The 70,895-nt window shown below is 45.4% G+C and overlaps 2 protein-coding genes and 1 long non-coding RNA gene across 6 annotated transcripts; 2 read left to right on the forward strand and 1 right to left on the reverse strand.

Annotated features, from left to right (window-relative positions):
• Nucleotides 1–9,089: 9,089 nt before the first annotated feature.
• SKIC8 (SKI8 subunit of superkiller complex) lies at nt 9,090–26,693 on the forward strand. Of its 2 annotated transcripts, none has more exons than XM_020883871.2 (11): nt 9,090–9,186; nt 11,968–12,018; nt 12,715–12,742; nt 14,486–14,591; nt 14,965–15,137; nt 19,397–19,545; nt 19,763–19,856; nt 20,943–21,036; nt 23,845–23,937; nt 24,674–24,752; nt 26,488–26,693. In XM_020883871.2, the coding sequence occupies exons 2-11, from the start codon at nt 12,007–12,009 to the stop codon at nt 26,575–26,577; spliced, it is 918 nt and encodes a 305-aa protein (XP_020739530.2). In that variant the 5' UTR covers nt 9,090–9,186; nt 11,968–12,006; the 3' UTR covers nt 26,578–26,693. The 2 variants fall into 2 exon arrangements, with proteins under 2 accessions (XP_020739530.2, XP_020739531.2); XM_020883872.2 differs by lacking the exon at nt 9,090–9,186 and adding an exon at nt 9,223–9,256.
• Nucleotides 26,694–28,413: 1,720 nt separating this feature from the next.
• On the reverse strand, nt 28,414–45,612 carry DNAJA4 (DnaJ heat shock protein family (Hsp40) member A4). Of its 3 annotated transcripts, none has more exons than XM_020883864.2 (8): nt 45,402–45,612; nt 44,897–45,035; nt 39,011–39,191; nt 36,951–37,055; nt 35,836–36,063; nt 34,662–34,892; nt 31,041–31,141; nt 28,414–30,403 (listed from the first exon to the last, which is right to left on the reverse strand). In XM_020883864.2, exons 1-8 carry the CDS (start codon nt 45,479–45,481, stop codon nt 30,188–30,190), a joined length of 1,281 nt encoding a protein of 426 aa, XP_020739523.2. In that variant the 5' UTR covers nt 45,482–45,612; the 3' UTR covers nt 28,414–30,187. The 3 variants fall into 3 exon arrangements, with proteins under 3 accessions (XP_020739523.2, XP_020739525.1, XP_070333751.1); XM_020883866.2 differs by lacking the exon at nt 45,402–45,612 and adding an exon at nt 45,184–45,266; XM_070477650.1 differs by lacking the exons at nt 44,897–45,035; nt 45,402–45,612 and adding an exon at nt 44,009–44,165.
• Nucleotides 45,521–56,428, forward strand: LOC139038656 (uncharacterized). Its single transcript, XR_011491680.1, has 2 exons — nt 45,521–46,039; nt 56,243–56,428. It is a non-coding gene; the product is annotated as an uncharacterized lncRNA (long non-coding RNA).
• Nucleotides 56,429–70,895: the final 14,467 nt, after the last annotated feature.

The raw sequence follows: 70,895 nt of genomic DNA on the forward strand, positions 1-70,895 counted from the left end.
CTCTGGGTAAAATAGCATTAATCCCAATGCAGCATGATCACAAGTATTCTGTGCAGTTGTGTTTCAGCGCATGGCTCCAGTCATACGTTCAGCATTGCATCTCTCCAAATGTTTAAAACCAAAACTAAAATTTGGAGATGTTAGGATCTGGGATTTGTGTATACCAGAAAGTGAGCAAGACCATCCATCGGGATATGGAAAGAAAATATTAGACTTCCTGATTATATTTATTTTTATTTCATTTTTAAAAAAAAATTCATTCACATATTTATTTGTGGCTGTGCTGAGTCTTCATTGATGTGTGGACTTTCTCTAGCTGCGGTAAGCAAAGGCTATTCTCTAGTTGTGATGCATGGGCTTCTCACTGAGGTGGCTTCTTTTGTTGCAGAGCCTGGGCTCCAGGGCACACAGGCTTCAGGAGTTGTGGCACACAGGCTTTGTTGCTCCATGGCATATGGGATCTTCCCGGACCAGGGATCAAACCGGTGTCCCCTGGATTGCAAGGCAGATTCTTAACTGCTGGACCACCAGGCTGGGTCATATTTCATCTTTTTAAAATTCTATTTCTGTATTTGTTCTATAAGATACACACATGTATTAGCAGAGTAGTATGTACACATCATTTATAAATAATAGTCACATTATGGAGTTGCTCAGAGGAACTGCCAGGGTCCTCTGTCCATGGGATTCTCCAGGGAAGAATACTGGAGTGGGTTGCCGTTTCCTTCTCCATATGGGGGTGCGTGACAAACATTTTTAAATGATGGGTATGTGAGATCACTGCTTTAGAAGAGGAAGGGTCCTCATAACTTTCTAGAAGTTTCCTTGTGAGGAAATGCACAGAGTAGATCATTTCTGGGTGATGTCTTAGGGTTCCCCTCTCTATTAGCTTCTGACATGCAAATATGTTTAGGTGTCCAGGGAGACAGTGAGGGAAGGAGACCTTGAGACTTTTGAGACCTTCCTAAAGGTGAGCTGTATGTTTACAACTTCCCAGAAAATAATTGTAAGAGTAATAATAGTGAATGTTTATTATTTACTATGTGAGAGGCACTGTCCTAAGCACATTGTATGTATTAACTCTTTTAATCCTCATATCAACCTAAAAGGAAGGTACCAAGATTATCCCCAATTTAAAGATAAGGGAATTATCTTATTTACCCAGAGAGGTTATTTACCATAACCTCTTATGTATGTTATTTACCATACATAATTTACCCAGAGTTGCAGAGTGGAGCAGCCAAGATTGAACGCAGGCATTCTGGCCCTAGAGCCCGAGCTGTTTAACCCCTACATACCAACCTGAAAACAAGAGGAGCCTGTGGGCCTGTCAGTGGGGGCAAGGAGGACAGAAGGAAGGCAAGTTGATCCGAGAGTGGGAGAGTCTTTGGGGGTGGAGTGAGGGGTCTGGCCGTGAGGGAAAGGCACCATGCGACCAGCCTGCAGGCGGGGCAGGAGGAGGCAGGACAGCGAGGAGGAGAGTGAGGGGTCAGCTGTGGGGGCCAGTGGGGGGAGACTAGGATGAACCCCACACAGCCTGACGTGGGGTTCCTGACCTCAGGCTTTGCCAGATGGGGTTCAGGGAAGGGCCACAGGAAGCCTGCTTGGAGCTCCTTGAGAGCCCTCACAGGACAGGCGCAGCCCATAGATGCCCCCCTCCCTCTATCTGTGCTGAGCAGCAAGCAAGACTTACGCCTGCACCCTACTCCACACCCACCGACTCAGGAGTTTCCTAGGAAGTTGACAAAGTCTTCCTGAAACTGGAGCAGAGGCAGCCCTTCCTCTCAAGGAAGTGGTGAGGTCCCTGTTTTTGGAGGTGTGCAACCAGAGGCCTCATGATTCCATGATGGGGTTGTGTAGAGAGAGATAGGTGTGGGTTAGACCTGCAAAGTTCCTTCCCCTTTTAAAATGCTCAGATCTGTGACTCTGAGTGAAGGAAGAGGAGAGGAGTTGAGTGGGAAATCACAGTGGGAACTGTAACCTTGTATCACTTTACTTAACTCGGCCTCTGGCTGGGTCTGGGGCTGGCTGGAAAGGCAGCAAGCCACTCTCTGGAAACAGCTCTTTCTCTGCAGGGTTGCTGCCTTTCAGGGCGGCCCCATTATGCCCTGCAGAGCTTTTCAGGGCAGGCTGTACACCCGAGTTATTTCACAGTTAGCTTGGATTTTCACTTGATTTTTTTTTTTCTAAAATCCTTTCCATCCCTCCTGATCCACAACATAACAATTTATAGATATTTAAATGGCAGGCAATCATATTATCATTTCTCTCCCGATTTGCTCTGCTACTGGACTTTGAAGGATCTCTGATTTTTGGTAGAAAATAATTATATATTTTCTTTAACCTCTAACTAGAACTTAGAATTTCCATTCATTATAAATGTAGGCAATAAGTGCCAGAAGTATTAGGAGTACCTGTGGCTTTGTTACCAATGCAAATCATGATATTCTCCTATCACATCACAGCTGTTGCAGATCATTTGGAATATTGTTTATATGTATTGTCACTTTGAAATTATAGAAGTTATTAGACCTGCTGCATTCATAAAGAAACACATATACGACTATTTCACAAATATTTTGATAATTATTTTGACATAATTGGTTTCCTCTGTAATCTGTGTTTTGTTTTGATGCATTTAAAAACATCATGCTAAGACTTCATGAGATGCCAAAGATGTTTATGACACAGTAAAGGCCAGTTAACCTATATGCAGGGCAGGAATAGAGAAACAGACATAGAGTACAGACTTGTGGACCCAGTAGGGGAAGGAGAGGGTGGAATAAATTGGAAGAGCAGTGTTGAAACATACACATTACCATATGTAAAATAGATAGCTAGTGGGAAGTTGCCATAAAACAGGGAGCTCAACCCAGTGCTCTGTGACCTAGAGGGGTGGGGTGAGGGGGATGGGAGGAAGGTTCAAGAGGAATGGGTATATGTATACTTATGGCATCACTGACTCAATGGACCTGAGTTTGAGTAAACTCTGGGAGTTGGTGATGGACAGGGAGGCCTGGCATGCTGCAGTCCATGGGGTCGCAAAGGGTCAGACACAACTGAGCGACTGAACTGAACTGATGGCTGGTTCACTGTACAGAGTTTCTCCACCTTTGGCTGCAAAGAAAATAATCAATCTGATTTCAGTATTGACCATCTGGTGATGTCCATGTATAGAGTTGTCTCTTGGGTTGTTGGAAAAAGGGTTTTGCTATGACCAGCATGTTCTCTTGACAGAACTCTGTTAGCCTTTGCCCTGCTTCATTTTGTACTCCAAGGCCAAACTTGCCTGCTTTTCAGGGTATCTCTTGATTTCCTACTTTTGCGCTCTAATCCCCTTTGATGAAAAGGACATATTTTTCTTTTCTTATTTATTTATTTATTTGGACATCTTTTTCTGATGTCAGTTCTAGAAGGTGTTGTAGGTCTTCACAGAACTGGTCAACTTCAGCTTCTTTGGCTTCAGTGGTTGGGCATAGACATGGATTACTGTGATATTGAATGGTCTGCCTTGGAAATGCACCAAGATCATTCTGTCATTTTGGGGACCACACCCAAGCATTGCAGTTTTGACTCTTTTGTTAACTATGAAGATTACTCCATTTTTCCTAAGGGATTCTTGTCCACAGTAGTAGGTCTAATGGTCATCTGAATTAAATTCCCCTGTTCCTGTCCATTTTAATTAACTGATTGCCAAGATGTGGATGTTCACTCTTGCCATCTCCTGCGTGACAACATCCAATTTACCTAGATTCATGAACCCAACATTCCAGGTTCTATGCAACATTGTTCTTTACAGCATCAGACTTTACTTTCACCACTAGAAACATCCACAACTGAGCATTTTTTCTGCTTTGGCCCAGCCACTTCATTCCTTCTGGAGCTATTTGTAATTGTCCTCTGCTCTTTCCCAGTAGCATATAGGGCACCTTCCAACCAGGGATGGGGGTGGGGCGTGCATATCTTTTTGGCTTTTCATACTGTTCATGGGGTTCTTCACGAAAGAATATTGGAGTGGATTGCCATTCCTTCTCCAGTGGACCATATTTTGTCAGAACTCTTCACTATGACCCATCCTTCTTGGGTGGCCCTACATGGCATGGTTCATAGCTTCATTGAGTTACACAAGGCCCTTTGCCACAGTAGAAACTGAAGAGATTAAGAAGAGCTGGGAAGTATACACAGAATAACTACACAAGAAAGGTCGTAATAACCTAAATAACCATGATGGTGTGGGCACTCACCTAGAGCCAGACATCCTGGAATGTGAAGTTAGGCAGGCCTTAGGAAGCATCACTACAAACAAAGCTAGTGGAGGTGATGAAATTCCAGCTGAACTATTTAAAATCCTAAAATATTATACTGTTCAAGTGCTGCATTCATTATGTCAGCAAAATTGGAAAACTCAGCAGTGGCCACAGGACTGGAAAATGTCAGTTTTCATTCCAATGTCAAAGAGCAATGCCAAAGAATGTTCAAACTACTGTACAATTGTGTTCATGTCACATGCTAGCAAGGTTATCCTCAAAATCTCTAAGTTTTAGCAACCAAGAACTTCCGGATGTACAAGCTGGGTTTAGAAAGGGTAGAGGAACCAGAGATCAAATTACCAACATTTGTTGGATCATAGAGAAAACAAGAGAATTCCAGAAAGACATCTGCTTCATTGACTACACTAAAGCCTTTGACTGTGTGGATCACAGCAAACTGTGGAAAATTCTTAAAGAGATGGGAGTAACAGACCACCTTACCTGTCTCCTGAGAAACCTGTATGGGAGTCAAGAAGCAATAGAACCAGAGATGGAACACCTGATTGGTTCCAAATTGGGAAAGGAGTATAATAAGGCTGTATATTGTCACTCTGCTTATTTAACTTATATGCAGAGTCAGTCAGTTCATTCACTCAGTCGTGTCTGACTCGTTGAGACCCCATGGACTGCAGCACACCAGGCTTCCCTGGTGAAGTGCCGGGCTGAGTGAATCACAAGCTGGAATCAAGATTGCTGGGAGAAATATCGACTGCTTATGATATGCAGATGATATGCAACAGATATGCAGATGATACCACTCTAATGGTAGAAATTGAAAAGTAACTAAAGAACCTCTTGATGAGGGTGAAAGAAGACAGTGAAAAAGCTGGCTTGAAACTCAACATTCAAAAAACTAAGATCATGGCATCTGCTCTCGTCACTTCATGGCAAATAGAAGGGGAAAAAGTGGAAGCAGTGACAGATTTTCTTGGGCTTCAAAATTAACATGGATGGTGACTGCAGCCACGAAATTAAAAGATGCTTGCTCCTTGGAAGGAGAGCTGTGACAAACTTAGACACAGTATTAAAAAGCAAAGATATCACTTTGCCACAAAGGTCCGTATAATCCAAGCTATGGTTTTTCAAGTAGTCATGTATGGATGTGAGAGTTGGACCATAAACAAAGCTGAGTACCAAAGAACTGATGCTTTCAAATTGTGCTGGAGAAGACTTTTGAGAGTTTCTTAGACTGCAAAGAGATCAAACAAGTTGACCCTGAATATTTACTAGAAGGTCTGATGCTGAAGCTGAAGCTTGAATACTTTGGCCACCTGATGTGAGGAACTGACTCATTGGAAAAGATCCTGATGCTGGGAAAGATTGAAAGTAAAAGGAGAGGGGGCAGCAGAAGATGAGATGGTTAGATAGCATCACTGACTCAATGGACATGAATTTGAGCAAATGCTGGAGATGGTGGAGAACAGAAGAGCCTGGCATGACAGTCCATGGAGTCGTAAAGAGTCAGGCACGACTTAGTAACTGAACAACAACAAATGGCTGACTCATGTTGTTGTATGGCAGAAACCAGCACAACATCATAAAACAATCATCATCCAATTAAAAATAAGTTTTTTAAAAAGGCCAGCTATCCTTGCTTCACAGTCCGGATGTTTTTGTTGTTGTTGTTGTTTAGTCACTAAGTCGTGTCCGACTTTCTTTGCAACCCAGTGAACTGTAGCCCGCCAAGCTCCTCTCTCCATGAGATTTCCCAGGCAAGAATACTGGAGTGGGTTGCCCTTTCCTTCTCCAGGGCATCTTCCCAACCCAGGGATTGAACCCTCATCTCCTGCCTTGCAGGCAGATTCTTAACTGCTGAGCCACCCAGGAAGCCCTACTGTCCTGATACTAAGGCCAACAACGTCATATGCCTCGGGCTCTAGCAGTGTTCTGCAGGTAAAAGGAGGTGCACAATACATCCTTTTTGAAAGAATGATAAGAGTTCCTATCACAACTATAGAATTATAGAGTTGGAAAATCTTTAGAGAACAATGAATTTCAAACTTCATGGTCATAGCTCACAGCAGGAAAGACATTTTCCTTTGTGATCCATTACCTGTCTGTGTGAAACAAGTTTTTTATAAAGTATGACATATCTTCAAATGCATGATACACTCTTATATCTCCTATTTTTCTTAATCTATTGTATTTCTTTTTGAGAGATGGTAATTAAATTTTTATTCAGAACAACTATAATGGCTGACAAAAATTAAATTAATCCCCAAACTATTTGCTTCAATTGGAAATTAATAGTAGTAGATTTGGAAGTAGGCACAAAAAGGTGAAAGCCTTAGCATTCTGACAACAGATAAAAGGCATAAAAGTGATCAGTGTACTCTCAGAATAATCTAGAGTGGAATATTTACAGTTAATGCACAGAAGAAGAAAAAAACACATAAGCCCAAATCACACAAATTAAAATTCACTTAATTACATAGTTGTAAGCACTTTTCTAGACAAAATTTCACCATTCTTAAAGTAGGAGTGTTCAAAAATATTTCTTTATATAAGCTAAAAGGAAGTTAAAGATGACCCAACTGCCCTGGTTAAGAAATCATATAATAATCAGTCTATTTTCAAAACCCAGAGAAACCCAGAAACTCTGCCAATAAAATTAAAGGGACAAAAACCAAGATTGGCCAAAGCTGGCAACCAGTTGTACAGGAAGACAGATCACTCCTCGTTTCACCGTTAAAAGCCATTGCATTGGGGATTGATACTAGGTCCTTTCCACACTCTATTAGCCTGGATCCTGGCCTTTGCAGTGTCAATTTCTGTTTGTTGGGTTCTGTGGAATTTCCCTGAATGCTGTGGTCCAGTCAGCACTTACGTCAATATGATGGGAATTGCCTCCAGTTTGAAGACACGCTTCCTGGCCTGAGGGTATAATTTGTACACTCTTCTTTAGCTTCAGGGACAAATGCACTCTGGTCAAGTATATCCAGAACGGTTACAGGGATAATGTGACTTTTAACAGAGGCCATGTAAGAGTTTTGACAATTCAAGGTTAACAACTGAAGCCTGCTCATTTTGACCCAAATTTTCTAACTCTGTGACATGTAGGGGATCCACTGGGGCTGAATGAAGTTTCCATTGACAGAGTTGTCACTGAAGGAATTACTGAGGAACAGAGAACAGGCACTGGGAAACTTGTGAGTGTATTTAGCAAACTTCTGGGCCATAAAATCTCCTCATAAGGCCCTCAAAGATTTTATCCAGTTGTATGGACAAGAGCTGTATGGTCTAACAGTTTTCTTAAATCTTCATAGAACTCAAGATGTTTTAATAAACTAGATCCTGAGAAATTAACTTTCGGGGGTAGGCGGGGTAGGGTAAGGGTACATGGATATTTCAAGGGTTTGCATTCACTATGACCATACTTAACCATCATCCCCTTTTTCTAGACTCTTTTTGGACTTCTAAATCAGTTTTAATCAGGAGAGACCGTGATCTCTGTCTCATGATAAGCTGAAAGAAAGCTTAACCCTTCAGAGTGTCCGCCCCCGCCACCCAGAACTTCCACTCCCTACTGCCCAGAGAGATTGGGACAGTGACCAGCAGCCAGGAGGGGCCGGGCAGCTTTTCAAGAATGGGGTGCAGTGATTTCACCCTTCCATCTCCTTTTAAAATGCTGGTCATTAGCTTCTAAACTGATATGCATCACAGTAACCTAACCGGCTGTGTCCAAAATCATCACGTGCACTGACTGCAGCCATGAAATTAAAAGATCCTTGCTCCTTGGAAGAAAAGCTGTGATAAACTTAGACAGCCTATTAGAAAGCAAAGACATTACTTTGCTGACAAAGGTCTGTCTAGTCAAGTGATGTGAAAGTGAAAGTCGCTCAGTCCTGTCCGACTCTTTGCAACCCAATGCTTTATACAGTCCATGGAATTCTCCAGGCCAGAATACTGGAGTGGGTAGCCTTTCCCTTCTCCAGGGGATCTTCCCAACCCAGGGATCAGGTCTCCCGCATTGCAGGCAGATTCTTTACCAGCTGAGCCACAAGGGAAGCCCATCTAGTCAAAGCTATGGTTTTTCCAGTAGTCATGTATGGATGTGAGAGTTGGAACATAAAGAAGGTTGAGCACTGAAGAACTGGTACTTTTGAACTGTGGTGTTCACAGTTGACAGTTGATTCTTGAGAGTCCCTTGGACAGCAAGGAGATTAAACCAGTCCATCCTAAAGGAAATCAACCCTGAATATTCATTGGAAGGACTGATGCTGAAGCTGAAGCTCCAATACTTTGGCCACCTGATGGGAAGAGCTGATTCATTGGAAAAGACCCTGATGCTGGGAAAGATTGAAGGCATGAGAAGGGGACGACAGGATGAGATGACTGGATGGCATCACCAACTCAATGGACATGAGTCTGAGCAAACTCTGGGAGATAGTGGGAGGACAGGGAAACCTGGCGTGCTGCAGTCCATGGGGTCGCAAAGAATCAGACACGACTGAGCGATTGAGCAACAATCGGTTGTGACCTTACAATAGAAATATAAAGCTCTATTTCACTGAAAAAAATTTGAAGCAATAGAACTCTTGCAGTCATCAGGTGTAGTCTATCTCAAAGTACAAATAAAGAAATTAGAACCCAACAATTGTTGAAACCTAAACTTCCGCAAGCCGGCTCTCAGTGGCCCCGCCCCGGGGGAAACCAAGGTGACCGGGGCGTGGCCTCTTCCCCTTGTCCTCGCCCATCCTCCTCCAGGTCCGCCCTGCGTGCCTTGTAGCGACGGCAGAGGGCGCTGCGGCGTGCGCCTGCGCCTTGGGGACCGGCGAGATGCCCCGCCTCTTCGTGAGCTCATCACCCCGCGTCGCGGTCGCGTGGAACCTGGCGTCAGCGGAGCCGCGGGGCAGTGCAGCCGGACAGTGAGGCGGTGAGTTGGTTCGCAAAGCTGTTGAGGATGGCACTGATCGGTGCCGATAACGGTCCAGGCTGGAGGGCGGGTGAGCGAGAGTGGCCCAAGGCTTCCTCTAGGAGGGTTTGCTCAGGAATGCCCCACGCCGCAGGGCCTGAGGCTGGTGGCTTCCGTGACTCCGTTTACTCTGGCTGCCTCTCGGTGTGTGGGGCCTGAGGGGAGAGGGTAGGTGGCCTCATCTTGCATCCTGAGGATGTTCTGTTCAGCCTTGAGGTTAGGGCTGGTCTCAGTGTCGATAGACAGAACTGTCTTAACCGAAGTTTTCCAGTGGTAGGCCACGCTGTCTTTTTCGGTAGCGAGCTGGACAGGTAGAGGCACAGGCTGAGTTATCTTTACTTCAAGTACCACGTAGTATTGCGGGTTACTGACCTCCCTGAGTACTTTAATAGGGGCATGTGTAGTGTTCTTTGGAAACATTGAGGAAGCAATGAATTCTGCCTGGGAGATGAGAGAAGAGTTCTCTAAAGAAGGAAGGTGAGAAAAGAGGATTTTGGGGTCCTCTTAACGCTGAAGTTATTGTAGGATAAGAAATTGATGTAAAAGATAGTGTAACCTATATTATAGCTTGTATCCACCTTCTCCTGTCAGACTAACCTTGGGGGAGGTTCGTTAACTTCTCTTGAAGTCTCACTTTCCTTATGAGGAACGTAGAGATTATAATAAGAATATCTATTAAATGAGATGAGAGGGTTCAGTGAGCTAACCTACATGTAATACGTAAAACAGGGTACATCATGGTACCCTGACTCATGGTACATCATCAAACATACATTCGTTGATAGAAGCACACTTCTATCTTGAGGAGCCTGGCTTCTTGGAAGTTGACTTCTTGCAAACCTTCCTACTGTTGTTTCTCCTTGTTGCGGGGAATTGTTTCTGTTGCAGGGATGTGAGGCAGGATTTGGAAGTGCAGATGGTTGGTGCCCAAGAGAGTGTGAATACTGTTTACTCCAGCGAAACTGGCATGACCTCCTGCCTGTCTTTGCTACCCTTGCCAAGACACTGTTCTTGGGTCACAAATGAATTAAGCAGTACCACCTTGACTGAGATCTTCACAGGCAAAGGTTATTTAGAAATTGTTTTTTCTGTTATCCTTGGAAAACCTTCACAGTAGTCTTTTTGAGTTTGCAAATTTAAAGCAAATAACCTGAACATGGATGCCTTAGATGTATGGTCTCCTCTGTCCATGGATAGAATTGAGGGGGCCATGAACTTGGATGAGAAGAAAAATTGCATCCTTATGTTCTCAAACTTCTAACTGAAATTTAGCATTTCCTTCAATTATAAATATAGTCAGCAAACCAAGTATTAACAGGGTGACTTTGTCACCAATAGAAGTCACACGTATTTTCGTATCTTAGGATATTGTATAAGTTCATCATAACTTTGAAATTATGGTAGTTGTTAGATTTGCTGCTGAATCTTGTTATATAATGTGTAAATAAAGAACCACATATGCTATCACAAAATCTAATTTTTGTATTTGGTAAAATATTATTTCTGTATACAGTTGATCCTTACTATTCTCAGGCTCTGTATTTCCAAATTCATCTACATTCTAAAATTTATTTGTAGCCCCAAAATCGTTTGCAGCGCTTTGTGATCTTGGACATGTGTGAGGTGGTGAAAATTTTGAGTGAACTGACACACATTCTTAGCTACAGTTGAACAAGGAAGCACTCTGCTTTCTTGTTTCAGTTATCATGCTGTAAACAGGTGTCTTTTTTTCAATGTTAGTGTTATGATTTTTGTATTTTTGTGGTTTTATTGGTGACATCACTGTTTAAAATAGCCCTCCAAGCACAGTAGTAAAGCTTTCTTAGTGTTCCTAAGTCCAGGAAGACTGTGATGTGTCTTACAGAGAAAACACATCTGTAGATAAACATCATATAGGCGTGAATTATGTTGCTGTTAGCAGTGAGTTCAATATTAATAAATCGCCAATGTAAAATAAGGTGTCTTTAAACAGAAACACGCATAAAATAAAGTTACTTATTCATCAGTTGGCCCAAATTTACCAGAGTCTTGCAGGAACCTAATATAGTGTCTCCCCCAGAAGTAGTGGATCAGTGTTCACTAACTCGGTGTTCAGTGACTTTATGGAACTTAACTGCCTGGAATAATGAGAATGGACTATACTTGGTTTCCTTTCTAATCCTATGTATTTTATGTATTTAAAAACATCCTGAAAAGGGGTTTATAGGCTTTACAAAGCTACCTGGGGCGGCGGGGGTCAGGGATGGGCACGGAGGATTCTATAGCACACACACAAAAGTTAAGAAGCCTTATTATAGCTTTTGGGAGACATGTAGTCTCCCTCTGGCTCACACCCTCATTTATGCTCCTGCTGGCTCTTATATGCATTTTTGGCTGAGATCCCTGCATGGACTGTAAGAACTTTGCTCCCCCATATTTGCTTGTTGAGTTTTTAATAAAATAATATTTTAAATTAAAAGATCCTGTGGTTTTATCTCTTGGAAAAGCAGCAAGGAGGGAGACGGGATCCTCTCTGTAGTCAGCTTAAGGAGAAGAAAATATGAGAGGTGGTAGGTATTAGTTGAGAAGGAAGACCATGCCACCTGGTAGGGCTTGTGAACGGGGCCTCTGGGACTGATCTATAGAAAAGTGTCAGGTCAACCCTGGCCAAGAGTTGCCTTACAGTCTTGATCCAGGGGAACCTTCTATAGCCCTCTGTCCTGATGGCCTCCTCTTACTGAAGCCCTCCTGTTGTTTCCACAGAGCTGTCTGGCCTTTAGCCCTTCATCCTTGGTTAAGGAGATGACCAACCAGGTAAGGCCTATGGAAAGGAAGAGTGCCAGTTGGTCTCTTTGGGGGTTCGAGCCCAATACATTGTCTGGGTTTGTATTCAGAAAACTAGCATCTGATTCCTGCTCTGCTTGTGAAGAGGAGGGTATCCTGGGCACCTAGTCCCCAGAGGGTTAGGTGGCACCAGTAAAAGGCACAACACTGAGAGGAGGAGGATTTTATCTCAGTCTGTACCTCAGTTTACAAAGGGATGGAGGAAGCTTAAAAGAATTTGTACACAAAAACGAGAAAGAAAAATTAGAAAGGGAGGAACACGTCTTTGTGATAAAATTAGGGACAGACTTAACAAGTTATTATGCAGGCTGTGTGGTTTTATACAACTACAAAAATTAAGCTGCAAACTGGACTCTGAGCTTCCTGGTGCTCAGAGCAGGAAAAAGCACATAATTTATTATTCTTTTTGGGTGGGTGGAAGTAGAAGAGACTCTAGCTTCTTTAAGAACTGATTGTTTTCTTTAAGAGACTATAGTTTCTTTAAGAACTAACACTACAGACCTTGCATGAGCTCACAGGCAGTCAGGCCACAGCAAGGGCGGTACCTAACACTGGTGATTATATCTGCTGGGGCACATGGTGGTGAGTTGGGGGCTGTTTTAGGGAAAGGATGGGACACATCTGAAATCTGATCGTTGGTTTAATGTGTCTTCTGTTCTTTTTTAGTACAGTATTCTCTTCAAACAAGAGCAAGGTAAGCAGCTTGCCAGTTCAAGCAAATTCACCTGTGAAAAGCTGTTGTCCCTGGTTTAAGGTTTTTGTCATGCTGACCAAACATGCAGTTCCCAACCATACTCACTTTACATAAGAATTGGCAGGGGCAGCTGAAAACAAATACACTTCAGAACAAACAACCACCAACAAAAAAACCAACCACTAACTTAAGGAGCAGGAGTCAAATGATAGACTGGAGAGCTCTGGGCTGAGGAAAATTTTTCCCACTTGAGGAAAGTGTGACTGAGCTTCCCGGCTATCAGAGTGAAAGAAGGAAACTCTTTGAGTCTCAGGACTCTGTTAATACCAGCTCACCTGGGGAGGAACGCCTGGCCATGAACGCAGAAGTTCTCTTGGGAGCCTTTATTTAGGCTCCTCCACTTAAAACAAGTGTAGCAATTCTCACAGAGGGCCTTTGACCCTCAATAAAAGAGGAGGATAAAATAAGTGAATTTCTGTCAAGTCCACTGAGTATATGAGTGGCCGTGGTAGTGGTGGGGATGGGAGAAGGAGGGAAATCAGTCTGTCTGGAAAGGTAACTGGCCAGTGATAGTGGACTTCATACCTGGAAAGGAGGGTGTGCATGGACTATTCACATGTATCTCATTTCTTCACCACAGCCTAGATAAGTTACGTAAAACCTGGAGAAATTTGTGGAATGCCTAGTAAAGCTCTTCCACTTTAAGTAGTGACATTTAGGTAGTCTGAAGTTTAAACCCAAAGCATTCTTTCAAGTTAGCGAGCATAGGTAACTAGTCAGCTTGTCAGTCAGCTACCTTGTATGCACCTAATGCATCTGGTGGCAAGCTGGCAGACTTGGGTCAGGTGGGGATTGTAATGGAAGCCCAGATGCTATATGTAACTCGCAGCTGTTTTAGTTGAATGTCCTTGTATTCATGTCTTGAAAAGGTGTCCCTGAAGAACTGCTGCCAGGTGTGAAGAAAACCTTCTTGTGCATTTGTTACATTTATATTCCTATCCCAGGTCTGCAGACCCGTCTGTGTGGCCCACCAGAGATACAGCTTACAGACTTAGAATTTAAAGTGGACTTTAGTTAATAGGGAGGTTAGGTTTTTAGGTTTGCATACCAGCTCTGCCTCTTCATAGCTTTTGACTTTGGGTGAGCTACTAGGCTTCTCTAAGCCTCTGATTTTTATCTGTAGCATGAAGATGCTATTCATAGGGATGTTGTGGTTAATTGAAGTAATCCCTACAAAAGGATTAAGGTATTAACTGGCCCATTAAGCATAATAGACTTGTGGCAAAAGGCAAATCATGTGGCACCTATTTTATTTATTTATTTTTGGACCTGTATTTATTTACAGTTGACCTGCCTACTGGTTTCCAAAGATCTCTAAGAAATAACTCTTAACAGGTTTGATCTCTTTTGGGGGGCGGGTTTCGCTTTAGCCAAGTGAGAGCTATTCCAAACTAATGCGTGTCAGACAGCATACTAAAGTAGAAAGGACACTGGACTATTCCAGTACTGCCCCCCCACCTGGTAAACCTGTGTTTGGGGCAAGTGACTTCTTCAGAACCTCTGGTTTTCTTATCTGCCTCCACTGTTCTAATAAAAGCTGTGTAGGAAAGCCATCTGCAAAACAGTAAGGCAGATACAGGTGGATATTACCTCAGAATTGGTGTAACAGTGTTTCTGCTTTATCTTAGCACATTCAGTTTAGACTTTGCATGAAGACTTTATATGAATGACTTTCTGTTCCAGCCCATGATGATGCCATCTGGTCAGTTGCTTGGGGGTCAAACAAGAAAGAAAACTCTGAGACAGTGGTCACGGGATCCCTGGATGACTTGGTGAAGGTCTGGAAATGGTGAGCGCTCTTTCCTCTACAGTACAGCCTTGGAAATTGGGGTTTTTCTTCTGAGCTCCCAAGTTGCAATCAGAGAGGTACTGACTAATTATCTAAGCAAGAAAGCAGTGGCGATATGGTGGTATAAAAAGGCAGACTCTTTTTTTTCTCACTTGTTTTCCTGTTATTCACTGTTAACGCCTTATAGTTGAAAGAAAAAAAATGCTATGGTTAAAAGTTGGCTGTATTTGGTGTTCTGTGGCTCTTCATTTTCGCTGTTGAGTCTGCATTTCACAGACCTCTGGTAATGCATAGTTACAGGAGCCCCAAATTTCAGATGCCAGGTACCATGTGTTGTGTGTGAAGAAATCCATTTCTCTGTCCCCCATTGAAGGCGTGATGAGAAGCTGGACCTACAGTGGAGTCTGGAGGGCCATCAGCTGGGTGTGGTGTCTGTGGACATCAGCCACACCCTGCCCATTGCTGCATCCAGTTCTCTTGATGCTCATATTCGTCTCTGGGACTTGGAAAACGGCAAACAGATAAAGTCTATAGATGCAGGACCTGGTAAGAGTTTTACTCTTAGAGAAGATACTAGAGGTTTACGATCCCTTTCTGATACCTTTAGGGAGAGATGTATTTTAGTGTTTAGAAGCTTTTGGATTTGAGATTGGTAATATGGGTGTATGAACTGCATGTCATGTAATACCTTCAGTGGGACTGGGATAGCACTCTAATCAAATACTAGTATCTCAGCAACTAAACATGAGTATTTACATTAGGAGATAAAGATAAGCTATAAATAGCCTTATATCAGTTCCAGTTTTATTGCCAAGTGAATTTGGGTACTAAAATTATTTCTAAAAACTCATAGTTTTCATCGCCTTTGGGTTTCAAATTGCTGACTCGGGATTGTGGACCTGTGTTTGAATGGTCCTCAGGTTCTCTGTTTGCCACATTCTGAGTTGATCCACTCGCTGCCTTATAGAGGTCTAGAATGTAAAGCACTGTGTCCTCCTAGATCTGTGTCATGGTAATCGCAACTAATTATGATTAAAGTGCCAATTTCTAGTATATGATTGATACATGAAACATCTAAAGAAACAGATTGATTTTTTTAAAGTTCTGTAGGACAGCATAGTCTTGTCCATTAGCTTTGATAAACATCTGAAATAATGGGAACTAATAATTTCATTGGGACAAACAACGTGGCATTTCGGATTCCTTATGACCCTGTATTTACTTGTATATGACCATGTAGCTTTCATGAGCAGAGCCTGTCCTGCCAGAATGGGTGATGACTGGAAGAGAGTACAGAGAGCCTGGTGCCTCCCTGGCACAGCCCTCCATGGAGTGATTACAGAACTGCTCATGGCTTTTCTTAACATAATTCCCTGGATTAGAGCCCCAGTAGATTTGCTTCCCACCAGTTATGTTCAGGAGCATCCTATAGGTTGTACTTATTTTGGAAAGAATGATGGTCCCAGGGTTTTAAGGACTCTGTGTTGTCTGAAAACTGAGTTCATTTCCCCTCAGTGCCAGTATTCAATATCTCTGAGTCTTAACTGTTGGAGCTTTTTAAGGAATACATATGTTGTTGTTGTTCAGTTGCTCAGTCGTGTCTGACTCTTTGTGACCTCATGGACAAGCATGCCAGGCTTCCGTGTCCTTCACTATCTCCCGGAGTTTGCTCAGACTCATGTCCATTGAATACATATGTCCAGTTCCTATTTTGGATCCACTGAATCAGTTTTGGGGTGTGTGGGCCAGGATATGTATTTGAAAAAAGTCACCCAAACATTCTGACTCCCCAGATAATTGTTTTTGCATGTGTCCTTGCCATATTGTTATCTCTTACGGAGAACCTGGGTCCCCAAACTAGTGCACAAAGTCTGTGAAGCTGAGAAGAGGAGGAAGAGGTGGATCTGTTGCTGCCTCTTCATCTTGGGCACTTAAACCCTCCCATGACGCTAAGGTCACTGTGTGGCTTTGTAGCCCCAGGCACACCACAGTTGAAGAAATGAGTGCTGGATTGGTTCTAAGGAAAAGGATGAAATTTGTATCCAGCTTGCCTTTCCTGACAAATAGTATCTTAAACTACATATTGGTTCCAGTTGTGGCAAGTGATCATTGAAAGATTACTGTTAGGAAAGAAAAAAGATACTGAGATGAATATAAGGTTGGATTTATTTTCTTTTTTGAATAGGAATCTTCATAAAACTATACCAGACTGTTAAACAACAGTTATTTGAGTAAATAATAAAATCAAACATTGCTATTGACAACTAAGGAGCAGCTCAGTTGAATTCACCTAAAGGTAAAACTAGTAAATCTAGGTCAAATGAGTTTAGGCAAATGGACATTTACATTATACCAGTCTTGAAAATATGCCTGGAGAATGTGAAAGGAGGAACAGAAGGAGGAGGAAAGAGAAAGATCTCAGATCCTGAAGAAGAAAGTGAAGAAGTAGAAGGAAGGGAAGATGACGGAGAAGGTCCTTCATTTGATACCTCACCCAGTCTGTGGCTACAGCAACCTGATGTCAAAGATGTCGAAGAAGAAAGTGGAAGCATAAGGGCATCTCAACACCAGATGGTTCAGGATGTCCCAGTGTAAAGAAGAGTTACTCTTTTCACTGATGAAGTGGAACTTAGTGATGAAAATAAATATTATGCAAATGTTAAAGTATTAGAGTGCAAGGTTAAATTGAGGAATAAAAGTTCCTTCAATTTCTAGGAAAAGGACATTCATCACTATAAGTTTTATATTATTAAACAGCTAATAAAGGAAATGTAAAAGTAATTCCAAAGTGATTTTATTAAACTTCAAGGAATCATAATCAGATTTTCTAATAACCATTAGTCCTGTAAACAACTAATTATAATAGGAATAAGAGAACATAATCCTGCTATAATAAATGGCATAGTCATTAGATAGACACTAAAAAGCAGTCTTGTGAGAGATTGATTATAATAAAAGCTTTTTTAGATCTTCTTGGTTGATTGAGCACTTTTGAAGTTAATTTCCTGTTTGAAACAAGGATTTCTTAACTGATAGAGGTAAATTAATTACTACTTTGAGTATGTGTGTTCAGATTTGCAAGAGATTTTTACTTTAAAACTCACTCTGGTATATGGTACTGACTCATCTGTGGTGGGAGCCCCTATCTGCCATGAGTCAAGTTCAGGGAGACCTCTCTCCTGTGGGCTGAGAAGGGCTTGACCTCTTTGAGCCCTGCCCTCGGAGTAAGGAGAGTGACTTGGGAAGGAGCCTGTCTTCTCCCTTTCATCTGACAAGCACTGTTTCTGGGCAGGTACAGGAAGGGCAGGACTTAGGAAATGTTCCCATGCAAGACTGGGCATGGGCACAGGGACCTTGACCAGCACTGGACAACTGGACTATTCCTTGATCTCTAGGCTCTGACCCCAAGGCTCCTAAAGCTCTTTGAGATTGCCTGTGAAGAGTTTCCCACATAACTGAGAAAAGAAATGCTGAAATATCATCAGTGGTCCAGATGGAAGTATAAAGCACATGAGCTTACCCAGGCTGCCCATGAGTCTGGAGGCCTTTACACAGAAGCACTGTAATAAAGAAATAGCGTCTGAATAGAACCTTTGAAATCAGATTGTGTGATATAACTTAAAAACTAGTTGATTAAACAAAAAAAGCCTCTTTCCAGTCCTTATTCTCTTGCTAGTTTGTGATAAATACTTTGTCATATTATAGTTTTATATAAAAGTCTTTTTGGTACCTCTTCATTTATTTGCAGCTTATTGAGGTAGACTTTCACCTCTATAATTACACTCTGAAATTAACCCATTATACAGTTTAACAAGTTTTAGTAAATTTCCACAGTTGTGTAGCCATCACTCCAATTCAGTTTTAGAACACTTCCATGTCCCCCAGATGTTCCCTCACGCCCATTTAGAGTTAACCTCTGCTCCCACCCTCAGCCTCAGACAACCACTGATGCGCTTTCTGTCTCTATAGTTTTGCCGTTTTGAAAGATTTCACATAAGTGAAATTGTATTGTCTTACATATCTTTCTTTAGCATAATGTTTTTGAGGTTTATCCGTGTTGTAATATGTATCAGCAGTCTGTTCTTTTTTATTGCTTAGTAGTAAGTATTCCGTTATAGGGATATTCCACATTTTGTTCACTCATTCATCAATTGATGGATATTTGGATTCTCTCCAGTTTTTGAGTATATTTAATAATGCTGCTGTGAGCATCCAGGTTCAGTTCTGTTCATGAAGATGTGTTTCCATTTCTCTAGAAGTGGAATTGCTAGGTATTATGGTGTGTGTTTTCACTTACGCTGTCAAAACTGTTTTTCAAAGTAGCTATACCGTTTTATATTCCCTCCAGTGTATGAGGATTTTGGTTTCACTACACCCTTGCTAACACTTGGTATTGTCCTGTCTGTCTACATTTTTAGTGAAAAGTTGAGAAACCCTTAAATTAAATTGGCATAGAATTAATATCTTTATAGCATATTAATGTTGGGCGTATTAATGTTGGGCTTCTGACTGAAGCACCTGAACAGTGCAGCTCAGTGACTTAACAGCCATTAAAGATGACATAGTTCATGGAAACCTGTATGAGGAGATAGGAGACAGTGATTCTCCAGCTTAACAAGAGTCTTTGTGAATTTCAGGTCATGCTATGCCCATATTAATACAATTAATATCTTTACAGTGTCCTATTCTGAATCAGGACACTATTCCTCCAATTTTAAAACATGTATCTTTTGGTAAAGCTTGAAAATTTTTAAAATTAAGGTCAGATCTTTTCTCACTATAGTTTTTCCTTTTTTTCTGTTCAGTGGATGCCTGGACTTTGGCCTTTTCTCCTGATTCTCAGTATCTGGCCACAGGAACTCACGTGGGAAAAGTGAACATTTTTGGTGTGGAAAGTGGGAAAAAGGAGTATTCTTTGGACACAAGAGGAAAATTCATTCTTAGTATTGCATATGTAAGGAAATATTGTTTTGTTTCTGTCTGATTCTTTGAGTTTACTCTTCTAGCCTGTTGTATTCCTTGATAAACATTCTGCATTGGTCTCACTAGGAAGCTGCTGGCTGGATTTGCCCACCAGCCAGTTAGACCTGGAACCAGCAGATTACTTGTGTTTGAGGGGAGATGGCTTAACAACATGGGCGTTTCAAATGATTTTCGTATGTTCTCTACAGAGTCCTGATGGGAAATACCTGGCCAGTGGAGCCATAGATGGAATCATCAATATTTTTGATATTGCAACTGGAAAACTTCTGCATACGCTGGAAGGTGTGGTTCATCGTTTTGTGCAAACTGGGGTTATCAGATCACACAGGAAGACTTACTCTTTCATTAAAATGCTACTAAATGGCAAATGAGCCTTAGATTTGCAAAATACCACTCTCAGTTGGAAGTCCGAAATGCCTCTAAAGTTCACTTTTGTCCCTGTGCTACTGCTAAGTCGCTTCAGTCGTGTCCGACTCTGTGCGACCCCATGGACAGCAGCCCACCAGGCTCCCCCATCCCTGGGGTTCTCCAGGCAAGAACACTGGAGTGGGTTGCCATTTCCTCCTCCAATGCATGAAAGTGAAAAGTGAAAGTGAAGTTGCTCAGTCATGTCCAACTCCTAGCGACCCCATGGACTGCAGCCTACCAGGCTCCTCCGTCCATGGGATTTTCCAGGCAAGAGTACTGGAGTGGGGTGCCATTGCCTTCTCCATTTGTCACTGTAGTTGTAACCTAGACATATTAGTTTTTGTACCAGTGTTTTAAATGCTTATTTTGGTGAACAGGCTTACTTTTTATTTATGTGTTAATATATCCTAGCTACATGAGTATCTTATTTCTGTCGTGTTTGGCTCTAAAGAACTTTGTGATTGGAAAACAGCCCCTTTTTGTCAATAGTTTGAAGGTAAATGAAAGTTCTGTGCCCACTCTGCACTGGTGACCTCTGGACAGGAGGATGGGGTACTAGGACAGGGAAAGTGTTGGAGGGAGACCTCTTCAGTGCATCCTTTACCCTACAACAAAGGATTTGGTAGGGAACTGGCATCCTATTTGTTCAACATACAATCAGAAACAATACATATTTCCATGTTTGACCATATCTTTAGGGGCAGAGGAGTTTTGTGTAAGCAATGTATCCTGAGGTCCAGTTGATCAGGGAAGGGATCTGAGGAGAAATGGGTCCTGCGTTTTGTGCATGTTTCTAGAGCAATTTAGAAGGGTCCAGTCTGTAGCTCGCCTCTGACTGAAGCACCTGAGCAGTGCAACTCAGTGACTTAACAGCCATTAAAGATGACATAGTTCGTGGAAACCTGTATGAAGAGATAGACAATGATTCTCCAGCTTAACAAGGGTCTTTGTGAATTTCAGGCCATGCTATGCCCATTCGCTCTTTGACTTTTTCCCCGGATTCACAGCTCCTTGTCACTGCTTCAGATGATGGCTACATCAAGATATATGATGTGTAAGTTACCTGTTGGGATTCAACACTTCTCTTTTTTTTTTTTTTTTTGATGTATAACATAACCACATTTATTTAAGAATGTATTCCAATGTCAAATGGCAAAGTTGAATAATACAAAACCACAATTACTTTTGTTTTTTTTTTTTTTTTTTTTTGTAATTAAATGTTTTCTTTTTTTTTTTTTTTTTAATTTTTATTAGTTGGAGGCTAATTACTTTACATCATTACAGTAGTTTTTGTTATACATTGATATGAATTAGCCATGGATTTACATGTACTCCCCATCCCAGTCCCCCCTCCCACCTCCCTCTCCACCCGATCCCTCTGGGTCTTCCCAGTGCACCAGGCCCGAGCACTTGTCTCATGCACCCAACCTAGGCTGGTGATCTGTTTCACCCTAGATAACATACATGTTTCAATGCTGTTCTCCTGAAACATCCCACCCTCGCCTTCTCCCAGAGTCCACAAGTCTGTTCCATACATCTGAGTCTCTTTTTCTGTTTTGCATGTAGGGTTATTGTTACCATCTTTCTAAAGTCCATATATATGTCAACACTTCTCTTAATATCAATGCCTGTTTTGTCTCTTATCATTAGGAGGAGCCCTAGCAAGTGAGCTGCTCCCTCTTATGTCTAGGAAAGACATGTGTTCAGGTCCTGTCAGACTCTGAGGTCTCCCCAGTCATTCCTCCCCTGTCAGTATCCCTGCTTTGAGCTTAGGATGATATAGAGGAAGACGTGCATGGGTTACCAATTAGGATCAGCTACTTGCTACTTCTTTTCCAGCATCCTGTCTCTTGTGGGGCACGCTGATTTTAAATTCTTTTGGACAGGTGAGTAGTGTACAGGTGAACAGATGGAGCCTTGGGCTGTAGCTAGCTTGAAGTAATGATGAAAAAATTAGAATATTTGTTTTCCGAGGGTGTGACGTTCTAGAAGGCATTCCTCTGCCCTAGTTAGGGAGTTGTCTGTTTATCAGCCAGCTTACAGCAGGTCTAGATAAGGGAGCTTTTTTGTTGTTGATTTTTGACCGCAGATATAAAAGTGAGTTAGTAGTTAATCTTCAGTTCACAACTCACTTTGATTGTAAGCCTGTGCATGGGCTCTTTCTCTTTTCCTTTTCCCCTGTATTTCTCAGTCCCCACTCTGCTCCCTGCTGAGGTCTCTCCTGTAAGGTGTTTGACATGTGTCCCTGATTCCTTGACTCAGTACTGCAGTCAGTGTGCCTGGTTTCTGGCTTCCGAATGTGGCATTCGAATCCACTGGGTGCATCCGTCACCCTTCTCTATGCCCCAGCGATGGGTGCCACACCATGACCATCCACGTGTGTGTGACTTTGTGGGCCTGTGAGAGTTTTGCAGGAGTTTAAATTTGGGAGCTTTTGGACATCAGAAAGTTGTCAAATAGACATGGAATTAGAACTGCAGTTTCTGGAGTTAGAGCTGAACGAGCTGTTAGGGTCCGAGAGGAGATGTCTGTCTCAAGTTGTGCTTGCTTGTCAACAGCAGGGCCAGTATAAATACTAGCAATTTCTTAAGTGTTCAGCTCTCTTTAATAAGACTTTCACTGTTACAGTTTCATCATCTTCCCAACTACCAGTGAGGAAGCACAGGTTAAGGTCCCAATCATATTGCAGGCGAGGAACCCAGGCTGAGGTGGTGGTTTGGCCAAGGTGCTGATACTGAATGAACACCTGGGACTTTTACCTTCTCATGGTCCCCCAGCTTTCTACTGAGGCCACCTCTCCTCTTAACTGGGGTCTGCTCTACTCTGCTGGCTTCAGGGGTGAAACTGCTGACCTTAGTCAGGTCTTAGGATTGTTTTCCTGCCATAGGTGATTTGATTTCACTTTTTTAAAAAGGGAAAGTGACTATAGTCTTTAGACTGTCTTATTCTTGGTTAAGTTAAAAATGGTCTGTCCAAGTCACACCTGTTGTACCGAATACATTTTGATACCTTTCTTAGACACAGGCACTGTCTCCACATGGGAAGGACGCTAGGTGGGCAGGGGTCAGAACCTGCAGCTACTCTGAGATGGCTATTTGCCTGCTGGTTCTGTTTTCTCATCTTAGGAATTGGCTCGCTGAGCCTTCTTTATTTTGAACTTCTAAGCTCTGCTTGTTTCAGTTCAGTTGCTCAGTCGTGTCCGACTCTTTGCGACCCCATGAACTGCAGCATGCCAGGCCTCCCTGTCCATCACCAACTCCCGGAGTTTACTCAAACTCATGCCCATCGAGTCGGTGATGCCATCCAGCCATCTCATCCTCTTGTCCCCTTCTTCTCCTGCCCTCAATCCCTCCCAGCATCAGAGTCTTTTCCAATGAGTCAACTCTTCACATGAGGTGTCCAAAGTATTGGAGTTTCAGCTTCAGCATCAGTCCTTCAATGAACACCCAGGACTGATCTCCTTCAGGATGGACTGGTTGGATCTCCTTGCAGTCCAAGGGACTCTCAAGAGTCTTCTCCAACAACATAGTTCAAAAGCATCAATTTTTCGGCGCTCAGCTTTCTTCACAGTCCAACTCTCGCATCCATACATGACCACTGGAAAAACCATAGCCTTGACCTGCTTGTTTAGGATCCTATTTTTGGCTCTTGGAGGCTCTGACGTATTTGGGGTTAATGCTATTGAAGATTTTGTTTCTGCAGTATGTGATGCTACTTCAGTGAGAAGAGAATTTCTATGTTAATACTGTCATTTTAAGGATAGCAGATTTGGTCCAATTAAATGGACACAGTACACCTGTCATTTAGTGATTATATTCCAAAAGTTAACATCTCCATTTTATTTGAAACTTTCCCATTTCAGACAACATGCCAACTTGGCTGGCACATTGAGTGGCCACGCATCCTGGGTGCTGAACGTTGCATTTTGTCCTGATGACACACACTTTGTTTCCAGGTACTTATGACTTATCAGTTCCTAAAATGTTAGGAAGATAAAGATGGTCGTCTTGTATGAATTGCCTTAAAATTTGAAGATGGTGTGACCCTTTTCTTATTCAGGTAGCCTTTGTTTTCTGCAGTGTTTTTTAAATTGTCAGATTAATTGTTCTTAGCTGAAACAAAGATGGATTTTTTTGAGCAACTCAGTTCTTATTTCTTCCTTATAAATCTAGGCCTCTACCTACAGTAGGTAGGTATCCTTTATAAGGATACCTGTATTCCGATAGTAACTATAGATATGCAAATCTGTAAAATGTTATGCTTTGAGACCCCAGTGTTGTTTAGCCCCAGGATGGCCAAGACAGTTGAAAAACAGGAGATGGATGGCTTAATAGCACTGCACAGAGGTTTCTGGAAGACTCTTGACAGCCTTTATTTTGAAGCTTTAACCAGTCTCCCTCCCATCCAGAGGGAGCCTCTCATCCAAGACTCCTGACAAGAATATTTAATACGAGGGCCAAGCAGATCAGAAGTTTGGGGAGATAGCTGCTCTGTGAGTGGGGAAAGCCAGCCAGTTGCACCAACATTCTTGACCACCTTTTGGGGACCAGGTCAGCTGCTTATGCACACACGCACCAAGGGGGCCTCTAGGTAGGCTGAGTCAAGGAGTGTGGAATTATTGGTCAGATTCTTTCCAACTTCACACCGGTCTGAAAACTTTTCTGATACTGATGTTTCCTTTTTTAAAATAGTTCATCTGACAAAAGTGTTAAAGTTTGGGATGTTGGAACGAGGACTTGTGTTCACACCTTCTTTGATCACCAGGATCAGGTATGGCATAATTAACATTTAAATTCCTATGTCTTTGGATTGCTAGCATTGTCTGACTGCTATGCCAAAACTCATTCATTTTCCTAACCTTGCTGCTCAGGTTGTCAAGATCAGATGAGCCTCAGAGCTGAGGTGCTCTGATTGCTTGGATGTCTATCCAGCCAATGTTCCAGTGGACACTCTGGGGTACAGAGGCTAGGAGTGTGTTGTCAGCCTGGAAACCCACAAGGCATGATATGTCTACCCATGATATGGGTAGACTGGAAAACTTGCATTAGCTGCACAGCCTTTAAATGACTTCTTTGAAACATGTTGCAGCAATGCCTAGGCCATGCCTGGGCCTTTTTCTGGATACAGCTGGGCCATGGCTGTCTCAGGAAGGACCTGCTTCCTCAGAAGCTTCCGTTCCATCCCACAGGCATCACTTTCTCTTTTGGAGCTGCCCAAAGAAGTGATGTGATTTTTTTTTTCTTTGAATATACTTGAAGCCGGAAATTGTTAATAGGTTGTTTGACTTTAAAGATATTGCTAAGTTTTATTTCAGCCTTTAAATTAGGAAAAAGAGGCTGTGTTCCCACAGGAGTCTTCCTGTGAGATGAATGTGAAATGTTAAGGCATTCTAGGGCAGGGCTTCTTCTCAGTTTTTAATGTACCCTGGGGATCTGGTAACAATACAGATTCAGTGGGTCTGGCCTGCGCCTGAGTTTTTGTCCCAACCTTCAGGTGAGACTAGCACTGCTAGTTCCAACAACTTTGAATAGCAAGGGTCTTGGGGAAGCAGTATAAAAAATAAAATGCCCATGGCAGTATAAAGTCATCTTTTATTAATTATGTATTTTGTATGTTCTTAGGGTCATCTCATAGAATCTCTTTGGAATGCATTTTAAAGTTAACAAATGTTCATGCTTTTTTATACTTAATTTTACATTGTTGCCCATGAAGTTGAGAGGATTTAATTTTGACATTCCACTCCGGGATTTAAATATTGTACTCAGGAAGGAAGTCCAGGCTGGCTGTGTTGCTTTGTGTGAGAGAGTCAGTGTGTGCTGCGGTCCTCAGAGGAAGACATTTGGGGTGGAAATAAAGCCATCACCTGGCCTGCTCATAGCACTGAAGTCGGAGCTGGAACACCCACCTCAGGGATAGAGTGACAGGCTTGACCTGATGAATCTCCTACCATATCAGTTCTGTCTGGGAAGGAGGTGTGAATCTGTTAATTCAACATGTAGCAAATGAAATCAATGACATGCAATACCAAGTTATCTAGCTCCTGGGGACAGGCAGGTTTCATAGGCCTCTAATAAGAGAGTGAGAATTACTGACGTAAGTTGTGGGCACAAGCAGGCGGACGAGGAGCACAGTTTGCTGTTATCCCCGTAGGCGGTGAGCTCAGGGTAGCTGTGGGGCATTTTCCTTCCCGGAGACCGGAGAACCCATGCTGGTCCCTTGTGGGTTCCATCTTCACAATAGGTCACTTCCTCAATTGTGATTGAAAGGTTTGTAAATACCTTGATTTATGTTTAGAAATGAATTATCTGGAGTTGGGAGTGATGATAATTAAACAATAGTAATAGAAGCTGCCTGATTAAAGGAAAAACCCCATTCTCACTGTTGAGAAAGCATGGAAATATCCTCATATCAGTGTTTTTCTGGATTCAGTATAATGAGAGTAGGGTAAGGGTAAGGTATTCATAAAGAATAAAGGTTTAGTAGAACTTTTTCTCTTTATTTACAGGTCTGGGGAGTAAAATACAATGGAAATGGCTCAAAAATTGTGTCTGTTGGAGATGACCAGGAAATTCACATCTATGATTGTCCCATTTAAACATCAACATCTTCCAGGCTAATGCTGCAGAGAGAATGTATAGATTGATCATGACATTCCTTACCTTTCTAGCTTGTTAATATAGCATTTATTAAAAGGTTTATCAAAAACTTAAATTTTGTAGATACATGTAAATCTTTTCATGTTTTATTGGAAATGCCATTCATACTTTAACATAAAGTATTCTTAATGCAAACACTCATGTTCTTCAACATGCTTCTTTCTCATTTGCCCTGTTACTGATAGAACAGTAAGAGGAGTTGTCATCTTACTGGAGTTGACTGAGTATTGCCTCAGGAATGAGGACATCCAGGCACGTACTAAACTTTCCAGTATAGAGATTTAGGCTCACTCTTCCAGGGGATGAGCCATGCAGAGGCTGTGATAGGAAGCTAATCTATTTTAGAATGTGATCCTGAAAGAAACAGGTTATTTGACTGGGTGGGAACATTCTTTAGTCCTTTCTGAGCATTCTTCTATTTGGTAGATGAAAAATGCCCTGTGCCACACTCTTTTTCACCCTGTTAACTTTAGAGAAGCCTGCAACTTGCGGTGAGTATTGCTGCCTTAATACTGTTTGTAGGCTCAAGCCTGTATCTACTCTGGTTGACCTCCAGCCCTCCCTCAGTTATACCAGAGCTCCTATACCTGTTTTCTCAGTGGCCCACTTGAGACATGGTCTGCATGTAACAGGAAAGGTGTAAGTAGCTAACACTCCAAAGTTTGTTGCTTTTTACTGATCATAATAACTTCATATGCTTCATGTCAGGTCCCATGCTTTTCCTCCAGACTCCCCATAACCCTTAAATCAAGCCCATCCTCTCTTTCCTCTTCTGCCTCTGCCTTGTTCACCCTCCTATAGCTGAAGCAGGAGGTAGACGGGCGCCCTACCAGAGTAAAGCAATTGGAAATTCATTCCCTGTGGACCGAAACTCCCAAGACAAGAAGAGCAGGATAATTAAGGGAGGAAGCTGGGCCCTGGTCATACCGCATAGTTCTCATTCTCAAAGTCAGGAGACCTCCCTGACCACACACGCACAGAAAGGCTCCTTGGAGGTCAAAGGGGAGTGATGCCAAGGGATGTTGTACCCATAGGCCTCTTCAGTAGAATCCATCTTGACTAAGAGATGTGTGCACACACATAGGAAGATCCTGAGATACACCAAATATGGACTGTGAACTGGGCAAATCTAAATGACTGGCCAAAGGAAACCCAGAAAAAAAATGCCCTTTAAAAGGCATTCAGACTGTCAGGAGAGTGCAACTCAGGGACTCTTCTCGGAGTATGCCCATGTATCTATCTACACATGCTATACTTCCCCGCCCACCCCCACACACACACTTTTTACTTGCTTTACTGCTTTTTGTCTTTGTGTAAATTCTTTTCTGCAAAGCCAAAGGGCCAGGGCCCCTTTCCCTGACCTCTGGGCCAGTGGTTAGGATTCGGTGCTCTCCCTGCCATGACCCGACCTCAATCTCTGGGAACCCAAGCCCCGCTTTTAAGATGCTGCAGCCTGAGGCCACCCGAGATCATAGCCACATAGCCCTGGCCATTCCCTCTGCCTTCCTCAGATGTTCCTTCCTGACTTTCAGAGGTCTCATTGCTTTCAGGTTGTTCTCAGGTGTCTGCTCCCAGTAAGAGGCCTTCCCCTGGTCCCTTTCCCATTATTCTCATTTGTCACTGCAGTCATCATTGCCTGATGTATTTATCCCCACCCCAAATATAAGCTCCTGAGCAGAAACTTCATTCCATTTTATCAACCAATATGAGACAAACTGGCACCTTAGCACTGGTCATTGGAAATAAAACTAAGTAAAGAAAAACAAAACCATCTGTCTCATACCAGCTCAATTTTAATTTTAAAGTGACAAATGTACAGGTGGAATAAATTTTAAGCAACACCCTCCAGATCCCATTTACATGACAAGGAGCTTAATGCAATTTTGCCTTATCATCAACTACAGTAGTTTTCTGGCAATAATTCTTTAGGAAGTCACAGCACAGAAACAGAACACCCTGGAGTTGTGGTCCACTTGTAAACTGATTTTCATACAGGCTTAGCTGGAAGAATAGATTTTCCTTCTTTCCTGACTAATGGTCAAAGTGGGGCAGGCAGACTCCTGTACCTATCTTGAGTAAATTATGCCCACCCACCAGCCAGCAGTGTTCTGCTAGAGTCTGGTCCACCCGCTGAACCTGCTGCCGTGGGTCTGATCTGCCCTTCGGGCCTCCTGGGGAGGTCCCCGGTCTGAGTCAGACTTGCAGGCACTGTATGACCAAGTAAGGGTGGATCTGAAAAGTGGCCTCTGCTTTAACCCAGCAGCTGAGAAGGCAGCAGTTTTTCTTTGTGACTGTTACGGGAAGGAAAGGAACAGTAATGGCTGAAGGTTGAGGAATCTAAATTTATATTGTAGTCTACTTTCCAGGAGTAAACAAGTAATTAATATCTTTCCGAACAAGTTATCATTTACAGTGGTAGTCCATACAGACTGCGGTCCAGAGTAGAACTTTTAAGTTCTCTCTAAAACTTTATCCCTTGAGCAGGAAGCCCTTTGTGATATGGCTGTGCAAGGAGATGAACCATCCATCCTTTGGAAGGGAGCTGAATCTGGGAGAATGAGGTGGAAAACACTGAGATGTCCCCTGCCTTCCCAGAGCCTCAAGTCATCCAGGATCACTGGTCAGGCAGGGAAACTGGCTGTGCCACGGGGCTGAGCCACCAGCATCTCCTGCGGCTTCTGTCGCTGCACTAAGGCTGCTGGGGATGTGGATGGTTTCCTTTTCTTTACAAGTAAGCACTTTGGTGGGACAGCACTACAAACGCTGTCAACAGAAAACAACAAAAGGCAAGGTGCAGGGGTTGCAGGCAAATAGTTTTATCAGTGTTTCATTTAAAACACTGGTTTGTCCTCACCACAAGGCTTGGAAGGCTCAGGAAGCTTCCAAGAGAGATGATCAGACCCACCCCACTCCAAACACTCAAGGGCATAAGACAGCAGGAACCAAGTTGGCCCTGCAGCCCACTCAGTGTGAGCCAGGCACTGCAGCCAAATCCAGCCCACAGATGTGCTTTTATTCTTGAGGAGAACCATCTGGAATCTAGATTCAGAATGTCACATTAGCAGCCCTGAGATCATGCCCTCTATAACTCTGCCTTGGGAGGCAGGTGCAGAGGGGAAGAAACTGCAGAGCTGGACATGGGCCAGGTCACCCACTTCGAGCCTGGAGGTTTGCTCAGGGGCTGAGTGCTACTGTCTGCGCTGTGCTTTATTGGTAGAACTGAATTATGGCAAAGCCACTAGAAGCACAAAGTGTCAGTGCGTTCACTGGCATCTCAAAAATATCCTGAAGATGTAAATAAACAGATTCCATATGCAGACTAGAGGTGATTTACACTTAAAACATTTAAATATAAATTAAGCCATAACTTAAGTTACAACCAAAAGAAAAACAAAAGAAAAGCCAAAAGACACTCAGCAGTTGAGAATGCTGAACACATACACAGGACACCCCAAACACGAGGCCATTTAAAGCGATGCCATTTTTCATTGTGCCAACTTTACATTCATGATGTGCTAGTCCCGCCAGGCCACGCTGCACGGGGCCGCGTCATGCCGTCTGGCACTGCACTCCGGCCCGCGGCCCGTCATCGTCCTCCTCATAGGCCTCCCTGTGCTGGCGCCAGTTCTGCTCGTTGGGATTAAACTCCTTCAGCTCCACCTGATCCATGTCCTCTGTAATCCTGACTTTCTGCCTAGGCGGGAGCAGAGCTTCCAGCTGGGAAAGCTTGTCTTGGGGAAGCCAGTGTTTTTCAGGAAAAATAACCTGTAAAGGGTGAGGTGGGAAAGAGCAGTTGTTTCTTCCCTTCCCTAAGGCATTTAATTCTATGTCCCATGAGAATACACACACACACACACACACACACACACACACAGGCACTTACTAAAAACTGTATGATCAGAATCCCTTTCTCCAGAATCACACACACACACACACGCACACACAGAGGCACTTACTAAAAACTGTATGATCAGAATCCCTTTCTCCAGAATCACACACACACACACACACGCACACACAGAGGCACTTACTAAAAACTGTATGATCAGAATCCCTTTCTCCAGAATCACACACACACACACACAGAGGCACTTACTAAAAACTGTATGATCAGAATCCCTTTCTCCAGAATCACACACACACACACACACACACAGGCACTTACTAAAAACTGTATGATCAGAATCCCTTTCTCCAGAATAATACACACACACACACACACACACACACACAGGCACTTACTAAAAACTGTATGATCAGAATCCCTTTCTCCAGAATAACACACACACACACACACACACACACACACTTACTAAAAACTGTATGATCAGAATCCCTTTCTCCAGAATCACACACACACACACACACACACACACACACACACACACACACAGGCACTTACTAAAAACTGTATGATCAGAATCCCTTTCTCCAGAGGTGATTTGTAGATTGGCATTCCTTCATTACGCACACATTTCAGGTCCCCGTGCTTTATCACCTCACCTGTCACAAACACACAAAAAAGGTTTACTTATGAAATAGGAAGATGGACAGTGACCTGGAGCCTGGGGCAGGCCGGAGCACCCTCACAGCAGCAGGCTAAGGCAGGGGTCATGGAGCATCTGACTAGAAAGCTGGCCCCAGCCAGAATGGTCCCTGTCAGAGGAACCGGCTGGGCGAAGGGGATGAGAGGGGGGTGGGAGTGGGACCCTCTCTGACCCATGTGCTGGGCTCCTGCAGTGTATCCAAGGAGAAGGGGCTGGAGCCTCCATCATAAAGCAGGTTTTTTTTTGTTTTTTTTTTAATTTTTATTTTTTTTTTTCATTTATTTTTATTAGTTGGAGGCTAATTACTTTACATCATTACAGTAACATGAACTAGGAATCAACACTCAGTTTGGGAAAACAGGGCTATTGTGTTAGCCTGCCTTTTCAGATATTACAAATGACTTTCCCATGAGTGGGAAGAGATTCTCCTCCTCACAGACTTGAACAGAGCTTGGAGCAGGAATCAGCCTCGAAGGAGCCCGGCAGGAGAGCCAGCTTCCTGGGCTGGGAGCTCAAAAGGCACAGGAGTCTCCTCACATGCCCGTGGGCCAGAACTGACCCGGCTTGCACTTGCTGGGTCTTACATTTCTACACTTTTTCAGAAGGCATCATGGGAGTTCAGCACCCCCAGAGCACTTGGTTTACCCCCAAATCTAAAAATATTTTTTCCTTCCAAATATGAAGAGAGATAAAAGGGTTTCTTTAAAAAAAAAAAAAAAAAAAAGGATGCTTTTCAGCTCAGTAATGAAAATGGGTAAAGAAATAAATACTCAGGAAAAATATGAAACGGGGGAAGCAGTGCAAACACTCATTTAGTCAGCACCCTACTCCCCTGGATGAACACTCTCCAGAGGAAATCTTTCAAAGTATCTCATGGGAATTTTTCAAAATAAAGCGTGTGGAGGACTCTCTCCTTGAGGGTCATTCAGCACAGGGCTGTGGCTCACAGGGCCCTTAGAGCTGCCGACGACAGCCCCATGCTACTGGGCTTGTTATGGTTTTCATTTTGTTTTTAAATAGCTTTCTGTCTCTCTGTTCCTATCAGGTGTCACTTCTTACTGCCCTCAGCACAGCTCCTCAGGCTTCTGCTTTAACTCACTGTGGGCAAGGAAGCCCTGGGACCAAGTATGGACAGCCACATGCAAGAGAGGGAAAAGAGGATGACTTGTCTCTTCTGTGAGGTACAGATCCGCCTTCAACCTGCTGAAGCTCTTAAGGCACGTTTTCCTCTGATCTGATTCTCAGACGTGTTCAAGACAGCCTAAGGGGCTCTAGCAAGGAAGGCACTATAATAGCAAAAGAAGGAAGAGGAAATGAAGGAAAGATAAATAAGCCAAAACAACAGAAGAGCTGAAAAGAAAAGGAAAGGACTAAAAATATATATATATAAATGGGCAGAAAGAAAAAAAACAGGCGAAATCTCCAGCAGGAGGTTTTCCGGACACCCTGCCCTCGTAACCAAGCAAAGAAATGGGTTTCTCAGGGTTCACCACTTCTCTCCCTCTGGGGCTCGCCTCCTCTCTTCTGTCCTTGGCCTCCAGGTTCCCTGTGGCTGGGATTAGTTGGGAGGCAGCAAGGAGCCCTGGGCTCCCATCCCATGGCACGGGCCCCAGCTCCAGGGAGTTCGGCCAAGGATGAGCTTTCCCAAAGAAGTCACACAGCATCCCAAAGATGCCACCCAGCTCCTATTCCCAGAAGGACTAGAATCAGGGTTGAGGTAATGTTAGGGGACGCTGGACATGATACCAGGGGTCTTGGGCACACACCCACTCACAATCTAGGGCTTTGTGCAAACTACAATCCTCAAACTTTCCTACACAAGTGAGGGGAGGAATTGGGTGCCTTGCTAAGCTGCTAAGTCACTTCAGTTGTGTCCGACTCTGTGTGACCCCATCCCTGGGATTCTCCAGGCAAGAACACTGGAGTGGGTTGTCATTTCCTTCTCCCAGTGCATAAAAGTGAAAAGTGAAAGTGAAGTCGCTCAGTCATGTCCAACTCTTCGAGATCCCATGAACTGCAGCCTACCAGGCTCCTCCGTCCATGGGATTTTCCAGGCAAGTGTACTGGAGTGGGGTGCCATTGCCTTCTCCATGGGTGCCTTGGGAGGCTTACAAAATGGAATCTAAAGGAAGATGCTGTATTTAAGTTTTTCATGCATTATTTGTATTATAGTGCAGTGCTTTTCCTCAATCTTTAAGTATATCTATATGCAAACACAACAAAAAATCAAATGGCAAAATTTTAACAATAGGCAAATCATATATCAGTGGTCTTCATGCTACTTTTATTTTCACAACTTTTTGTTAAGTTTGAATTTGTTTCCAAATAAAATGTAAAAGACAAAAGAAAACCTCTGATCAAGACTGGGGTATATAATTCCATTTCATTTATACCCAGAAAACGAAGAAACAGAAAGAGCCAAAGAGGAAAGTGGCAGAGAAAGAGAACAGGCCAGAAAAGGGAAGAGAGAAACGGATACAGAGGAAGGAAAGGCCTGGAAGGTGGCTGGGGAGACCAGGTGGCTCACCCCACTGGACTGCAGGGTCTTGCTTATTTCCACTGCTGTTGGACAGGCTCATTGGCTGGTTAACTCCAAGCCTAGCCCTGAACCCATCCCATCTAGCTTTAAATCCCAGATGCCCACATGAAAAGTTAAGACTCCCCAATAACCCAATAACCCTGTGCCCAGTGAGGGGACCAGAACAGCACTGCTCATGGCCAAGGATGGGGTCAAGAATATCTGGGTGGCTCAGCCACCACCGCACCCATCTGGACATTCTTTGACATGGACAACTGACCTGAAGGGCTGTTCACAGGCAGCTGCGAGTCGAGTGTCCCAGACTGGTCTCTCTCCCTTCTCCCCACAGCCCCTTCCAGGCAGGTGCTCTGAGGCCCTAGCTGCAGCGAGCACTAGCCCCCCTGGGAGCTGGGAGCCTGGCATCTAGACACGTGCTGGCAGGCTGAGCTCTCAGGCCTGTGAGAATCCTTCTGGTCCAGAGGCAGCTCCCTCCAGCTCCTGTGCACATGTGCAGATAAGCAGTTCTCTAGATGCCACCAAAGGTAAGCTGGCAGGCCATGTCTTTTTTCAGGAATATTCTATTTTAAAATGTCTCATATGTAATTGACAACAGAGAGGCTAGAGGAATGTGGATGAATCAGCACAGATCACCACGTGATAGGGAAAAAACCACCTATTATCAGCTGTGTTTTATTATACAAAAGTTAAGTTTTTAAAAATTTAAGTCAGGTTGGCAGGTTCCAGGTAGAAGTTTAGGTTCCCACAGATTCCAACTCTGAATTTTTTTTCAAGCAGACTATAAAAGAAATTCACAAAATTCTCGAGACTGTACTGATGATTTTAATTTACAGAAAATCATGTCACACTAAACTTGAGTGTGAAACCAAAGCTAAGTTGCCAGGTTCATTGGGCCAAACACACAGAAGAACTACAAGGAAACACACATTTGAAACATTACCTGATTTGGATGTAATAACAAGGACTCGATCATCCAGTGTTTTTATCGTCTTCTTGAAGCCACAAAGGGCTTCAGAAAGCTGAATTTTCATTTTCATGATCAAGTCATGGCCTCGTCTCTGAAAGACACTATGATCCTTCTGATCAAGCACAATTATGACATCACCAGGCTCCAGCTCGGGCTCCTGATCTCCTTCTCCATGAAATAGTATCTTTTGCCCATCTTTCATACCTATGAAACATCATCCCTTTCTGATTAGCCATTTCTCTTAAAAACCATACTTTCAACAAAGCTTTAGAAGAAGGCTCACAGAGCCCTTTGGGGGGTTCTTTACTCATCAAATCTCCCAACTTTGTGCAGGCCCGGGGCTGGGAGTGGTGGCTAGGAATACCACTGACAGGCCTCACTCCCCTGTACACATCCCCAGTCCTCAGCCACATGCACAGTAGGGGAAAGCGGGAGACGAGGCCACCACCTCGCGCACAGCGCAAGCGTGGACTGTCTGCCCAGGCCCCCGACGCCACAGCTGACCGCGCACTGTGAGCACACGTCCGCTTCTGATGCACAAGCAGTGCTCTAACCAGTCTCTGTGTGTACCCAGGCATGGGGCCAAGTCCTCCAACCTGTGTGTTGGTTTGGGTACTGAACTGGGTACTTTGGTCTCATCTCTCACCTAAAATATATTCTCTGGATTAGAAAGACACAAAATAATCAGGGGAATAGCTAAGAGGGGGAAAGCCCTTAAAAATGATGCCCCCAGGCAAAATCAATAGCACGGGGAAGGTGCTGGATTTGGGAGAATCTGCTGCAACAGAGGGGAAATGTGTGGAGAAAAGGGACGCACAGCTGTGAAGACGTACATGAGCTCTCACGGCCAATGCAGGACAAAAGACATTAGCAAGAGCATGACAAAAGTCATTAGCAGATGACTCTAAAGGTGGTTTGAGAATTGCAAGGGAGGGCAATTAACCAAAATCAAGGTCAGGTGACTTCCGGAGCACTGGAAAACCTTAAGAAGTTGCTTTGGATCGGAAGAGCCGATGGCACACACTAAGGGTGTCTTAACAGCAGCTGCGCTGTGGCTCCCTCCCCTGACACCTAACCTGTGTGTTCCACAATCAGCACCTGAGACACACTTCTGCCAGCCTGGGGTGTTAGGGCTGTGCTGCCTCACCTTTCTCCACGTGCACCTCGATAATCTTCTTCTCTCGGATGACCTTGGCACCGTTGCAGCTTTCACAGCGGTCCTTGGGGTTGATGCGCTCGCCCTGGCCCTTGCACTCGATGCACACGGTCTGGATCTGCTGCACCATGCCCGGCCCAATCTGCTGGATGTGAATCTGCATCCCTCGCCCCTTACATACCGGGCACTTCTCCACAGATCCCTTCTTCCCACCAATGCCTGCGAGGAGACAGGAACGAGGCTGTACTCTTCCCTTAAAAGAGGCTCTGCTGGACGCCACCACAGAAGGTGATGAGCCATGAAACTGGACACTTGGGTTTGAATTCTATTCACAATCATAAAAAGCCACGTGGTAGAGTCTGGATGATTCTAGCCAAGCAGACAATATCCAGATATTAACATGTGATCGCAAATATTTGTGGTTTAGGCTGTGCCAAGGCAAATTCATCACTTTAACGTCACCAACTATTTTCTTCCACCCCAGAGTGGAAAAACACCCATGCCTACACGTGACCGTGGAGGCTGGAGAACACATCCCTGCCCATAGGAGCGGCTACCCAGCCCAGTCACTTCTCTATGGGACAGCGTGTGACCAAGTCACCGGATCTGACGTTTCTTGAAAAATTAGATTTTAAAGACCCACGCTGATTACATTTACGTTTAAGTCAAGGACTGTAAACTGTGGCCAGCTACCTGGTTTTGTAAATAAATCTTTATTAGAACACAGGTGCATCACCTGTTTATCTGCTTATTTCCTGTCTATAGCTCTGTCAACGGTTACGACAGAGACAGTATGGCTCACAGAGCCCAAAATAGCTACCATCTGGCTCTTTACAGCAAAAGTGTGCTGACCCCTAGGGCTGGGTGAACTGTCTTCATTTCTATATTTTTAAAATAATTGACAACAAATTAAATAAATGTGCAATCCAAATAAAAGATGAACAGGGCCAAATAAAATGGGTTTGGCCCTCAGGCCACCTGTTTGTAATTTCTGACCTTCATGTTTGAAAAGATCAATTGTTTTTCTCTGAATTGTAAAACAGTAAGAATTGTTTCCAGATCTGAGGAACCAGAACTATGAGACTCTATCAGAAATGCATCCTTACCTTCACATTTCTCACAAATTACATTTTTCTGGAGAGCCAATTTCTTTGTGACTCCATTATATAAATCTTCAAGAGTTACAGACAATTGATGTACCACATTCTTGCCTTATGGAGGAGAAGAAGAAACAGTCAGTAATACTGTATCAAATATATCACTGTATTAAATACCACCTATATGACCTTTAGTTGTATGAAATCTCCAGACTCAGACTGTGCCTGTTGTCATTCATTCCCTTCCCTGGGGGAGGCAAAGCTTTTGTTACACCTGGCCCATCCTTCTGGCCCTCTGCCAATATGAGAACTAATACTGTTACAGCTATGAGCTAATTATTCAGTCATTTATAGATGTCACAAAGACTTTCCATCTTCATTTTCTAAGAAGAAATCTGAGAATCAGAGATCAATGAGGAAACCCATTATGTTAACCATTGAGACTGGTGAAGCAGGCTCCCCATGAAAAGAGACCTTTTCTTACAGATGACACATGAAGTCAGTCTCTCGACCTTCAACTGAAACCCTTTCTTGAACATAATGCCCTTTACTTTTTGAGCCCTTCTGTGACTTGTGACTGACTGCAAACTCTTTCATCTGTGGCAGTCTTGTCTGTTCAGCCAGGACAGGGGCCCTTTCACCTTCAGGGAGGGCGTCCGTCTGCTCTGGTGCCATCCCAGCCTCTCGGGACCCACAGCATCAGGTCCCCCTCTGCTGCCCATACGGCTCTCGAGGTCTGAGAGATGGACCGAGATGAGGACTCATCTCAAGGACTGAGATGCTGTCCTTGGTTATTGGCTGTCAACCTTGAGAGATGACTTAATTAAGGGTGTGAAGTTGTTCATCTCAAGACAGTGAGAGAGCTGGGCAAGAGGACACCCAAAGGTTTTAATCACATCCACACTGTCAATTATATGAGCAGGCAATGCACCCAGACAACAGGGTAAAGATTTTTGCCTAATAAACACTCTGTGATTTTTAACACACTATATTCACAGAATTGACAGCCAAGGTTTTAAAGCCCGAAGTCAATTATAATGTGAGAATCGGTATAGCCTTATTCATCCAGGGGCCTCTTGTTGACACCAAAACACCCTTCTTAAACTTCAATGCAGAGCTTGTTTGTTTTTATTTCATTCAGGATTGTAATAACCTTGGCTACCTATCTGGTTTTGAGGTCTAAAGAAGAGTCCCAACTGGAAGCTGGACAGGGGAAGGGGGCTGTAAAAGACCACTGGTAATCGTCAGAGGTGACAGCCTAGAGCCTGTCAGGAGGTAAGAGAGAGAAAAATTCGGAAGAACAAACCCCAGAATCAAAAAACAGAGCCCTGGGGCCATTCGCTAAGAGCTAAGTTCCTCATTCCCCTCTGGGGATGAAGATGCTAGACCTAATGCATTCTGAAGAGATGGGCAAGGTAGTTTCTTTTACCAAGATGTTCAAACGTCAAGGGGTGAATTTTGTTACCTAGAGAATCTCCTGAGGAGGCTGAGGAAATGAGGCTGCACTCCACATGGCAGAACACCAGCCAGATACAGCGCCCACCGGCCCCACCCGGGTCAGGAGACTCAGGGAGGAGGCGAGTACTCTCGGCAGAGTCATCAGTGATAACCACAGGAGGTGCCATTCACAGCTCTTAGGACGCTGGGAGTCTGACCCCAACAGAAGAGAAAAGGAGGGCAAGGTAATCTTGACCTTCCTCCTTTCTCCTCACCCCTATTTGCTCCTTTGTGGGGGTGGGGTGGAGTGGAGCACACCACTTGGGGGATCTTAGTTCCCCGACTAGGAATTGAACCCAGGCCCTGAAAGTAAAAGGGCAGAATCCTTAGCATTGGACCACCAGGGAATTCACCATCTGCTCCTTTATATGTGGGGTTTGGAGAGCATCAGGCAATTAACTACTAGCTGTACTCAGAGACTCTGGGTAGCCTGGATACTAGATAAGTGATGAACGACTTAAAGTTAATCATTTCCCAAACACTGCAACTACACCCTTTTAAGGCAAGATCCCTCCTGATTCCAGTAACACATACAATTTGGAAACTAGAGCTTGCTTAACGTCTTTATTTACCTCTTCTCTCTCGAGCCATTCGTCCTCCGCCACCAAAGAACATGTCAAAGATGTCCATGGGGGAAGAGAAGCTGGGGCTGCCTGAGCCTCCTTCCTTAATGGCCTGTTCACCACCCTGGTCATAAATGTCCCTTTTCTTTGGATCTGAAAGCACTTCATATGCCTGGGATATGAGCTTAAACTTTAAAAGAAAAAAAGAAAAAGATTAAAAAGAGAGAGAAGGTTTGAGTTGTTTATGAAGCAAACTCACCATACGAATGCAGTAACAAAGGGATTCTGCATCCAATCCCGCAGACTGGTGGGTCTATATGCTATCTGGAACCTAACTTTTCCATTCAACCCCCTTGTAGTGTGGGATACACAGGGCAAGCATTACTACAGGATGAGACGCAGGACCACTGCCTCTCTGCAGAGGGTAAGGATACAGAGCAGTAGTGAAGACTTTCTGCGTCCTCAGGCTGCACCAGACAGGAAGACATGGAGCAGAATTAAGACATCATGAGACCAAGCCAGGACTGAACCTACAACCAGAAAAAGCCCAGTGCTCCCAGCATACTGCTGGCTTTCCAGCTCAGGAGGGCTGCTTTCCTAGTTCATTAGCATGAAATTCAACGGCAAACATCTTGTGAGCAACATTCCGCATTCAGGCTGCAGACAGTGTGCATAAAACTGTCCTGATCACCCCTCAAAGTCCCTCCCCTCTTGCAGTCTCCCCCGTATCTCACTTATTGGCAATGCCAAAACCTCATTTCCTCTCCCTCACATCTCATCTGTCAACAAACCTTCTGATGCTACCTTCAAAAGTCTATTTCCAGTGCCCTAAGACAGACAAAACACCCAAGTCTGCCAAAAATGTATCTCGTAATCCAATTGTAAGAAAAGAATCAGAGAACCCAAACTGAAGTAGCAAAACTCCAGGTGGCACTAGTGGTAAAGGACTTGCCTGCTAATGCAGGAGACATAAGAGACCTGGTTTCAATCCCTGGGTTGGGAAGATCCCCTGGAGGAGGGCATGGCAACCCACTCCAGTATTCTTGCTTGGAGAATCCTATGGACAGAGGAGCCTGGCGGGCTACAATCCATGGGGTCACTAAGAATCAGACACGACTGAAGTAACTTAGCATGCATGCCTGCACACACTGCAAAACTAAAAGACAGTAAAACTAAATGTAACATGTGACCCTGAATTGGATCCTGTATTGAATCTCACACTGGAGAAAAAAATGGCTACAAAGGACATTGGAACAACTGGAAAAACAGGAATTTTTTTCTCAATGTTAATTGGATAATTTCTCAATGTTAATTTGATAACTGTACTATGGTTATGTGAGGCTTCTCAGGTGGTGCTAGTAGTAAAGAATCCGTCTGCCAATGCAGGAGATGCCAGTTCGATCCCTGGGTCGGGAAGATCCCCTGGAGGAGACAATGGTAACCCACTCCAGTTATTTTTGCCTGGAAAATCCCATGGATAGAGGAGTCTGGCTATGGTTTACATAACTATGGTTATGTAAAAGATATTGTTTTCCCCAGGAGAAACATTTAGGGCTAACAGGTTATGATGTGTGCAACTTACTTTCAAAAGCTTTAGCAGATAATAGTAATAGAGATGGGGAAAGCAAATATGGCGACATATTTATAATTAGTGAAAGTGGGTGAAAGAAACACACGTTTGTTGTACCATTCTTGTCTTTTCTGTAGATACAGAGAAGTTTTTAACATAAAATCACTATAAAATATCCAAAATCCATCCCTTCTCACCACCACTATGCCTGCCCAGGTGCAGGCCACCCTCTTTGGCCTGGATAACCGCAGTAACTTCCTAATGGAGTCCCATCTCCCACCCTCACCCCAGCTTTTAGTCCTCTGCACACAGCAGCCAGAACTTGCCAGCTAATAGTGTCAACCCTCTGCCTCCCGCCTTCCAAGGGGCCCATTTCACTTGGGGTAAAACCTAATTCTTATTTTCATCTACAAGCTCAACTTAACACCACTGCCTCCAGGAGCTCTCCAAAATTCTGCTTGTGCCTTACTGTCCTCCTGGCTGTTCCCCAGCACCTGAGCAATTACTGCTGGGGTTGTGTCCCTCACTGCCAGGTCAGTTCCCTGAGGACAGGGAGTTAGGTCAGCTGTGTCCACTAGTATATCCCCAAGCCTAAAATGCTGCCGAGCATGTAGAAGGCACTTGGGAAAACTTGTTACATGAATGGCTCAATTCTGGGAATTGAGAAATGAATAAATGAGATAGAGTCTTAGTTCTTCAGAGGTATGCTTTAGTCTGTGAGATGGATGTCTATATAAACATCCTATAACTGGCTCCAGAAAACATATAGGAAAAAAAGTGCTCTGAATATACAAATAAGGAAATGACAGAGACACTAGGTTTTCTCCTGTACTGCAGATCGCAGATGGAGATCTAGTTAAGTAATAAAAAATAACAGATGATAGCCACTAATAGCTAACAACTTGGGTAATTTAAAAAACTGGCTCAGAGACATCAGAGTCATACTCAAGGTAATTCAGTCTTTTGATATATTGATTCTCGCACACCATTTATGTAAAGAAAGAGGCAGCACTCATTACTTACTCCTTTCCACAGCAGAAAAAGAGGTTTAGGGACGAGGTGCGTAGCACACAAGATCAAAAAGCAAACAGGCCAGGCCTCCCCGAGAGAGTCCCTGAGGTCTGCACTAGGTAAATATACTTCATAAAACTGTCCGCTAGCAACACTCACCAAATATTATGGATACGTGAAAAAGACACTTGCACTTAACAGAACAGATAATTAATCTACAAAGGAAAAGGAATGCCCTTTTCCAGAAGGGCAGATCTCATGTGGGCTTGGGGCTCCCACAACCCTGGGGGGTCTCAGCACTCCAGAGTCTAATTCAGCTCTGTGCCTGACCCCGTTCTCACAGCAGGAGACTAGTACTCTGTCCCACTCACCTTTAAGACAGTAATAATTTGCCATAGGACTGTTCTGGGTTTTTTTCATCAGTCTCTGTTGCAGCATGTGGGCTTAACAGCCTTGTGGCATGTGGGATCTTAGTCCCCTGACCAAGGATCCAACAACCTGCATGCCCTGCATTAGAAGGCAGATTCTTAACTACTGAACCACCAGGGAAGTACCTGCCACAGGACTTTTAAAAAAATTATTATGCAGCTGGAAAAATGGCTTTGGAGACTATGCAGCTACTTGAGAAAGCATTGATGGTAAAGTATTAACTGGGAGGGAAAAAGGCTTATGTGCCCGGATGCCTGTGTACAATCACCCTGGAAAAAGGCTGGAAGGAAGCACAGCGACAGCACTTAGGGTCAGGTGTACCTGGTGGATTTTCCTCAATATCCTGACATTTTCTGTACAGTGCTGCCCTCTTTAATATTTTTGAATTTGAACATCTGTCATTCAAACTAAAAGTTACAGTGAAATTGGCCAAAAGAGCAAACTCCTCTCCAAAGCTAGCTGGGGTTAACAGCCACGACTCTATCCCCAGTCACGGCCCCCGAAAAGGACTCGCTCACCTACACACTGCCTGTGTGTCTTTCAGAAAACCAGCTGCAGGGAAGTAGACTCCACGCAGAGCACCTGACAACAAACACAGGCACCCAGCGCTTAGCAACGCAGGACAACAGGGCACGAGGCCAAGACCAGCAGCCCAGCAGCCTTCCCCGCTGCCCCGGAGCAAGGAGCAAGGGACGGGCTCAGTCTATTTTTGAAGAGATGTTAATACAGTGATTAACTCAGCAGGAAAAAAATAAAGAAAGGTTCTGCCTATGGCAGATAAAGTAGACAAGAACTAAATAGACTTGCACAAAAAAGCAAAGGCCTACACATTGTGCCCAGTACATAGAAGGACCAGAAAGGAGGTTATCTGGTGAGTGAACGCATAAGTCCTCTCTAGGCAACTTACAGTCAAGTTTCTATAAATCGGGTCCCCAATCTCCTCAACTCCTTTCGATTCTGGAGAATATGGGCAGCAGACAGGAACCACAATTAAAGAAGGTTGAGGACAAGTGGTTCACGCTATGGTCAGAAGTAGTCTCCTAGAAGTTGTTTTAGCAGAGAACTAAATTAAAGGACTTTATCCCCTTCATGGACGGTGGGGAGGGAGAAGTACTATATTCCTGAAACATCACAGAACCCCTTCTCCACCTCCCCCTAAAGCTGAAAGGGACCTGCCAGACACTTCAAGAGCCTCACTTACATGACACTAATTCAATACCTGGTTATATATATTAGTTTAAAACAAATCAACCACCTCTGCTCAGATAGGTATACATATATGCAAGGCAACACCTACAGAAATGTACTACCAGTCAAGTCTAATTTTAAAAAAAGCTTCAGAACACCAGCAGCCGACTCACTCCAACTGCAGGCACATAGCCATGACTTACGCTTGGACAGCGCTCTGAGATCTGACCCGAACCGGGGTCAGAAGGCTTTCCCACACGCTGCCCCTGAAACGTGAAATTAGAAGCCTGGCTGTGCTCTCCTTAAAGGATGTTCTCAGAAACAGCCTACAATGAATATAGGGAGCAAATCTATGAATCACCAACACTACATAAAAAGCCAGTGACTTTCAAAGCTACAGTAAGCCACCTAAATATAGATGAGAAAGAACACAAGTAACAGACAAATGGTCTTACAGGAAAGCATTTTAAACTTGTGACAGCCACACTCGGCACATGTGGCTAAATATAAACATTGTATCACTGTTGCCACCCAGCCAACCTTCTTAGGCAGCTTTCTCCAGCTTGCAAATGCTCCCACAGACAGGTATTTTGATACTAGCGCTGTTTCAGGCAAGTCTAAGTGCCAGCTGAGTGAAGTGGTCAAAAGTGGTCCAAGTGTCATCGCTATCACCTACTACAAAACCCCACCTCCCAACAACCATCCAGGACATCCCAAGTTTCATAAGACAACAGCAAGCAGTCAGAGGAAGAGTGATAAGGCCAATAAGCTTTCCCAAAGATAAATGCCTGATCCTTCTAATCACCTACTCTGGTGGGTAATGAGCCTCCTTGGGCATAAAAAGCAGATTGATTCTTCTCCTATGAACAGGATGAAAAAGTTTCATTTAGGCCTTTCATTTATGTATGCAGAGCATTTTTCAGCCTATTATTAGTCCTTCGGGTCAACTGCAGGTCATCGGGTCACAGAAAACCTGGAATGTTCATTTAAAATGATGTGTCAGGTTAAAAATCTCCGTGTCCCTGTTTAATAAAGAAAAGGTGATTATTCAGTGTCTGACAACCTTGATCAGGCAGGAGATAGGCACACAGGACAAATTCAGTCAGCCATTCCCCAGAGGGACACCGGGGTGTCCAAGATACTGGTTCAGATTAAAGAAATTCATCTCCAGGGCTTGTGCATCAACAGGGAAAACCAGAACAAGAATAATTCAAATCCAGTCGTTCCCAGCAGGAACACAACTTCTGATCGCGTGTGCCTCAGTTTCCCTGCGTGTTGGCTGCCTTTCCAAGAGGAATGTCCGCAAACCCTAGGAGAACGGGCCCCCCACGTTTCCATCCCGGCCCTCCCCGGCATTCGGAGGCGCCCCCTAAACACTTGTGGAGCGAACAGAGGAATGAATGGGCCGAGCGGGGGATCGCCAGGGGTCACCAGTCCCGATACTCCACCCGGCGAGCCTGGGGCTCGGCGAAGTGCCCTCCATCTGACCGCGCCGCGCCCCCTCGCCTCGGGCCACCCCAGGCCCCGGCCCGGCCCCGCGGCGGGGTGCGCGCGGCACCTGGCGACCGCCTCATCAACAAGCGTGGCTCGGGTTCCCCGCCGCCTTCAATAATTCACAGCCCCCGAGCTGCGGGCTGAATAATTGACGGCGGGCCCCGCGCGAGCCCGGCCCTCGCAGCCCCGAGCCCAGCCAGCACCTTCTCGCCCTCATCCGGGTTCTTGTCTGGGTGGTACTTGAGCGCCAGCTTCCGATAGGCCTTCTTGATCTCCTCCGGGGAGGCGCTGGGCTTCACCCCCAGGATGTCATAGTACTGGGTCTCCTTCACCATCTTGCCTCTGCGGGGTGGGGCGGGCAGGACGGTCAGCGCGCCCCGGACGCCCCCGCCGGGCCCCTGGCCGGCACCCCCGCCGCCCGCCCGAGCGTCACGGTCACGGCCGCAGCCGCCGGCGCCCCCGCCCTCCCGCCCGCCCGCGCCGGGCCGACCTCCGCGCCCGGCACCGCCGCACTCGAGCCGCCGGCTCCTCCGCGGCGGGTTTTATTCGGCGCCGGCGGAAGGTTCCGCAAGGAGACAGTGACGCCACAAAGGCCCAGAACCTTCGCGGAGGTTCCGGCGGCGCCTGGACCTGGTGGGCTGGGGCGCGGCGGCAGGTTCTTGGCCGACACTTCCGACGCCCCGGCCCGGCGCGACACCCCCGGCTCACCCGGTATCCTCTGTCGTCTGCTCCTCCGGCCGCCCTTCTGACTCCCCGGAGGTCCAGTTCTGACTGCCGCCCCTGGCCATGTTGGGGTGTTTGGAAGACGGCTTCGGCGTGGAGGGCGCCTTCCGACGGCCGTGTCGCCGACCCGAGGCCGTCCCCTTTCCCTTCTGCGGGTCCGTGGGTCTGGCCGGCTCGAGGATCGGGTGGCCTGAAGGGCAGCGTCGGCGGGAACCCTGCCCCAAGGGGTTGGACTGGGAGGGCTGCGCCCCGCGTTCCCCACCCGGCCTCTCCCTGGGGGTGTGGCCGTCCTCTGTTTGGTCATGGCTGGGATGCGCCCTGAGGCCTGCCTCGTATTGTTGCATTTTTGAGGGGTTTGGAGTGGGTACAGGCCCTCTACGGTGCTGGGGCCGCATTTCTCTAGGCCCTGCAGCTGTTGGCACCCCCCGGGGCATCTTCAAGGCTAAGGTGAGCCTAAGCCCTTCCAGATGCGTACAGTGGTGCTTTGCTGACCCCAGCTGTGGATGGTGATCTCTCAACTACCCACAACTGGGAACCCCTGAAGTCTTCCAAGAGTAAGCAGTGACGTCCCCCCAGATGACTCCGGTTAGATGGAGCAGTGACGTCCCCCATGTCTCCCAAAGGTGGGCAGAGACCCCTCCCCTCCGAACCACCGAGGTTGGTCCATGCTGGTGGGCTCAGTGGGCATGGGGAGTCGGCTAGGAGAGTGGTTCTGGAGACTGCAGCAGGACCCTCCCTGCCTGGTGCGGTAAGAAGACCCTGACTTCCTTCCGCTGTGCCCAGCTTCTAGTGGGTGCCTGGGAGCCAGGACCGCTACTTACTGCAGTGACGTGGGCGTGGCAGACAGCACTATCAGAGAATTGCAGGCCTTCTGCTCCAGCCCAGCCTTGGCTTCTGCGGGTGGAACGCTGTCAGGGAGGGGAGACCACTGCTCACCTGCCTGGGGTCCCTTGGCCTCGTTTTGGGTCCTGTGACTGAGGCGAGCACCATCCCCTCCTCCAGGTAGCCAGTGGGGTGAGAAAAGGCTTTTAACTTCCAAGAGAAATTAAGCTGCTCATTTCTGTTCTAGGAAACCTTGCTTTTCCCCTCTCAATTAGACCACTGGAGAGCAGAGAACTCAGAGCAGGAAGTCAACAAGCTTGATTCCGTATCCAGATGTTATTAACTAGATGAGCCTTAGCCTCTCTGAACTTGTTTCTTCATGAGCAGGACATGGTCATTGCCGCTTGCCTGCCACCCCCACGGGTCTCTTGCAGGGATCAGATGGGATGATGACTGTGAGGGCTTCTAAGACAGTGGATCTCAAACCTTGCTGTTCATGATCACTTGGGAGCGTCTAAAAATCCCTGTGTCCAGGCTGCACCCCAGACTAATCGCATCCAAACTTCTCTTGGTGGAACCCAAGTTTTCAGTCCTTTTCAAGTTCCTCAGGTGATTCCAGTGTGCAGCCAGAGCTGAGAACCACTGCCCTGCATCACACATTTACCCAGGTTCAATAGTCTGAACCAGTGACAGTGGCAGGAAGGGCCTCTGTGAGTGGACAGAGCCTAGATGCATAGAATGGGACTGTGAACTCTGGAACCAGTGAGAACTAAGTTCCAGTTGCTACATCTGGCTGCCTGCCCTTGAGCAGGTGATTTAACTGAGCCTTAGATTCCTCAGCCTTTTAGTAGGGATAATATTAACAGTAACTGCCCCATGACCTCCTGAGGCACCTGGCACATAGTCTCATCACACCATGATGCATTTTGTTGTTTTTCCTTTTATCTAAGCTGAAAAGAGTTAGTCACTCAGTCATGTCCGACCTTGTGACTCCATGGACTGTAGCCCACCAGGCTTCTCTGTCTATGAAATTCTCCAAGCAAGAATACTGGAGTGGGTTGCCATTTCCTTCTCCAGGGGATCTTCCTGATCCAGGGGTTGAACCTGAATCTCCCACATTGAAGGCAGACTCTTTAACGACTGAGCCACCAGGGAAGACCTATCTAAGCTGAAGAGGATGACAAAGATTCTTTCCTTTATGAAACTCTAGCCAGGCCTCTCAGAGCCCTTTTCTCAACTTTGGCCTCAACCTTGACCTGTAAAGGCTTGAACAAGTACTAACACAGTTTCTAACTGCTCAAGACTGCCTCCCTAAGATGACACAAACACTGCCCCAGACTGCTTGCCTGAGAAAACTTGAGGCTGCCAAAGATTTTTATTGTCTGCTCCAGCCAGCCCCTGAGGACAGGGCCTCTGTCTTCCAATATCCGTGGGACAATTGAATTCTAACTTCGGTAATGTCAGCTAGCAAAGGCTATTGGCCTAGTTGAATTTACACTTGACCTTTGGTAATTTTTCACTTCTCTAACTCTCCTGAGCACGCCCCCCCACCCCTTGCCTCCCTCCTGTCTCCTTCATTTTCACTTTAAAATACCCAGCTATTTCTGTGCAGATTAAAGCAGAGTTCAGTTCATGCTGATCTCTTCCCTATTGCAATAGTTACTACTGATTAAAATCTCTCTTTACCACTTCAGCTAGCATCCAGGTTTGTTTCCCTTTGACAAAGCCTTTGAAGTTCTAGGACATTTGTTTCCTCAAATTATGCATGGGAGGATTTGAGGCTGTGCATAGACATTTCTTACTCTATCAGTTCTGTTTGTTTTCAGGGTTCACTTTTTCTTCATTGCAACCTTTATTGAAAATGACATTGGTTTTTGAGTCACAGAAAGCAGTGTAAAGTTTTCTTTTTTTTTTAATTTAGGTTGAAAATGTAGATAAATAGGTAAGTAATACTTATAAGTATATGATACTGCAGGTGGCACAAGGAGAAAGCAAGAATTGTGGTACTTGGAAACTAGGGAAATGCCGATCCAATTCCACCCCCGTCACTTTGCAGCTGTGGAGACTTCTCGATGAAGAGGCAAAACTAAAAGGCATAGATTGGGCATTTTCCCTGACTTCCAGTATCAGAGTCCCCTTGTGACCCAGGGTAGAAGGAGAGTCAAAGCAGGCACAGAAGTAGCTTTCGCCAAAGCTGCCTGGAACAGGTTCTCCATGGAGTCAGCTGAAGTGGGAGAGCCACCCATGAGTGGGGAAGGGGTCTGGAAGGTCTTCTGGGGGAGGGTCTGAGCCTTAGACCAGGGAGTGAGCGCTGCCTGGCACAAAGGTGGGAGGGAGGGGGTCCTGTTGAAGGGACAGCAGAATAAAGGCATAGAGCCCAGTGCTGGCCCGGATGAAGGCCTCTGATTTGGTGGAGAGAAGTGGAGATGGGTGCCGTTGAGCCCTGAGTGCCTCGGGGAGCAGTTTGTGAGTTTGTTCCTCTTCTGACAGCTCCTGGGAGCCACTGAAGGTTTCAGAGCAGGAGCAGCCTTCTGGGAGGAATCAGCAATAGCTGTCACCAGGGGCTGGACATGCAGATTTGAGAGCCCCCTCCACGGGATTGACAAAGGCTGGCCTAGAGAGAGCGTGTGTAAAGGGAGGGAGATAGTGTCAAGGAGAAGCCTGGGGAACACCTGCCTTTAGGAAGTGGGGGGAGGAAGAACAGCCATCAGGAAATCAGCCATCAGGAGATCAGCAAAAGGAGAAATCGGAGCATGGAGTGGAGCTGAAGCCACGAGAACCAGAGTGATGAGAGGAGCAGAGGGCCAGTGCCCAGGTGGCACCGAGGCCAGGAACTGTGAAGCTGGTGCTTGGCGTGGGGGTGGGGGCAGGGGGTCACAGGGTTTCTGCAATGGGAGGATGTTAATTTGTTGGCCCCTAAACTAGCAGGTGTCACTCCAGGCCATTGTTTGACTATCCCTAGGGACTTCTGCTTGGAGAGGACCTGCCACTCACTGGGTGTGTGCCTTTGGGCAGATTACCTCTCTCTGAACCTCAATTCCCACCTCTGAAAAATGAGGGTAAGAACACGGACTTCATGGGTTTATTGTCAAGAGTCATAGGGACAAGTATGTATAAAGTACTTCATGTGTTCCTGGCAGAGAGCCAGTGCTCTCAAGATGGAATTCCTTGGTTGCACCAAAACAGATGGTCGATGTGCACGCGCTGTGTGCCTAGCTCTGTGCTGGGCACCAGCAGTACAGTGCTGGACGCAGGCCGGGTCTTCCCTGTAGGAAAGCCTGAGCACCTGAACCTAAGCACTCTGGGGAACCCCCAGCATGGGCCCGTTTTGCCAGCACTCCTAGAGTTTTTCCTAGAACTCCTATTGAGATAGGTATCCTCTGCCATCGTGCCTTAACAGACAAAACCCAAGCTCCTGTGATGTTTGTGTTTGAGGGCATGGTCTCCGAGAGCCCACTTCCTCCTGGAACTCAGCCTGCACACAAAGAGATTGCCCCCAGAGGTCAGGGGTGCCTCCCATCGAGGGGGAGAAAGAACTAAGAAAGTGAGGGAGTGGTCAACCTGCTCCGTATTTATACTTTACAGTGTTCCCACGAGGGCACCCCCCCCCCCCCCCGTGTGGTCACAGAGCCCAGAGAGGACATGCATCTCTGCTTTCACGTGTCAGGACAGTACCTTCTGCCTCCCAGCACTGGGGGAGGAGTGCAAGAAAGTCCAAGAAGAGACTCAGAGCCCACACGGGCCAGTGGGGACGTAAACCTCTACGTCCAAGTTGTGAGGAGAGCCACGAAGGAGGAGTAGTCTCTTGAGATCTGAGTGATCATGGAGGTCGTGTGTGTGTGTGTGTGTGTGTGTGTGTGTGTGTGTGTGTGTGGTGTGATGTTCATGTTGAGACCTAGAGGTTGGGAAGCAGACTGCCCTGTGGCGCCAATGGTAAAGAGTTCCAGGCATAGACAACGGCACAGGTGAAGGCGTCAAGGTGTGTAACAATTTGACCTTTTCAAATAATCAGTGTTTCTGGAACAGAGATGGAGTGGGGTGTAAGCCCCCAAAGGGCTTTAAGTGGTACACTTTAAGAAACTGTTGTATATTTATTCCACCATATTTATCGTTTTCCTTTACTTCAACAAAATTGCTATATTGTAACAAACAGCCTCACTGCATACTTTGTGTTCTATTTTCAGTAATGCCAGATGACAAAACATTTCTTGAGTCATTGTGGCTCCAAGTTTTAATTTGGGGACACTTTGCTCTTCTGAGCAAAATAGCACTTAGATTCAGAAGTGAATCACAGATTTTCTGCATCATACTCAGACATTGTAGTGGGGTCACATAAGAGTTTCTGAAGAAATTACAAATATTTTAATTTCATCATATAGTTATCAGTTTTTATTTTATTTTATTTTTTTTAAATATGTTTTTTTTTTCCATTTATTTTTATTAGTTGGAGGCTAATTTACATCATTGCAGTGGTTTTTGTCATACATTGAAATGAATTAGCCATGGATTTACATGTATTCCCCATCCCGGTCCAGTTACCAGTTTTTAAAAGCAGCTTTATTGAGGTGTAATTGACGTAAATTACAGGCACATAGTAAATGTAAATGACAGGCACGTAGTAAAGTGTATCATAAGGTTTGATATATATATACATCTATGAAACTATCACCTTAAGGTCTTGAACATTCATCACTGTCCACCGTCATGAGAGCATACACTTAAAAGATGACCTGCCTCACCTTGCACTAGTCAGCTGCTGAGCTGGGCCCAGAAGCCTATTCTGCTGTGTCCTAATTTTGTTCTTTTCAGGAAATAAACCCATTAGCACCCTTGGGTGTGTTGCTCTCTCTGCCATTCTCTAGCTGTGTGACCTTGGACAAGTTACTTGACTGCCTCAGTTTCTCATCTGTGAAAGATGGTCTGTGAGGCATAGATAAGATTATATACATGATGATACATACACATATATAAATTATCCAAATGGAAACCGCTTAAGACAGTACTTGGCACAGAATGCAATAAATATTGGCCTTTGCTATTTGATGCAGAGAGCTGTGTAAATGCATTTGCCTAGAAGTATCACACTGGGGAATACAAAAAGCCTAGTAGGATGGAAAGCTGAAATCTCTCTCTCTTCTCCAAGGGAATTGAACTGAGACACTCACCAAATGATGATGCTGTTGTCGGATGCCCTGTGTGTCTAGTTAATGCCACTCTTACTTAATAGTTTCTTCAGATCTGTGCATGTCCTGGGCTGGTTCCATCTCATGTTAAGTATGGTTCCTAGCAAATTACAGACTCTCCCAGACCAGGAGGAAGGAGCTGATGTCTCCCTTAGGCACTCAGGCTGTCATCAATTCCTCTCTTTCTCTCCCCTTCCCTATTACCAGAGGCTGTGGCTGCTGCTCAGAAAAGTCTCCCAGATCTGTCCTCTGGCTTAAGGCAAGCCCTGTCCTCCTTGCCTTGCCCCCTCTAAGCATTCTCCTTCCTTGCCAGCTACTTCTGCAGCAGCCAAATGGTGAAATTCCAGAAGCTCAGTTCTGTTCCAGTCACAGCCCAGCTCTAAAGCATCTGATGGATCCCTGAACAGGATAATCAAATCCAAATCCTTTCCCTTGGCATTGAAGTTTCTCCATGGTCTTAGCCCAGCTCACCCTTCTTGGCTCCAAGTCCCACTCAGAACCCTTATTTGTACTGTCAGAATAGCGCAGTGCTGTTCCCCAGCTCAGGACTTGGGAGAACAAGCCTGGAATTTGTTCAGAAGCAGAGAGACACTGCAGTTCTATTATGACGACGGGGACATAACATTTAAAGACACATGGACATCTCAGTACCTGGCTTTGAGCTGTTCTCAGAATGGAAACCATCTTTGGAAAAAATAGGAAACACATTAGAGAGGAGTTTGGGATTTTCTAGGCAGGGCCTTAAAAGACGATGGCAATCACCTGGCATGACACACAGGAAGACTATTTACATCCTGAGGAAGGAGTGTGGAGAAGAGTAAAGGGCAGAGAGAGTTGGTGAGATGAAGAGTGGCTTGAATGATGGGGGCTGTCAGCACCTCTGTCTCCTCACCTCTTCCTCACCCCACCTATCTTTAGTCTGCTAAACTCACAAACATTTGGGGGGTGGGGTGTGAGTGAGTATACATGCATGCATGTGTGCAAGGGTTGATATGTATGTGTGCAGGGTAGATCTGGAAGAAGGGGTTGAGCATATTATACAGGGACCCTTACTTAGCCTCTGGGAAACATAAAAATTTTTGGGAGACCTCTAGAATGCTACACGCTGTCCAGTTTGGGGGATTTGAGCCTATTTTACCTGCTTCAGTGATCATTTAGTTTCATTTATAATTGTTATTTTTGTCATTACCAAAAAAATACTCTCTAAAAACCTCCTGGGAGAAACAGAAGAAAAGACAGAATTATGCTGCAAAAAGAGATCCTTTAGAAATGCTTGCTTGTCAGAAATATATTTTTCTTTTCTGGTTAGCTAACTAACAAGTGGTTTGTGGAAGAGGGCCCTAGAAAACATCAGGCTCTGAACAAAAAAATGAAAATGGCCAGTAACCATCCTTCAGAAGTTCAGCCTCACCGCTCATCAAAGAAATGGAACTTTAAACAGCAGCGAGGCATATGTTTGCCAGCAAGGGCCAGGAGAGGCTGAATCTCTGCAGAAACCTCTGGTCGCTGTGCAGTGGAGAGAGAGTGCCATGTCCCTCTGCTCCAGGCCTCCCAGTGGCCAGGTGACAGGTGTCCCGAACTTGGGTCTGCATCCCACTCCCAGCATTCACAAGAAGCACATCCCCCTATACACCCAGAGCCAGAGGGCAGAGCTCAGAAAATCCCCGTGTTAACCTGAGAGGGACCATCGTAACCCCCCTAAAAGGCCAAACTTTTATCATATTAAGAGTTTTGTGTACTTTATTAAAATATACATTATACATAGTAAAATTCACAGTCCACTGATCAGTGACTTTACACATGTGTATACCATGTGACCACCACAGAGATGGAGAGAGAAAACTTTCATCACCCTAGAAGTTTTCCTCATTACAGTAGTCACGCCTTACCATGGTTTCACTTTCCTCCATTTCAGTTAACCTATGGTCAATGTTTTAATGTCCAAAAAAAGTCCAAAAATAACTCAAAAAATTTAAATTTCATGCCATATTGAGTAGCATAATGAATTCTCACACCATCCTGTGTATCCCACCTTCTAGTCACTTAGTAACCATGTCTGTTGTCAGATGAATTGCCATAGTATCGCAGTGCTTATGTACAGGTAACCCCTATTTTACTTAATGGCCCCAAAGCCCAAGAGTTCAGTTCAGTTGCTCAGTCGTGTCTGACTCTTTGTGACCCCATGAACCGCAGCATGCCAGGCCTCCCTGTCCATCACCAACTCCCAGAGTTTACCCAAACTCATGTCCATTGAGTCAGTGATACCATGCAACCATCTCATCCTCTGTCGTCCCCTTCTCCTCCTGCCCCCAATCCCTCCCAGCATCAGGGTCTTTTCAAAGGAGTCAGCTCTTCGGAACAGGGGGCCAAAGTATAGTGATACAGACAATAGAGGGAACACCAAAGAGAAGCCGTAAAGTGCCTCCTGAAGAGAAAAGGGAAAGGTCTCAATCAGAAAGAAGTGTATGCTGAGGTTGCTAAGATCTAAGGTAAGAATGAATCTTCTATCAGTGAAATTGTGAAGAAGGAAAAAGAAGTTTGAGCTAGATTTGCTGTCACCCCTCCAACTGCAAGAGTTATGGCTGAGATTTCCCTGGTGGTCCAGTGGTTAAGGCCCTGGGCTCCCACTGCAGGGGGCACAGCTTTGATCCCTCTTCTGGGAACTAAGATCCTCCATGCATTGGAGCATGGTCAATAAAATAATGAATGTATATATCCTTTTAAAAGAATTATAAAAAAAGAAAAAAAGATTTAATGGCCACAGTACATGACAAGTCTTAGTGCAGGTGGGAAAGGCGTGAAATTTGTACAATAAGGAATTTTGAGAGAGAGAGAGAGGACATTCACAAAATTTTTACTATAGTGTATTGTAGCCATTTCCTTCTCCAGGGCATCTTCCTGACCCAGGGATCAAACCCGGGTTTCCTGCACTGCAGGTGGATTCTTCACCGTCTGAACCACCGGGGAAGCCTTAAGCATGTTTCCATCCAGTTTTAAACTGGGGACTTTTTGCTTGTGAGACAAATGTGATAACCACTACACTGTGGAAATGCTCACAATAATTGTATTTTATTATTATTGTTATCAATCTCTTAATGTGCCTAGGTTATAAATTAAACTATCACAGTTATATATGCATGGGAAAAACCTAGTGTATGTGTGGCTCAGCACTGTCTGTGGTCTGAGGCATCCACTGGGTATCTTAGGACGAGCGCACCTACAGATAAGAGGCAGCCACTGGATCCTGAGCTGTCTCCGCAGATTGAGTCAGCTTACTGTTGAACTCCACATCCATGGGGCCATATAGTATGTATATTTTTTAGTCTGGTTACTTTTGCTCATTGTATATTTCTTTGAGGTTTATCCGTGACTATATATGTATCAGTAGTTCATCTGCACTGATGAGAAGTACTCTGTTGTTTGGATAGAACACAATTTGTTTATCCATTATCCATGATGGACTTTTGCACTGTTTCCTATTGTAGTCTGTCATGAATAAAGCTGCTGTACAAATCTTTGTTTAAACATATGTCTTCATTTCAGGGCTTCCCAGGTGGCACTAGTGGTAAAGAACCCAACTGCCAATGCAGGAGACAGACACAGGTTCAATCCCTGGGTCGCGAAGATTCCCTGGAGGAGGGAATGGCTACAATACACTGTAGTAAAATTTATGTGAATGTCATCTCTCTTTCTTAAAATTCCGTATTGTACAAATTTCATGCCTTTTTCACCTTCTCTAAGCACTCCAGTATTCTTGCCTGGAGAATCCCCATGGACAGAAGAGCTTGGCAGGCTACAGTCCATAGGGTCGCAAAGAGTCAGACATGACTGAAGTGACTTAGCGTGCACACACACGCACGTGCCTTCGTTTCTTATCAGTAAATACCCAGGAGTGGGCTTACTTGGTCATAGCATAGGTGTATATTTAATTGCTAAACAGTTTTTCCTAGTTATTCCTTTGTGGGGCTTCTCTGTTGTCTCAGCAGTAAAGAATTCTGCCCATGCAGGAGACAAGGGTTCAGTTTCTGGCTTGGGAAGATTCCCTTGGAGAAGGAAATGGCAATCCACTCCAGTATTCTTGCCTGGGAAATCCCAAGGACAAAGGAGCCTGGCGTTCTGTGCAGTCCATGGGGTTGCCAAGAGCTGGACACGACTGAGTGAGTTAACAACAACAAGCCCCTTTATACATGCCCCCCAGCGAAGTGTATGAGTTCCAGTTGCCTGTATCTTTGTTCGCACTAGGTTTTGTCAATATTTTTAACTTTAATCCTTTTTGGTGAATGTGTAGTCATACATCATGGTTTTAATCCTCATTTCCCTGAGAACCAAAAATGCTGATCAACTTTTTTAATGTACTTATTGTTTCAAAATTTACTGGGGCGGATCAAGGACCCAGAAAATAATGGAGTGAGATCCCCTGAGGACAAAACACCTCCAAATTGAGGAGTAGACTTTCTTTTCTATCCCTTTTGCTTCTATGCACTGATCCCAGGAGCCAAGGAAGAATTGAAGGCAATTCTTGGCAGCCATGGCAGGGGTGGCTTTCTGAGTGGCTGTTGACACTAGCCTGCCTGGCTATGAAGTAGTCAGCATATTTATTTCTCCCTGCTTCTTTGCTCCCTGGAACATCTTGAAAAACCTCATTCTCAAGGCTGGGCCCCCCCAGTCCTGTCAGTTCTCTAAGTCCTTCTATAGCCTTCCTGTTATGTGGGACAACATTACTGATTCCTGGCTAATGGAAAGTGAAGGGAAAGTACAGACACAACTTTAGGCCCACAGAATCCTTCTGCGTAATCCTCCACTCTCTCTCTCTGTCTGCAGGCTGCCTATTGACTGCTGACCTCAGAAGCCACATGTGGAATGGTGGAACCACCTTAGGCCTCGGCATCTATACAGCTGTGTGAAGCAGAGTGCCCCCCGCCCCCTGCCACCACACACATACCCATACCCCTCAGTAACAGCCATTTGGGGCTTTATATGTGCAATAAATAAATCTATGCTATGTAAGACTGTTGCAATTTGGGGATTTTCCTAATACAGCAGCTAACTATATCCTGATAGAGACCACCAGAGCCAATTTCTGTTGCCTGCCATCAAAAACTCTGACTGATAAAACATATCTGGCCAGGAACTTCAGAGAGCCCATTGGATTAGCAAAAGTCATGACCCTAGGCTCTAGAGTCTTCCCTGAACTACACTGCCCCCATCCCAGCAGTTCCTTCGGCTGTCCCTCATGTGTCGAGATCCTTCTCTGGCTCCCCAGGACCCTTCCTGAGTGTCCTGTTTGTCAACAGCCACTCAGAGCAGGGCCCAGAGCTGAACACATTGTGAAAGGCTGGACCTCCTGGCACTTGTGGTTAGCACATCTCCGAGGCACTGGGAAGTCCACAAACGCAGGCCCCAGGAGACTGGCCTGTGCCCCTCCCTCTGCTCTGATCCCTGTCCAAGCCCCAGCCTCCCAGGGCCTCATGGGCAGGCCCCTGGACGGAAGGACCCCAGGACACTGTCTCTGCACCACCCGTAAAGGAGGGCTCTGCTCTCCAGTGGCTCCCTGTCCATTTTACCTATGCTTTGTTTAGTTTGGGTCAGCAAAGTGTCTGAGTGGTCAGATAGACATCTTCTTTGGCCTGGTCCCAGAAGGACACCTAGCTAACCCAGGGATTTATGGGGTACAGGGAAACCAGATATGCCCAGGAGCTGGGTACTGTGGTTTTTTTGGCTGTACCATAGGGCATGTGGAATTTTTGTTCCCCAACCAGGGATCGAACTCATGTCCCATGCAGTGGAAGCATGTTCCTAACCACCGGACCACCAGGGACGTCCCTGGGCACTTTTTATTTAACCTTCATACCTGCCCAGAAGAGAGGGTGCGCTCACTTTATTTCACCAGTGAGGAAACTGAGACTCAGAGAGGTTCCGTAGCTTGTCCAAGCTCACACACAACTAAGATAGGAGCATTGCCAGAACTCTCCTGCTGCTGTTGCTAAGTCGCTTCAGTCGTGTCCAACTCTGTGTGACCCCATAGACGGCAGCCCACCAGGCTCCCCTGTCCCTAGGATTCTCCAGGCAAGAACACTGGAGTGGGTTGCCATTTCCTTCTCCAATGCATGAAAGTGAAAAGTGAAAATGAAGTCACTCAGTCGTGTCCGACTCTTCGCCACCCCATGGACTTCAACCTACCAGGCTCCTCCGTCCATGGGGTTTTCCAGGCAAGAGTACTGGAGTGGGGTGCCATTGCCCAGACTAAATGATCCCAAAGCCCACCATGTTCTTTCCAGGCCACCTCGCACCTGCTTCAGTGGCCAAGGTCAGATAGCTGGGCCCTAAGTAACAGGGCCAGATCTTCACATGACCACTCTAACAAGGGAACAGAAAAACAGCTCCAGCTCCAACCAAATCTTAGATTCTTTTCTTTCTTTTTTTTTAATGAGGAGTCAGGTTAACCATAGTTCAAGCATTTTGCTGAGTTTCTGAAAAGATTGTGTAATTCACATACATTCCTAATTTTGGAATAAGGAACCAAGACCTGAAAAGAGGCCATAGCTTGCAGGGACACACACCATCTTCGTTCAGGAAGGTAAAATCTAGGACCTGAGCCTTGTAATTCCCAGCCACCAAAATACCCTAATTACTATAGTAGGCTCATTAATAATTCAAAAAACAAACTTCTCATTGCAATATAACACATCCGTCCCGCCGCTGTTGTTATTTAGTTGCTCAGTCGTGTCCGACCCTTTGCAAACCCACGGACTGCAGCCCACCAGGCTCCTTTGTCCATGGGATTTCCCAGGCAAGAATACTGGACTGGGTTGCCGTTTCCTCCTCCAGAGGATCTTCCCAACCCAGGGATTGAACTTCCATCTCCTGCTTGGCAAGCAGGTTCTTTACCACTGTGAGGACCTGGGAAACCCCATAATATACTGATAGAAAATACAAAAGTCACAAGTGTGCAATCCAGTGAATTATCACAAAGTGAGCACTTGTGTTTTACCCCTGTCTAGAATTGGAACATTGCCAGCTCTCCAGAAGCACGCTGTGGTGCCTCTCAGTCGCTATGCACTCCCATTCCCCCCACCTCCAGGGGAGCGAACCACTACTCAGACTTCTAAAACAGATCCCTTTTGCCTCTTTGTAAACCCTGTATCAACAGAGTCAGGTAATAGGTATTCTTCTGTGCCTTGCTTCTTTTACTCAATATTGAGTTGGTGAGAGTTATGAGTGTTGCTGGGTTTAACAGTAGTTTATTCATTCTCACTGGCCTCCAGTGTGTGGTCCATTCTACTATAGTAGCCATCTGCTCTACTGTTGATGGACATTTAGGGGACGCCAGAGGTCATTGCAGTGCTGCCATGAGCATTCTGGTATATATGTTTTGGTGCATGTATGTTCATACTTGTGTTAGGTACACCCCTAGGAGTGAAATTGCTAGTGAGCTGGGGGTGGCTTGCTCCTCTTGCCTTCCGCCTGCACACACACCACACCCCCCCCCACACACCATAGAGACTCCTACTTGTTGCTTTGAGACCCTGTGGGCCCTGCTCACACACATCCCCTGTTGCTCTTGAGACCCTCGGGCTGCACTGTGGAGACTGGGGCACAAATCTGCTGCAATGCAGCCATAACTCTTCTACCTCTCACAGCTCTGTTCCTAGAATTCTCACACCCCCAACCCCCTGGCTGGCTCTGGCACATCTGCTTGGGCTCTCCTCAGAGCTCTTCAGATAACTCCTTTGAAACAAAGGCCCTGCGATTGCCAGTTGGGAACCAGTCCTGTTCAGCCTGCCAGTTAGTGATAACTGCAGCTCATCTTACACCAGCCTCTACCCCGATATGGGGGCTGGAGCAAGTCCCAGGGCAGGGACTGCAGAGTTCCTCTTGCCATCATCTCCCTGCGGCTCATCATGGTATGTGGGAGGTGCTCATAAACTTTGTGGGATTGGATCCAGCTTCCTAAATGGCACTGGGATGATGCTGCTGGAAGTCCTGGTAACCTGCGCTGTGCTCAGCCTCCAGCCCTGTGTCTGGTTCCTACAACTGCTGTAACAAATTGCCACAGATTGAGTGGCTTCAAACAACACGTATTTATTCTCTTCTAGTTCTGGAGGTCAGAAACCTCTGGTTTTGCTGAACTAAATCAAGATATTGGCAGGACAGCATCCTCCTAGAGGCTCTAGGGGAAGGATCCATTTTTCGCCTTTTCCAGTTTCTAGAAACCGCCTACATTGGCTCATGACCCACTCCTCCATCTTCAAAGGCAGCAGCACAGCGTCTTCAAATCTCTCTCTGTCTTCTTCCGTCATCACATCCCCTCCTCTCACTCTGGCCTTCCTGCCTCCCTCTTATAAGGACCCTTGTGATTAGAGTGGGCTTTCCTGCATAATCCGGGATCAACTTCCTGTCTCAAAACCCTTCACTTAGTCACATCTGCAAAGTGCCTTTTGACATGTAACATATTTGCAGGTTTGGGATATTAGGACATGGACATCTTCAACAGCCATGATACTACCAGCCATAAGCCCCAAACCCTTAGCCCGCCAGTCAGGGCTGCATTTCCTTCGGGTCAGTCCACACCCACACCCTCCTCTCCTGGCCCACGTGCTCCTCCTCGGTCACTCTATATACCTGGCACTTTTCTACCCCCCACACTTTTGTTCCTAGAATTCTTACACCCCAAAACTCAGTGCCAATCATCCAGTCTCTCTTTCAAGGCCCTACTGAAAATTTAGCTTCCCAGGAAGCCATTCCTGATCCCCCAGATGAGAGTGGCCTCTTCTCCTGGGTCACACATAGGCAATGGCTCTGCCAGGTGGCATTGCTCAGTTTCAAAGCCTGGCTCTGTCATTTGCTGCCTGTGTGACCTCAGGCAAGTTAATGTCTGTGTGTCTTAGTGTCTCTTCATCTATAACATCTATAATTTAGAAAAAAATTTTATGAATAATAGTGGTGCTTTTATAAGATTGTATAAGGGTTAAATGAGACAATGTACATAACATGCTTCAGCACAGAGCCTGGTATGCAATAAAACTTGATTTAAAAAATAGTCCTGGGGACTTCCCTGGCCGTCCAGTGGTTAAGACTCTGCACTTGTGCTGCAGGGGGTGTGGGTTCATTCCCTGGTTGGGGAAGGAAGATCCCGCATACTGCACAGTGCAGCCAAAATATAATGAAAATTAATTTTTAAAAAAACTCGCATTATTTAAAAGGAAAAAAAGAAGTCGTATTTCCATTGTTACTGGTGCGCAATGCTGTAACTCATAAGTAGACCAGTGTTACTCATTCCTGTGCCCTCAAGGGGTCCCCCTGGCACAGTCACAGATGCTGGTTGATCTGCATGAGAGGGACGGAGGGATGGATGCGTGGCTGCATTTATTTGCCATTATCTAGCTGAATGTGTGATCAGACCCTTGGAGACAGCAGGAAAAGTAGGCTCCTATGGCCCCAGGCTGAGCAGAAGTGGCAGTTTAGCTGTCAGTGGCAGATGGGCATCTCCATGGAACATATCAAAGAAAGCTGGAGAATGTAGAGGTATCTGGAAAGCTTCCCAGAGAAGGTGAGTGTGGGAAGCTTGGAGTGAAGCGAGGCAAAGGGCCAGCTGGCCTCTCTCCCTGGGCCCTCCCCATCTGTCTGCCATTTTACACCACCTTCTCCAGCCTCCCAGGCCCTGCAGTGCAAATGTTCTTTCAAACTGTGGCAAAGCCCAAGAGAAGTCAGTTTATAGGTGCTGAGAGGGTCCCTGGGGTTGAGATGGCTTTTCTGTGACTAAGGATCCACAGAAGGCTGATCAAGGCTGAGCCCACTCAGCCAGGGTGGGGGGCTGTTTCCTCTAGGCCTTCTTAGTGGCAGAGGGGGAGAGTCAAGGTCAGGGCTCTGCCTCAGAAAGACCACCATAAAGAAAAGAGCTCCTGAAATTCTACCAGGGCAAGAGTGGTCTATTGGGGTGACCAGATTCTTATTTGGGAAAAGAAAAAAAAAATCATTTTCTAGACACTTGGGCAACATTACAGAAAAGAGACCCAGTTCACTCACCTGAAACTGTGCCCTGCACTGTGAGTGCCTCTGGGCTTCCAGAGAACAAGCAGGGAAGACCCCGTTCCTGGGTCACCACACCTGCTCACCATGCAGTGGCTGCAGAGACCTCCTCTGGGCTCCCACCACAGCCCAGCCAACCCTCGGCACTGGAGACCAAGGCCTGGACTGAAGGTCACATTGCCTGGGCTCTGGTCCCATGTCCGTGAGAGCTTGCTGTGGGGCTTCGGCATGTCCCACCCCTCATAGTGTCCCTCCCCGTAGGGTGGGTAATAACGCCTCCTGGCAGGGCTGTCAAGAGGCACGCATGAACCTTGGATGAGGATGCTTGGCATGGCTCTGGGCACACACAGCACAAGGGTAACCTGCCTTCTGCCCTTTTTTCAGAAGGCTGGGGCTCGCAGCACCATCAGAAAGCCATCACTTGCACCTGACTATGAACTTCTCTGGGCCCAGCTTGGGCCCTCTGGACATCAAGGAGCAGGTCCTGGGAGAGAAAAGGGTCACCCTAACCCTGATGGGAGAGAGCCCCAGCCTGGCTCAGTCAAAGACTCTTCATCCCCCACAAAGGGCTCTTCACCCCCCACTGCCTGGCCTTGGAGGTTTGTCATTAAGCAGGACACTGGGTCTGAGCAGCGAGCAGATTCTCCACGCTCTGGTGTTCAGCCCTCCTGGGGAGCAGCTCCGACCTGTCCTGGCCTGCCTGGGCCTGACTCCTGGCTGCCCGGGCCACTTGCCAGGATGCTGAGGCCTTGGCTGATTGTCTGTTGTCCGCACTCCTGGCCATCCCCTGGGGAGGTCACAGACACAGCCAGCCCAGGCAGACGCTGGCGAGGCCCCAGGCTCAGAGGAGACCCCACTGCCCGCTCCCTGATGTTGGGGTGTGTCCCAGCGGAGGGTCTTCCCAGGCCAGCACTCAGGCTCAGAGAGGAGGACCTGTGTGCCCCTCCCTCCAGGGTACCCTGTCCAATGCCACAGTCCCTCTCCCTTACGTCAGCCAGGTTATTTCCCCTCTCTGGACCTCAATTTCCTCCTCTGCAAAATGGAGGCAGAAGGCTGGAAGACGTCGACTCCAGGCCTTTCAGTCTGAAGTTACAGACCTCACCCAGAGCTCACTGAGTTTTTGAGAAGGTGAACTTTTGGAGCACCCTTGGCTTCTGCCCGGGGTGGGGAGCCTCAGAAACAGTTGCGTATGCGTTATGGTCAGTGTCAGGTGAGGAAATGGAGGTTCTGAGATGTGACGGCCGTGTCCAGGGTCACACAGGCTGAAACCAAGTCATGCTGGTTCTCAGCCCCTTGACCATCGCGGCCCACTCTCCCACCCTCAGGGGCACCAGCCCAAGGGGTGCAGCCCAGGCAGCAACGAGCACCCTCAGCCCTGAGGTTGCAGCTGATGAGAGACCCTGAAGACAGTTGTCCAAACCTCTGCTTTTCTCACCATAGCCTGCCTCTGTCCCAATTTACAGAGTTTTCCCAGGCTTTAGGGTAACAAAAATAATAAGCATTCACTCTTACTGAAAGCTTCCACTCTGTTCTAGGTGCTTTCTATGTATTAACTTAGTATGACCCTAAGAGTTAGGATCTATTTCTGCTTTATTGACTATGCCAAAGCATTTTATTGCATGGATCACAATAAACTGTGGAAAATTCTGAAAGAGATGGGAATACCAGACCACCTGACCTGCCTCTTGAGAAACCTGTATGCAGGTCAGGAAGCAACAGTTAGAACTGGACATGGAACAACAGACTGGTTCCAAATAGGAAAAGGAGTACGCCAAGGCTGTATATTGTCACCCTGCTTATTTCACTTATATGCAGAGTACATCATGAGAAATGCTGGGTTGGAAGAAGCACAAACTGGAATCAAGATTGCCAGGAGAAATATCAATAACCTCAGATACGCAGATAACACCACCCTTATGGCAGAAAGTGAAGAGGAACTAAAAAGCCTCTTGATGAAAGTGAAAGAGGAGAGTGAAAAAGTTGGCTTAAAGCTCAACATTCAGAAAACTAAGATCATGGCATCCGGTCCCATCACTTCACGGCAAATAGATGGGGAAACAGTGGAAACAGTATCAGACTTTATTTTTTGGGGCTCCAAAATCACTGCAGATGGTGACTGCAGTCATGAAATTAACAGATGCTTGCCCCTTGGAAGGAAAGTTATGACCAACCTAGATAGCATATTAAAAAGCCATTACTTTGCCAACAAAGGTCCGTCTAGTCAAGGCTATGGTTTTTCCAGTGGTCATATATGAATCTGAGAGTTGGACTGTGAAGAAAGCTGAGTGCCGAAAAATGATGCTTTTGAACTATGGTGTTGGAGAAGACTCTTGAGAGTTCCTTGGACTGCAAGGAGATCCAACCAGTCCATCCTAAAGGAGATCAGTCCTGGGTGTTCATTGGAAGGACTGATGCTGAAGCTGAAACTCCAATACTTTGGTCACCTCATGCGCAGAGTTGACTCATTGGAAAAGACCCTGATGCTGGGAGGGATTGGGGGCAGGAGGAGAAGGGGACAGCAGAGGATGAGATGGCTGGATGGCATCACCAACTCGATGGGCACGAGTTTGAGTAAGCTCTGGGAGTTGGTGATGGACAGGGAGGCCTGGTGTGCTGCGATTCATGGGGTTGCAAAGAGTCAGACTCGACTGAGTGACTGAACTGAACTGAACTGAAGAGTTAAGAATTATTGTGACTCCATTTTATAGATAAGAACACTGAAACACTTGCTTCCCAGGTGGCACTAGGGGTAAAGAATCCACCTGCCAATGCTAGGAAATGTAAAATACTCGGATTCGATCCCTGAATAAGGAAGGTCCCTTGGAGGAGGGCATGGCAACCCACTCCAGCATTCTTGCCTGAAGAATTCCACGGACAGAGAAGCCTGGCTTGGAGGCTTGCAGGCTTGGAGGGTCACAAAGAGGCAGACACAACTGAAGCAACTTAGCATGCATTCACATTGAAGCACAGGGAGGTTAAGTAATGTGCCTAAGTCACACAGCTTGTAAGCAGAAGTCTCATCCCCATGTTCCCTAGAGAACAGAGCCTAAGGCAAAGCTTAGGCTCTAAGGCTTTGCTGGGAGTGCATCATAGGGCACAGAAGTAAGGAGGGGGGAAGAAGGAAGGAAAAAAAGGGAGGAAAGCAAATACAAGATAGTAAGAGCATTTCTGAGCTGGACACCATCCCACAGGAAAACACAGCTCTTTGCTACATCATGGAGGACATCTGGACAGGCCCTGTGCTCTGCTCCTGGCAACATTTCGTTGAGGGGAGGAAGGGAAGGGACTCAATGCAAACTTTCTCCTGTGTGTCCACAAGAAGGCGCCCATGCAGAGTGAGGAGTGTGGTGAGCAGGAAGGAGAAAGGACAGGAGAGGTGAGAGCCAGCCCTCCACGTGGCAGATGGGATCCCAGCCGGCCCCCTGTGTCCTCCCACGTTTAGTTGTTAAGCTTGTCTTGGATTGTGTGGGTCATTTTGCTGTCCTTTTTGCTTAAGCTGGTTTCATTTAGGGGTTCTGGCCCCTGGCAACCAAGAGTCCCCATCTTACAGATGAGACCCTGAGTGGCAAGGTGACTCGGCCTGCGTCACGCAGCTAATCCAGGAGCCAGCGTGCTCAAGCTCAGCCTGTCCCATCCAGACCCTGCGCGTGAGGGTCACGCGGCCCGCCATCCAGGCCACTCCAGGTGAGGGGAGATCAGGGTAAGGGGAGAAGGTGTGTCCTCTGCAGACGGGGGGCAGGTGTCTGGGTCTGCTCCCTTCCTTCCTCTCTGCCCTAACTTCTTCCACCAAAGGACTTGGCCCTAGGTGGCTCCGTCACCTCTTCCAGTCTTCCCCCACTTGTTGTCTATAGGGTCGTCTGTGTCCTGTGCTCCTCAGCTCCTGCTCTCAGGAAAGTTCTCCCCTGGTGGCCTGAGTTTTTGAGAAGCTGAGTCCCTGGAGAGGAGATTGAGACTCAGATTGAGACTGTCTTCTATCTGCAGCTGGAGAAAACTCAGCTCTGACCCCAGGACTGAACTCTGCACTACACCCCCCTCCCCCCACAGACAGGGACCCACCCGAGAGGACACGGCTGCAGCCCAGGGCCACGGGACCCGCCGGTGTACAGGGGTCTCACAGCTGAGGCCTTGGGACCCGATGTCCAGGGCACGCTGCGGTGGCTGACACGGGTATCCCATGGGGGATGGAGGGAGACAATTTCTGTGGTGATGGCAAGATCCATGGGCCTTGAGAAAAGAGAAGGTGGGAGGCACTGTGGCCAGCAGGGGTCAGGAGAGGCCCAAAGTTCTCCTGTCCTTCCAAGCCCTGGGCCCATGAAGCCTCAAGCCAGAGCCCCGGGATGTAGCATTTAAAAAAAAAAAATAATAATAATTACATATGTAGCACATATACATGGTAACAAAAAAGTAGGCCAGAGGAACTGATACAGAAAATATACAGTGATGCTCCCATGCCCAAGCTCAGAGGCACCTGGTGGGGTGGGGGTGGGAGGTGTTTGTTTTGTATTGTATTTATTCATTCATTTATTTATTTATTTATTTTTATTCATTTATTTTTATTGAAGTATATAGATTTACCACATAGTGATACTATATGATATCTCTCATATGTGGAATCTAAAAAATAACACGAATGTATACACAAAACGGTAACAGACTTACAAACAAATTTATGGTTGTCAAACGAGATTGGGAGTGAGGAGAGACAAATAAAAGGCATGGGATTAGTGGATACAAACCATTTGGGTTTTTTTTTTTAACTGCTTTTATTCTTTTTTTTTAGCTGTTTTTTTTAAACTTTCTTTAAGCTTTTTAAAAAGTTAAATTATAGTTAATTTACAATGTTGTGTTAGTTTCTTTGAGGTATACAGCATAATGATTCAGTTATATATATAATTCTTTTTCAGATTCTTTTCCATTATATGTTGTTACAAGTTATTAAACATAGATATAAATAAAAAATATAAATACCCCTGTACTATACAGTAAATCCTTGTTGCTTATCTATAAAGATTTCTAGGTTTAGGGCTTCCTGGTAACTCAAATGGTAAAGAATCAGCCCGCAATGCAGAAGACCAGGGTTGGAATACCAGGGTTGGAAAGATCCCCTGGAGAAGGGAATGGCAACTCACTCCAGTATTCTTGCCTGGAGAATTACACGGACAGAGGAACCTGGCATACTACAATCCATGGTGTCACAAAAAGTCGGACACAACAGTGACACTCACTCACTCGTTTCTGTGTTTACCTATAACCTACTCTTGAGAGGGCTCTACTGATTTCAAGCGTGTGCTTATCTCTCTCGAGTTTGATTTGTCACTGCAAAGGACACCTGTGAACAATGATTGCGCGCATATACTTAGTTCCCCTCTGCACTTCCTTCCAGTGCTTGATCAGTTACTCCTATTTTTGGTTCTTCCATTCATTTCTGTAGCTCTAAACAGCATCTTATCTATCTCTTGTTCCATCCACTTGCCACAGTTTCTCATAACCCTTAGTGTAAGATGAAAGTCTGAGGGAACCCTACTCCCATCTATCCTGTGACTTCTGTCAGCTGGCCCTTAACTCTGACTTTGTTCAGATGAATAACATTTATGTTCTTTAGTGAAAACAAAATTGTAATCTCCCAACTTTTTCTATAGCAGTTTCCAAAAGTATCCTATGATCAAATATTATAGGTGGTACATGGACAAATACTTTACAAAATGGTTTTGTATTTATTTTAATATGATTATGTATGCATGTATATAATAAGTCCTTCAGTATATGTTTTCAGAAATCTAATTGCTTAGGATGAAGCTAGAGTCAATTCCTAAATGTTAAAACTGAAGTGCTGCTGCTGCTAAGTCGCTTCAGTCGTGTCTAACTCTGTGTGACCCCATAGATGGCAGCCCAGCAGGCTCCTCTGTCCCTGGGATTTTCCATGCAAGAATACTGGAGTGGGTTGCCATTTCCTTCTCCAATGAATGCATACATGCTAAGTCGCTTCAGTCATGTCTGACTCTATGCGACCCTATGGACAGCAGCCCACCAGGCTCCTCTGTCCATGGGATTTCCCAGGCAAGAACACTGGAGTGGGTTGCCATTTCCTTCTCCAAAACTGAGCTAAGGTGAAGAAAAATATTAAATGGTGGTAAATACCCAAGGCATGCAGATATAGGAAAAACCATGAAGGGGGCTAAGAGATGGATTGGAAAACTGGTTTTGATTCTCAAATTAAAAAACTATTAATAGCAAGCACAGCAATTGCTTTGCTATGACAGTACTTCTCCACTGCTGAGCCCAGCAGCAAACTGCAATGATGTTTCTTTCTGTAATTGGGTATCCCAGAGCCTGGGTTGCTCAAGAAGCAACTTGCCAGCTCTGAGAACATCGTATGGTCAGGTCATTCAAGATGGCTGTTCTCTTGCTCTCTGTACATCCGCTGCTAGACCTGTCCCTGCTTCCTTCACGTGACTATCCAATCCTCTTAATTATAGGCCTTACTTAGTCTTTGGTAACTAATGAGCCCAGCTGATGTCTGTTCCCCCTATAAATGGTAGCCTCTTCTCCCCAGTGTAACAGAGATGGCTGCCACTTCCTGCTTGCCAGGTGCCGCCCACAGCGTGAAGCTGTCCCAGGACTCTTTGAGACATATAAGATCCCTTGCCTAATAGATCATTAGTGTCTCTGCCACACTTTTCAGGCTCTTTCTTCAGTCTCAAGGCTGGGCAACTACCAGATTTGCAGACCTGCAGGATGCAGCCCAACCCACATATCAACTCTGTCTTCTTCCACTTAATTGTTTCCAAGTGTTCCACCACCATTTATTTCTGCAACTTGTTTCCCTTGGTGTCCCTAATCACCCTCCTTTTTTTTTGTCTCTCAATCAAACAGCACATCTTCAGGTTTAATCATTCTCTCAGTCATCCCACTGGTGACATGGAGGGCCCCTTTTTGCCTGGAGACACCCAAGAACTGTTGATTATGTTGCAGTGGTTAGAGTCCATATCTACACTCACAGGTCAGAAGTCGTTCATTTGATCTGCCACCCCCTCAAGCCTCCTCCAGCTTATGGAAGCCTGTGCCCCAGCTGGCCTGTGTGGGCACGTGTGCTTCAGGATGCTAGTGAAAGGAACACTTGCAGAAGTGGGGCAGACACAGTGGGTCCAGGGACCTACCTCAAGGTCTTGGAGGGCCTGCTAGGGAGGCAGGGGTTAGATGCAGCACTCCATGGGGATAAGGACACCAATAGTGGAGGCATCAGGGAACTTTTAATTTTCTTATATATACAAAATCTTACTTTTTATTTTCTTTTTTTGTAGTTCTTGTGTTTTGCTTTGTTGTTTCATTTTTTCTAATATATTTTTATTTTTCTAATTTTATTTTATCTTTTATTCTGTTATTCTGCTCTTTTCTGTTTGTTGCCTGTTTTTGTTTTTGTTGTTATCTGTTCATTTGAAATTTTTGTGTTGTTTAATCTTGCTTTTATTTTTTATTTTTGTTTTTGTCATTTTTATGTGCTTGTCTTTTGTCCTCTTAGCTTTTCTTTCAGCTTTTTAAATTTTGTTTTCTGTTTAGGTTAGTTACTGGTTTTGAGTTGGGGGCTCTTGTTTCTTTGGGTTACTTGTTTTTCCTTTCCTTTTTTTTGCTTGCTGGTTTGTTTTTTTGGTTGCTTGGATTTGTTTTTGCTGTTTGTCTAGGATTGTATTTGTGTGTCTGCTTTTTTGTTTGTGTGTTTGTTTTTATTTTGTGTTCTGTTTTATTTTTATCATTTGTTTTGGGCTTTGCTTGTTTTGGGAGATTTTGTTTTTGTTGTTTCTTTTTTGCCACACTGCAAAAACCCATGATTTGGAGGGTCTTGGTTCCCAGGCCAGGGGTCAGGCCTGAGCCCCCATGATGGTGCCAAGTCCAAGCCACTGGACCACCAGAGAACTTCAGACCCCAGGGGATAATAATCAGTGTGAGCTCTCCTGAAGGTCCTCATCTCAGCACCAAGACCAGGTTCCACCCAGCTGCCTACAGGATCCAGTGCTGGATGCCTCAGACCTAGCAATCAGCAAGACAGGAACACAGCCCCATCCATCAAAAAAAAGTGAAACAACAGAAAAATATGTCACAGATGAAGAAGTAAAGTAAAAACTTACTAGGCCAAGTAAATGAAGGGGAAATAAGCAACCTACCTAAAAAGAATTCAGAGTAATAATAGTAAAGATGATCCAAAATCTTGAAAATAGAATGAAGGGTATGGGCTGAGAAAATGCAAGAAATGTTTAACAGGGACGTAGAAGAAGTAAAGGACAGACAAATAGTGATGAAAAGCACCATAACTAAAATTAAAAAATATACTAGAAGGCATTAACAGCAGAAAAGCTGAGGCAGAGTGGGTAAATGACCTGGAAGAGCGAATGGTAGAAATAACACTACAGAGCAGCATAAAGGAAAAAGAATGAAAAAAAGAAGAAGACAGTCTCAGAAACCTCTGAGACAACATTAAATGTACCAACATTTAAATTATAGGGGTCCTAGAAGAAGATGAGAAAGAGAAAGAATCTGAGAAAATATTTGAAGAGATTATAGTTGAAAACTTCCCAAACATGGGAAAGGAAATAGCCACCCAAGTCGACGAAGTGCAGAGTCTCATATAGAATAAACCCAAGAAGAAACATACCAGGTGCATATTAAGGAAATTAATAAAAATTAAATACAAAGAACAAATATTAAAAGCAGCAAGGGAAAGCAACAAATAACATACAAGGGAATCCCCATAAGATTATGAGCTGACTTTTCAGCAGAAACTCTGCAGTCCAGAAGGGAGTGGCACAATGTATTTAAAGTGATAAAAGGGGAAATCCTAAAACCAAGATTACTCTACCCAGCAAGAATCTCATTCAGATTCAATGGAAAAATTAAAACCTTTATAGACAAGCAAAATTTAACAGAAGTCAGCACCACCAATCCAGCTTTACAATAAATGCTAAAGGATTTTCTCTAGGCAGGAAAAACAAGAGAAGAAAAGACCTACAAAAACAAACCCAAGACACAGGAAAATGGTAACAAGGACATCAGTCCAGTTCAGTTCAGTTCAGTTGCTCAGTCGTGTCTGACTCTTTGCGACCCCATGGACTGTAGCACGCCAGGCCTCCCTGTCCATCACCAAATACCAGAGTTTACCCAAACTCACATCCCTTGAGATGGTGATGCCATCCAACCATCTCATCCTCTGTCATCCCCTTCTCCTCCCACCTTCAATCTTTCCCAGCATCAGGGTCTTTTCCAATGAATCAGTTCTTTCAAAGTGGCCAAAATATTGGAGTTTCAGCTTCAACATCAGTCCTTCCAATGAACACTCAGGACTGATCTCCCTTAGGATGGACTGGTTGGATCTTCTTGCAGTCCAAGGGACTCTCAAGAGTCTTCTCCATCATCACAGTTCACAAGCATCAGTTCTTCAGCACTCAGCCTTCTT

This window comes from Odocoileus virginianus, chromosome 16 (genome assembly GCF_023699985.2).
Source record: "Odocoileus virginianus isolate 20LAN1187 ecotype Illinois chromosome 16, Ovbor_1.2, whole genome shotgun sequence".
Taxonomy (NCBI): Eukaryota; Metazoa; Chordata; class Mammalia; order Artiodactyla; family Cervidae; genus Odocoileus; species Odocoileus virginianus.

What these genes read in the sequence shown, in the direction of transcription:
- SKIC8 (XM_020883871.2), top strand. An exon ending in GTCTATAGATGCAGGACCTG is followed by an intron (nt 15,138 to 19,396) that starts GTAAGAGTTTTA and finishes TTTTCTGTTCAG; the next exon opens with TGGATGCCTGGACTTTGGCC. An exon ending in GACACACACTTTGTTTCCAG is followed by an intron (nt 23,938 to 24,673) that starts GTACTTATGACT and finishes TTTTTAAAATAG; the next exon opens with TTCATCTGACAAAAGTGTTA.
- DNAJA4 (XM_020883864.2), bottom strand. Translation starts at nt 45,481, where the DNA reads ATGGCCAGGGGCGGCAGTCAGAACTGGACCTCCGGGGAGTCAGAAGGG. An exon ending in CAGACGACAGAGGATACCGG is followed by an intron (nt 45,036 to 45,401) that starts GTGAGCCGGGGG and finishes CCCACCCCGCAG; the next exon opens with AGGCAAGATGGTGAAGGAGA. An exon ending in ACCCGGATGAGGGCGAGAAG is followed by an intron (nt 39,192 to 44,896) that starts GTGCTGGCTGGG and finishes TTTCTTTTAAAG; the next exon opens with TTTAAGCTCATATCCCAGGC.